General features: G+C 46.5%; 2 protein-coding genes across 2 annotated transcripts; both read left to right on the forward strand.

The window, feature by feature from the left end:
• Window positions 1–680: 680 nt before the first annotated feature.
• On the forward strand, window positions 681–14,458 carry CYP46A1 (cytochrome P450 family 46 subfamily A member 1). The gene is made up of 15 exons (XM_066321862.1): window positions 681–829; window positions 2,599–2,676; window positions 3,175–3,256; window positions 3,803–3,876; window positions 4,537–4,623; window positions 5,215–5,353; window positions 5,911–6,021; window positions 6,798–6,954; window positions 7,277–7,339; window positions 8,546–8,618; window positions 9,059–9,143; window positions 10,947–11,057; window positions 11,314–11,402; window positions 12,291–12,357; window positions 13,184–14,458. Exons 1-15 carry the CDS (start codon window positions 702–704, stop codon window positions 13,343–13,345), a joined length of 1,506 nt encoding a protein of 501 aa, XP_066177959.1. The 5' UTR covers window positions 681–701; the 3' UTR covers window positions 13,346–14,458.
• A 4,902-nt stretch (window positions 14,459–19,360) lies between these two features.
• LOC136362914 (extracellular tyrosine-protein kinase PKDCC-like) lies at window positions 19,361–27,833 on the forward strand. The gene is made up of 7 exons (XM_066321863.1): window positions 19,361–19,891; window positions 20,066–20,188; window positions 22,310–22,581; window positions 23,698–23,777; window positions 23,871–23,975; window positions 25,433–25,609; window positions 26,970–27,833. Exons 1-7 carry the CDS (start codon window positions 19,376–19,378, stop codon window positions 27,071–27,073), a joined length of 1,377 nt encoding a protein of 458 aa, XP_066177960.1. The 5' UTR covers window positions 19,361–19,375; the 3' UTR covers window positions 27,074–27,833.
• The last annotated feature ends 43,108 nt before the right edge of the window (window positions 27,834–70,941 follow it).

The raw sequence follows: 70,941 nt of genomic DNA on the forward strand, positions 1-70,941 counted from the left end.
CCTTGTAACATGTCCCTCTCCGGATCTCTTGCAGCCCCTGCAATAAGGTCTCCCGGGAGCCGCCTTATTCTCCGGGCCGAACAGCTCCGGCTGTCTCAGTCTGTCTTCATGGGGAAAGTGCTCCAGCCCTGCGAGCACGTCCGTGTCCTCCTCTGTCCCCTACTGACCCTGCCCAGCGCTGCCGGTGCGGGTGTGTTGGAGCAGCACGGCTCCCCAGCGCACCGCCCGCGGGGCTCTTTAAGCGGGGCCGACCCGCCCCGGCCGGGCATTCTCCCGGCCCGCCCCGGCCGCCCTCGGCCCGCCCCGGCCGCCCTCGGCCCGCCCCAGCCGGGCATTCTCCCGGCCCGCCCCGGCCGCCCTCGGCCCGCCCCAGCCGGGCATTCTCCCGGCCCGCCCCGGCCGCCCTCGGCCCGCCCCAGCCCGGCATTCTCCCGGCCCGCCCGGGCCGCCCTTGGCCCGCCCCGGCCCGGCATTCTCCCGGCCCGCCCCGGCCGGGCATTCTGCCGGCCCGCCCCAGCCCGGCATTCTCCCGGCCCGCCCCGGCCGGGCATTCTGCCGGCCCGCCCCAGCCCGGCATTCTCCCGGCCCGCCCCGGCCGGGCATTCTGCCGGCCCGCCCCAGCCCGGCATTCTCCCGGCCCGCCCCGGCCGGGCATTCTCCCGGCCCGCCCGCTGCGGAGGGCGGCGCTGGCGGCCGGGGGGATGGAGGCGCTGTGGGCAGCGGCGGGGCTGCTGCCGGCCCTGTCCCTGCTGGCCCTGGTCCTGTACTGCTGCTACGTGCGGTACATCCACGCCAAGTACGACTACATCCCCGGGCCGCCGCGGGAGAGGTAAGCGGCTGGCCGGGCAGGCTCGGAGGCGGCGGGCAGGCTCGGTGTCTCCGCAGAGCGCTCCCCGCCGGGCCGGAGCTGTCAGAGCAGGAATAAACCCTCCGGCCGGTGTCCGTGGTGCGGGCGGGGCTCACGGCAGGCTGGGCACGGCGTTGGTGTGTGCCGGTGCCGGGGAGCGCTCGGCCCGCCTGGCCGGGCCTGCGTGTCCTCACATACACCTCCCGGGGGGCCGCGGCGCCGAGGAGCGCTTCAGAGCCGCCCAGCCGAGCTGTGTGTCTGCTCGTGGGCCTGAGGAGGGAGCCGACAGCAGCGTCAGGCTCCGCAGGAGGGCCCAGCACCGCCGGCCGCCCCACACTGCTCCAGGAGACACATTGACACTAACTCCGCCGGGCGCCTTCCGAGCTCTCCTTCATAAGCCAGGTGTTTAGTTTCTGCCCAAAATAGATAAAAATGCCGTAAGCAGTAAGGGGCGGTGAGAAAGCTGCCAGCAAGGCAATGGCAGCGCTGTCACAAGGAGTCGTGGTTCCTGCAGCAGTGTGCGAGCTTCCCACTTAACCTCACCTGTGGGTGCGTGTGCCCTCCAAACCATGCCACAGGAAGAGACCCCAGCGCTCATACACAGCCTTACAGGGACACCTCTCTTTCCTGCCCACCTCCAGGCTTCAGCCTACTTGTGTCATCGGGGTCAGATACCAAGACTAGAGAGAGGATGATGTTCGTGTCATACCTAGACCTGCTCATCCTTAGGTGCATTTTAAGGTGTGAAGTAACACCGTTGAGTAATGGCACGCCAGAGGAGTGGGACCTCGTTTCCTGTAATGCAGATAGAGCCGTTTCCAGAGCTAACAAAGGAGTTGTGTTGTATTCGGGGCCTTCACATCTTTTTGGAATACAGTTACAAAGGAGGAGTCAGCTGTGGAGGATTGAAAATTTTTGTGGATGTTAAGTAACTTTGTTGAGCTTTTGTTATTTTAAGTGCCTCCCAATTCCAACGGTAATAAAATAAATGCCTGTTTTCTCCGTAGTCTATTTATACTGAAAAGGATGATAGCATGTCTCTCTGTCTCTCAGATGGAAAACACACCTTGAGTGAAGCCTGCTTCATTTAGAGGGAAGCTTGGCCAAATCTTCCCTCAGATTTATGCAAAGCCAGTGGGAATTCACCGCTCACAGTTGAAGGAAGGAATTGATCTCTACATTTTTAATGCAGATACTGTAAATGGAGAGTTAACATTTTTTATTAATTTCTTCAATTTCCATATTAGCCAGTAATTATCCTCCTCAGTGTTTGAATTGATGCAGTTTTGGACAGAAGGAAATGGTTCCTAATTTCCCTTAACAGAATCCCGTTGACAGAAATGAAGTTACACTTGCCAGGGATGAGCGTGTATTAAAGAGTATTTAATGCAAATGCCTCTTTTGTGTACAGCAATGTAATAGATGCATTCAAGATTCAGTCAGCCAGACAAAGAGCAAAGCAATTCATAGGGGTTCCCATCCTGACCCAAACATCTCCTATAACACAACACAAGAAAAAGACCTCATCCTTCATCTCTGGGCTGATCTTCCTGGCTGCATGCTAGCACCAGCCTGTCTTTGGTCCCCAGTTTACCAGCTTGGTGAGGGCTGGGCATTGGCACAGCTGAGTTATTTTCATCTTCCCTTACGAGGAAAACATGAGCAGCATTCACTCAGCAACAAGGATTGCAATCTGTACAAAATCTTGTGTTGGCATCCTCATGACACTCTGTAACTTTCATATTCTGCAGCTTTTTATTTGGACACCTGCCAATCATATGGAGAATGGTGAGGAATCAGGAGTTTACACCAGATCTCTTCCTGCAGTGGTAAGTTGAGGCACATCAATAACTTGGAACGGGGCAGTCCTGTAGTGTATATGGAGAAATCAAGGCCCAAAGACCCTTACAGAATTACATAATTCGGATCACTGAGAAGGTTGGCAAAGAAGCTGGAGAGAGAGAGCATTGATCTTTCAGATCAGATTAGATATTAGAAAAAACTTTTTCACTGTAAAAATGTTCAGCCATTGGAGTAAGGATGGTGGTGGAGTAGCTTCATGGAAATGTTCCAAGAAATGTTTGGGCGCGGCACTTGGGGATATAGTTTAAGGGTGGTTATGGTGGTGATGGGTTGATGGTTAGATCAGATGATCTTGAAGGTCTCTTCCAACCTTGATTATTCTGTCCTGTGATTCTCTTAATGACTTCATTGGCTGGGGACTGCAGTAGTTCCCACTGTCATCTTTCAAGGTTATTAGGTCTGAGCTGTTACATGTTGGTAGTTTATACTATAGTTCTCTTTTTTAAAAATTTCTCTTCTTACAGGGCAGAGAAGTATGGACCTGTTGTACGAGTGAATGCCTTTCACAGAATCTCAGTATTGATTGTGAGTCCTGAAGGAGTGAAGGTACTGAAAAATAAAGCCAAATCCATAGTGGGGATCAGCCCATCCCTCCATAATGGGAGAGCTGATGCCTGATGATCAGAGCAGCACAGAGCATCTGTGCTTGGCTCTGGCTGGGTTAGGAGGATGAGGTGCTTTGCTCTTCAGGCTGTCCTAATTTATCTTTTCCTTGATTAGTTAATTTATTTTGTTACTTTTATTTAAACAGCACATACAGCAGACGTTTTCTGTTTGTGCAAAGCAGGCTGTCTGCGAGAGCTTAATATCTAAAATGAATTTATTAATATCTTAATAAGGGGTACAAGAGACCATTCTTTCTCTAAGTCTTTGCAATTACAACAGAGTGAGATTTCAGGACAGTGGGCAAAAAAGTGCTTAGAGGCACACAAAGCAAGTGAGGAACTGGGGAATCAGGGCACACCAGATATTTCATCTACTCTGCAGACTACTGCTGCAGAAGAGGGGAGTAAATGTGTGTGTGTGAAATGTTGTGTTTTGTCTGGGAAATGGATTGCATTCAGTATTTACTGACCTGAGGTTTGTTTTTAGGAATTCTTGATGTCACCACAGCACCCAAAGGATCCAAAGGTGTATGGTTCTCTCTTCAGCCTATTTGGTGAGAGGTAGGCAAAACCCATCTGAAGCCACCGTGATCTGAAAATAAGTGCAAGATTAATAATACCACAGGCATGACATTTTGACTCAGACCATTTACCTTAGAGTGGGGATTATTTTCTAATTCCAGACACATGTAAGCAGCATGTACCTTTAAACTATATGTCAAGTCAAATGTCTTCCCAGTCAGGGAGGAGGATATGTTGGATTTTGTTTTACCTTGATCACATATCCCTTTTTACCCTGGGGATGTTCAATTAGTCTCAGAGTAGTCTGTTCAAGACCGTCATCAAACTTCTCACATTTTGGAGCACTTCATAAGGCATGGCAGTTTTCAACTTCTAAATTCAATTCCAAAACCAGGGAATTTTTCTTTGTAAATCTGAAGCTTTAAAAAAACACAAAAATCCAGTTATTATATTAATTATTTGCATAGCAGCTGTAATGAAGCAGCATCTTACGGGACTCAGCAGTCCACACCTACCTGGCAAAAATATCTGTGGTTTGGTTGTTGACCACAGCGATGCAATGGTTACATACTCAAAGGTGCTCCCTACACATGGGAAAAATAACAGAAAGTAGATGTGTGTAGACTTATATGACTACACAGGGTACAGCAGGCATAAACTGCATAAAACTGTTCCTTTCTTTGTTTTCCTGTGTGCTAGGTTTCTAGGGAATGGCTTGGTAACTGTTTGCAACCATGAGCACTGGCGCAAGCAGCGGAGGATAATGGATCCAGCTTTCAGCCGGAGGTAAGGCAAATACTTCTGGGATGATCTAGCTGTTACTTTTACTCTATTGTGCTTCTCCCTGCCATTATTTGATATTTAGATGAAAAAGACCCCAACTTTCAATGCCAAAATCATATTTAACTTAGAATCCAGCACTCCAATCCCATGCTAACTATAATTTCACCAGACTTCCCATGGAGTAGTTACCCGCCCCGAACTCAGCAATGGCAGAAAGGTCTGAAGGTTGTGTATATTGGAACATGGTTATGGCCACATTATCCTATTGGAAAATAAGGCAGACGGTTGGCCTGGTTTCCTTGTGCCTTTTGATGCGTTGTATGTAGGGTCCAAAGATAAAGTCCATGTGCCTTGATGGGCACAGGTCACCACCCTTTGCCATAACAGATGTTAATTATGTGGCAGGGCAGAGCAGGGCTGCTGTAAGAAGAATGTAGCTCATTCTGTATGTTTGCTTTTTTATGTATTAAGGCAAATTAATGATAAATTTAAAAAAAACTTTACGATTTCCTATGGAAAATAACAAAGGTTATTTTGTCTGAACAAAGATGTCCTCTCCAGAGCCCCCATTACTCATCTTTATTGATTGTTCAGCTACCTGATTGGTCTGATGGAAACTTTTAATGAAAAAGCAGAGGAGCTGATGGAGAAGCTAGAGGAAAAGGCAGATGGAAAAACAGAGTTTAGCATGCTGTCGATGATGAACCGGGTGACTATGGATATCATTGGAAAGGTACCAGCTGTCCCTTTCTTTCCTCTGTGACTGGCAGGAAGAGATGGAAGTAATGCCTACCAGCAGCAGAATGGGATCAGGACCTGGAGGCAGGGAGAAAGACCTTTACCCAGCAGTGCCGGAAGACCCTGCAGGACTAATTGTGCCACTTCCACTCAGGCCGAGCCATGGGAAAGGGCAGTTAGGGAAGAGTCTGCATAGTCCAGGTGTGCAGGATGGGGACCCTTTGCCAAAGTCCTTTCAGCCTCATGACTCCCACCCCTCCATGCCAAAAGGGACACACCAGGGCTCTTTGGTTGGAGGTTGTATTATTGCCGTTGTATGTCAGCATGAAGTCTGCCTTACACTGCCTTTTCCCTTTCTATGCAAACCAGTTTGGGAGGAATGGAGCGTAGAAATAAATTATTAATCCGCCCAAATAAGGAGAAAACATAATGTTGATATTGCAAGGTAGGATCTAGCCTGAGATATTTTTAGAGGAAAAGGTGATGCTGTGAGGCTATCCTGCTCTTCCACCCCCACTCCAGCAAGTTGCCTTTTTCTCTCCTGTTTCTCAGGTGGCCTTTGGCTTGGAATTAAATGCACTGCGTGATGACCAGACACCTTTACCCAATGCTGTGACTAAGATTATGGAGGGACTGAACAAGGCACGCAACCCCTTCATAAGGGTCTGTACTCTCCTCACTTCACTCCTCTCTCCTCACATTTAGCTGCTCCTGCTTGAACTCATGGAGCTGTACAAGGTCCATATATGTCAAGGAGACAGTTATCTGTAGATCTTTCCCTCCAATGCACATCAAGATAAAAATCATTAGTGCTTTAAAAAAATCATGAAATTAGCATTAATGTTTAATGCTTTTTTTCTTTTGTTCCCCCTGCATGTGTCGTCTTCTGATATGGTTTTATGCTCTCATACCCATTAAAAATTGAGATTTTTTGCCATTTGTCCAAGAAGGATGGCAGCCCTCACTCAGGGTGGAAGAAATTTGAGCACTTTTGCTGTGAAAAAAATTACATTTTCAGCCCAAATTCATCTACTAGGAAATGATGGATGTAATATGAAATATTTAAGTAGAGAATTATTTCACTCTCTCATGAAAGCTGTAGTTCAGGCTTTTAGAACTCCTGTTTTCCTTTTTGGGACCAGGGGTGAGATTCTGCATTGCATGCTGCAGTTTCTTTCCATAGAGAGGTGATGAATTTTGCTCACAGTGCCCAAAACATCAGCTCTGACGAGACAGGACATCAGCATGCACAGATTGAAATAGTTCTTGTTTCAGCCCAAACCCTTCGTCCTGCAGGCATTCAGTTTATTGCATGGAAAGCAAACATTTTTGTGACGAGAGTCATTTAGTGGAAAACAAGGTTCTGACTTGTAAAATAGCACTGACATTATTTCTTATCAGCAAAAGGACTAAAATGACAAAAGAAATTCTGTATTCAGTTCATGCCAGGGAATCAGAAGCTGGTAAAGGAGGCCAGGGAGAGTGTGAGGCTGTTGAGGCATGTGGGGAAGGAGTGCATTGAACGGAGGAAAGAAGCCATCCGGAATGGGAAAGAAGCCACAATGGATATTCTTACACAGATACTGAAAGGAGATGGTAAGAGACACCTTGCTGTTTGAGTGGATTTCTCTGTGGTGTGTTTTGCTGTGAAATTCAAGGAGGATTGTTTTGGGGATCTGAACTTGGATCTTCCTTTAAAGTTGCTTTCACACTGAAGATAGTGAGAGTTGCTTTGAAAATTCCCTGTTTCTTTGTGTTGGATCAAAAATTGGTCACAAATCACCACTGAAATGCTCACTCAGCATCCTCTCTCAATGTCACTTCAGCCAGTATGTGCCAAACAGGGCAGAGCATTCTGGCTGGTCCAGCTGGGGCATGGGGACATTTTCTAATCCCAGTTGTTTTTCTATCTTGACAGCTCTGGAGGAGACGAGAGATGATGAAAACATTCTGGATAACTTTATTACTTTCTTTGTTGCAGGTTGGTAGCTATTTTAATGCTTGGATATGTCATGTGGGAAGTTGTACTCAAGCTATCTACAGGGTCATGATTAACATCCTTGTTAATCATAATTAACATCAGGATTAACATCATGACTCCACGTGATGCTGCTGCAACCAGGAGTCTCTTGGTTGGAAGACAGCAGTATTACACTGGAATAGGACCAGCTGGGTGAGGTCTGAAGAGAACTCTTAATTTTCTCACAGGCAAATGATATATTATCCTCTTTCAGTGGTATCAATGCAGCAGTTAATGCCAGGCTGGTGTTTTCCAACCACTGGCTTCCCACTCTGTTTTCCAGCCTCTGTCTTTCCACTCCCCACTGGGGTGCAAGGCTATTCCTTATGGGGTTCTGGCCCTTCCACCCAGATCCCACTAAACCCCACAAAAAGCATCTTTTACATATTCAGTGTGTCTTTGCATCACCTCACCCACATGATTAAATGCCATTCTTGCCTTAGTAGGAGAAGGCACTGTCAAGCAAGTCAGAAAATGTATGGGCTAAGTAATGATGTGAGATAAACAACACTTTGCAGATCAAGAGGATTTAGGTTCACAAGAAGGTGAAGTCAAAATGCTGTTCTTTGGCAGGAAAGATGTTCTTGCAGCAAGCATCTTTGCAGAAGTCCGTTTTTTGCAATCCTTTAAAATAGTACATATGTCTATCCATGAAAAAGAGGGAAAAGCATCCACATCTGAGAGTCACAAAGTGGGTAAGGTTGGAAGGGTCTTCTGGTCCAACCTCCCTGCTCAACCTGGATCATCCTAACATGTAAAGGAGACCTTTCAAAGAAAGATGATAAGAAGCTCTGTTTTCCCTGAAAACCAGTAAATCCTTCCTTCTTGGCAGAACTGTGTGTCCCATAATATAACAAGGCAAATCCTGGATCTCACTGGCCCTCCTGTTAGGGAGCTCAGTAGGGTGCTACATGCAACCATTGCAGTTTTGGTTTGGGCAGTATGGGTCATATCTTTGCCAGCTATGTCCTTGTGTTGTCAGTGTTGAAAGCTCTTTATGTAACTTTACATACCTTTTATTATTTCCTTTATTTTTTTTGCATATTTGAAATAAAACATTTGGGGCTTGATGCTTAAAGCTTCCCATTCACAATCACCCTAGTAGGCCATCTTGGTATCATGTTATTATTTCATACTAACTTTTAAACTGGTTTTTGTTATCATTAGGTCATGAAACCACTGCCAATCAGATGACATTTACAATAATGGCACTGGGTCAGCGTCCTGAAATACTGGAAAGGTATGTGTGCTCCAATTTTTAGACTCAGCTTGATGTTAATTTTAAGGTGAACTTAATTGTGAGGGCTATTAAAAAGATACGATCAGTTCCCAAAAAATTCTAGCCTTCCTTCCAAAATAAACAGTTTCCTAGTACCATTATATCCAAAATATATAAGAAGAAAAACCTTAAGATGGATTATTTCAGTTTCACCTAGGTGATTTTTTTCAAAACCTCTATACATACAGGTCCCAAATCCCACCTGATTCAGCTGCTCTGTATGCACATTGCCTCATCCTCATATGAGGTACAAGTTCAGGAAGCCTGGATGGGAATTGGTTGTCATTTTGTCTGAGGATGGGTGTTTAAGTCCAACTCAGTGTGTGGAAAGTAAACTAATGTAATTTGTCAACTTGCCTAGCACAGGCATCTGCAGCTAACGAGTTTTAATTGAACTGCAGGGCACAGGCTGAAGTGGATGAGGTTCTTGGTGCCAAGAGAAATGTTGACTATGAGGATCTTGGCAAGCTCACCTACTTATCACAGGTACTGTAGGAGTGAGGTAAGATGCCAGGCAGAGCTGTTTGGTAGCACCTCTGACATGTCATGGAGAAGACCCACAGTTGTAAAATTTTATCCTGATAGTGTTTGTCCCCAGAGAGTCAGCCAGCAGGTGGCCTGACACATTTGCAGCATCCCAGCCTTACTGGGGAAGGTGCTCCTCAAATTTACAGATTCATTCACTGCTTTCCTTAATTCTTACCAGTCTGGGAGCTAGAGTAGAGTTGCATAATCCTTATCTGTTTAAGGTGAAACAATAGCTGTAATTTTAAGAAAAGTGTGCAACTTCGAGCTCAACATGTGTGTGAATCCCACACACTTTCCTAATTCACTGCTCTATTTTTGTCTGATTATTGTTAAAGCATTTCCAGGTATGATCTCACCTTAGGCAATAAAGTGGGATTTGAGAATAGCCAAAAATAATGGCTGGGTTTTCTAATGTCAGTTTTTCATTACTCAGTCTTGAAACCCTCTTCAGTCGCTCAGGGGTGGTGGGGGAAAGAGTTTGGTCCTAAAAGAGGTCTTGTGTGTAGAAATGCTGGTTGGTAATGAACTGCAAAGCCAGGGTTGGCTATTAGCCAGTGTTTGTGTTGCATTTCCTTTTTTTGCAAAATGGAGGACACCAGTAGCCCTCAGGAGAGCCTGAATCACAGTCCTGGCAGCTGTTCTGCATAAATTTCTCTGTGATTTTAGTAGACTGCCATGATCCTTTTTGTTTTAAACTGTTCTGCTGAAGTGAGCAACAGTGTTTTACCATTTGGTATATCCCATCCCACAAATTACTGTGCTTTGATAGCAGATCAATTTCATACGTCTATTTCTCATAAGGAAAAGGCAACTCTGTGTGATTACAGAAATCAGCATTCTTCCTTAGGCTTCTCCAAACACCATCACAATTATACTACTCCAATTAGGATGAGGTATCTAAGCCTTTCAGTTTAAAGACAAGATCACATGAGAGGTTCTCAAAGCAGACCATTTATTTAACAGCACAAGCTTGAATCTGTACAACCAAAATCAGTTACACTTGGTCAGAGCCAGTCCATCACTGGAGTATCAGAGACTATGGGACTCCTCTGCTGTTGTTCAGGCAATTCTGAATCCTTTTGTCCAGATTTCTTTTTCATCAGTCCACTTGTGCATGCACACTGTTAATTGCATTTTCAGTGCGATGCTCATGTGCACTGTTAATTAGGTTTCACTTTGATGAAATAAGCCATTCTTACACCTCACTGACACCAAAAGAAATGGTCTTGTTCCATTTTTTTTCTCAACATTCCCTATTCATTTTCCTTTGCCTGGTTGTTTTTTGTCTTTTTGGGGCTCTGACCTGGCTCAGCTCCTCAAGCAGCAGAAGCAGGACAAAGGCAGGAGCTGAGAGTGGGAAGGAGGTGGGAGCAATCACCCACCCACATGGCAGCCAGTGCCCAGAACAGCTCATCAGAGGCAGGAGACTTCAGTCTTAGATATTCCCTTGGAGTTCGCTTCCTAGTACTTTTTCACTTAGTTGCTCATCTCACTTGAGGTGTTAGATCTCTTCCAGGATCTCTTCTGGGTTTTGTGTCTTCTCCTCTGTTTTTTACCAGCTGTAAGAAAGCACCAGGCCTGAAGGGGCTGACTTAGCTACATTCTGCCCACAGTAGTCCAAGGCAGATAGACCAGCATCCATTTCAAAAGTCAGAATCTTCCATTTAGCTAAAGTGAAAGGCCATAGGGAGGTAATTAATTTTATTACTGCTTCCTACAGTGTATGGACTAACTGATCTCTTGTGCTTTTTGCTGGCACAGGTTTTTAAGGAATCTCTGCGGCTGTACCCTCCTGTCTCAGGGACACTCCGCAGGCTGGAGAAGGAGCTCGTCATCAATGGCATCAGCATTCCTGCCGACACCACGGTCTTGGTGAGTCCTATCCTCCATCAGCAGCTCTTAGCTGCCCCAGGTAATCCAAATGTAGCAGGCCTGTGGGTGGGAGGGCCAAAATCTTCCCTGGGCATATTTGAACTGGCTTCTCTAAAATTTTGACCAAACCTGGGGTATGAATTAAGACTCGCAGTTGAGGAGTGGAAGATGTTTATGGTTTTATACCTCTGAGAGCAAAGAGGCATTTTCAGTGTGCTTTCAGTGTGACTAACAAAAACAAACTCTTTCTTGCCAGCTCAACACTTACGTAATGGGAAGAATGGAAAAGTTTTTCAAGGATCCACTTACTTTTGATCCAGATCGATTCAGCAAAGATGCACCTAAGTGAGCTTTTTTTTACTCTCATGTTATTAAATATGTATTAGGAAACCATTACAGGAAGACATTTTAAGAGAAAGAAAAGTGGCATAAAACTAGTTTTCCATTCCAGTACGAGTAATACTAAATCATCCAAATGTAAATAGAGAGCAATAATGCACAGCTTTTGTTCAAGAATTCTTTAGATCATGTCACCATACAAAAAAAAGACCAACTTTATTGTTACTAAATGTTTATACTGACTTCAAAACTTTGGACCCAAACCAGGTAGAATATTTGCCTTAGTACAATGCAAGCATTTAATGTGTGACAGCCCTGGTCCCAGGGTGCTTGAAATGTCTCCATATTAGAGAGGGGAGAAGGGGCTGAGGGAGAGAAGATGCTGTTCAGTCACGTGGACAGGCAGCCTAAGTCCAGTCAGTGGTCAGGAGTGCAGTAAAAGGGACCAGTGAGTGACTAAAGAGATGCAAAGATCAGCACCAGCTACTTCATGACTCAGTTTTCCTTCAGCCTAGAGTTAGTCTGGTCTCCTAAACCAAACACTCACATGGTTCAGAGCTGCCCAAAGGAGCAATAATTGGGCAGATTGTGACTTCCTCATGACAGGCTGAAGAGCATTTAGAGTGTGCTTGACATTCAGCTTTGAAATAAGGCTGACATGCATCAAAACAGCTCTGGCAGCTGAGCCATACAACAAGGAGAGGTGACAAGGAAACATGCTGCTGAGCTCTGTTGCTGTTCTGAAGCAAAAAAGAGTTAATTTGGAGACTGCTTTAACAAGTCCAATAGGCGAGGAGATATTTAGACCATTTTCTTGCTGCTGTGATTAAATATTTGCTTGTTTCTTCACAACCAAGTTGTCGGAGTGACAATTTTGAACATTTTTCTTTGCAGGCCATATTTCTCCTATTTTCCATTTTCTCTGGGACCCCGATCCTGCATCGGGCAAGTGTTTGCACAGGTGAGTAGAGGCCTGGAACAACACTTGGTTAGCAAGCAGTGGGCCAGCTCAGGGTGTGCTGGCAGTGGGTGGTGGTGGGCACCAGAGGCCACACTGATGCCCTGTGCACTGACCCTCTTCTCCTCAGAGGGAAGATATCCCCCCATGGCCATGACAGGCATGTCTCTCAAATGCTGTCACAGGAGCAGACATCCGTGCAGCCAAGGTATCTGCAGGGAGGAGCAGCAGGCTGCACTCCCTGCAGACTGTCCTGCGTCAGCCTGCTTGAATCCAAACCCCTTAATGGGAATCAGTCAGCATTCCTTTGCCAGCCAAAGTCAAGCACACAGGGGATGTGCAGGGGGTCTTGGGGATCATCCCGTGGCTGCCACTGACAGAATCAAAGCAGGGAAAACATCAGCTGGAGGAGGACACAAGCCAGAACTGGCACAGAGAAGGTGAGGAGGGGCCTATGTGGACAGAAGGAACAGTTTCAGGTGTGTGAGCATGGCAGAGAGCATTTCAGGACAGCCAGAGGCCAGTGCTTCGGGTTTGTGCTGTGAGCTCATCTAAGCACTAGTGCTCAGAGTGCTTTAGTTTTACAGTCTGACTTCCCAAATGGGTTTAACACATAAACAGAAAGACTGATTTTAGTGTGTGTCAGTTGTCTTCAAATCCTGGAGGTTACAGGCTTCCTGCCCAAACTGAGCTGGCTGCATTAACAGAGTAACATTTAACTTTTAAAACTCTCTACTGACAAAGCAGTATAAGATAGTAGACTGACTTTAAGCAGCTGCAGTCCAAGCTGTATTTGCTGTCACTGACAGTTTGCTTTTCTTCTTAACAGATGGAGGTAAAAGTGGTGATGGCAAAGCTGCTGCAGAGGTTTGAATTCCAGCTGGTGCCGGGACAGAGTTTTAAACTCTTGGAGGCTGGAACCTTAAAGCCACTAGATGGAGTAATGTGTAAATTAAAGCCAAGGAGCTTTGCAAGAGGCTGCCAGGCATGACTGCTGAGGGAGGGAAGTGTGGCATGCTACTGGTAGTGTTTCTTCTGATTTTGAAGATCTTGACACTAATCAAAGGTTAGATTTAGTAGACCCCTTCAGAGGATTACTAGACTGAAATTATTTCTAACCTTCCTCATAATTTACTGAAGGAAACTTTACAAGAGTCACTCTACTGAGCATCATCAATCTAGAAGTGTACCTGGAATTGCCAAGCTTGTTCTTTTCCTGGGGGGCTAATTGATTCTGACCAGACTTGAAAAGAACATCCTTTCACCGGAGTATCCCTGGAGTGCCACACAAACCTGCGCTCCAACCCAAGCTCATGGCTTCCACTAAGTTTATATACAACACAACATGGTCTAAGTAAGCCCTTGTTTGGGGAGTTTCTTATTTACACAATAAAATCAGAAAATAGTGGAGCAAAGATGAGGCTGAATTTAGGAAGACAAGTTTGGAGATAGTCTCTTGGTCAAAGCCATTTTTCTATCCTTGCTCCAAATGAGAATAGCAATTGATAGGAAAAATCTGAAAAAAAAGCAAAAAAAATCAGAGTCCAAGGTGACTGCTTTCTCCTGTTGCTACTGCCTGATTTTTATTCCGTCTCTTGTACTTTTCTTTTGATATTTTGCAAAGTGTAGATGCCCAGTCCTCACTGTAGAAAGGGACTCTACTGCTTCCTCCTACCCCTCCACACAGCCTGTGCTCACTCTTCTGAGACACCCTTCTTTGGGGGGAGGGTCTTGCTGCATTTATTTTATCCTGGATCATTTTCCCCATCTTGTTTGCCACAAAGCTACAGTAAGACTCAGATCAGATGGTCTAGTAGGTACAGGAGGGCTGGAAATAAGTGCCTGAACTAAATGCTGCTTAAAAGGGTCTTGCCACTGAAGAAATGTGTCTGCAATTTGAGCCAGAGACAGAAGGAAGGTGCTGTACCCACTTCTGCAGATGTGCCCAAATAGCTCACTGCGTGTAGGCTTGCAGCCAGGCTTCTGCTAGGGAGAGAAAGTATAATTTGAAAATGCTGCCTTCCAGAAATATGTGGATACCTAATAGGAGTTTGGGCCTCCTCTATTGTGAAATACAGAGAATTAAAGGTATTTGATGCTGCCACTTTTGTTTCTTATCTTTCTGAATTAAAAGTGCAAGAACACAGTCTGTACACTGTCAGGTTCCTGTGACGGTTTCCATACCAGGAGAGGAACACCTCAGAGCTTTCCCTGACTTTGCTCCTGTGGTGCAGTCTCATTCAGTGCAGCAGTGGGATAGCAGGCCCAGAAGGCTGATGCTGCTTTTCATAATACAATCAACACCTCACAGTGTAGTAATATGACTTACACCTAGAGTACCATTACCTGCATTCCAAGGGAAGGTTTAGTCCATCTATCAGTAGACCAGTTCTTCAAGACCTTGCGCTGGAAATCTGATTATATCCTCCTAGACATTAATAAAATCTCCCTGGGAAGACTGAGGACTCCTCAGGACATGTGTTCCCAGGAGCTGATGCAATAGGGAGCAGGATCTTCCATGCCAGTCAGGCTGGATCCTGAGAATATGTCAAAGGCAGGGCACTATCTGAGTGCTGTGGAGAGTGAGGGGGGAAGCTGTGACAGGAGTGGCATATGCTGTGAACAGCACACAGACAGCTTGACAGACACTGGCAAACTGTGCTGTGGAAATGTGAGATGCCACCAGACCAGGGCTCTGTTCAGTGCTACCAAATGAATGAGTTGAGATTTATTATTTATACAAACACCTGACTGCCTTCTGCCACCTCTGCAATGAGGTCAGGCACCTCCAAGGAGGGGTCAATGGAGGTGTTAGCATGTTAAAATCCTGGAGTGAGTTCTGTCAGTCCTCATCTGCCCAAGACCAGAACTTCCTGACTGCTTTGTGCTTACCCTCCCCAGAGGATACTCTTCCTGCTCTCTCTGCAAGCCCAGATGCCATCCAGCTCTCCAGGGACCACTGGTTCAGGCCTTTCTCATTGTCCTGCATCCAAGAGTGTCTCCTGATTGACTCCCAGCAGATAGCAAGCACTCATTGCTGATGCACCCACAAGGCTCCTCAGCTTTCACAGCTCTTACTCTTAAGTCAGACTGCCACTGGAGGAGATGGTGGCCTGTGGGGCCACACAAATGCCCTGCAGTGTTCTTAGGGTTTCATCTTGCACCTCCAGCCAGGAGGTGATCCCTCATTTGACAAAACAAACAAAAGAATGGAGCAAGTTCAGGAAAGTTGCTTCCTAGTACCCTGTATGGCAACTGGGTGCTGGCATCAGCTTTGCCAAACCCTGTTGAGAAACGTCCAACCAGAAGTGCTTAGGGAGACACAGCTGTGCCTGCCAGGGGCTGTAAAAACACCTGGGAGCTGCAGTTGTCTTGCATACCACAGAAAAGGACAGTTTTTCTTCCTACTGGTGAAGAGAAACATATTATTTCAGTTCTAGGGCAATCATCATTGCACCAAGCCCTTGGCTAGGGTTCCTGGCTGGTAAGGCAGAAAAAGCAGAGTGAGGTCTGTCTCCCTAGTTCACTTGCCTGTAGGAAGGTATCATACCTGTGTCTCACTTTGTTCTTATCCTTTTCCTGGCTCTTGGGCATGGCTGGTGGGGTGATTTTTTCCTGGTGCCACTCAGGCATGGCCACACACAGGTCAGGGTTGCATGCCTGGAGGTTGGATGCAAGAAGGTTTCTCAGTTGACATGGAAATGGAAAGCCAGGCTGCTTAGGACTTTCACCCTGCCCCAGATGTGCACACTTGAAGCTTTCACCCTGCCTCAGATGTGTACACTTGCAGCTGGACAGAAGCTGTCTGGAGACAGCCAGAAGCTCAGCTGGCAGGAGTCAAAGTAACTGCTGCCCTCAAAGGCAAGGGCACCAGTGATGACATGTATTCCCAAGAGTCTTTATTAGAGCTAAGTCTTCCTCCTGTTCTGAAGTGGCTGCTGCAGGTTTCTTTGATCCCTCTCCCAGACCTATAAACTCTTTGCCTCCCTCTTCTGGACTGATGCCCAGGACTTTCATGTATGTGCTCAGAGGGAAAACTTTTCCCCCCAGGATCTCTCCCCAGGTTTTTTATGCTAACCCAAGAGCTTGATCTTATCCCTTCTAGATCAGTGTCATAGACAAGAAACAGGGAAATGCTGCTGCCTAGGTCTCTTGGGACAGGAGAGAACCAGCTAAGGAAATTGCACCCAGAGGTGTCTGTCTTTCAGAAGGCAAACAGTTTTAGTGCTGGCATGGGAAAATGAGATGCTTTCTCACCCCAGTTAGTCTGGAGCACAGGAGACTCCCAAGTTTTCATCTACACTTCATGTACAGACTCATACTTTCTCATTTTGAGAAAGGAGCCCAGCTAGCATTAGTGCCAGGACAATTTTTCATGAGAGGAATCTCATTCCAGCCCTTGCAGGAAGCCAGAAGAAGCTAAGAAGGATGGGATTCAATCCCACTCACTGAAATTATAGCAAGCCTGGTATTTTCTGAACAGTTGACAGCCTTCTGCTCCATCCATAGCCTATAAAGGAATGAATATAGATAAGAAAGTGTAAGATGCTAGTAGGCCTAGTGCAAGCATAGAGGTTAACCGTATGTGGATTTGCACTTGGGGGTGTTGTGTGATGAGACCTGCAACAGGAGGCCTTCCTTGGATTTAAGCAGCCTCTGCTGCTGAGACCATACAATCACAAAGCAGATATCTGTAGCATGTACCCATCTGCTCCACACAGTGCTCACTTGCTGTTAAAGGCAATAAAGTCAGGCAGAGCCCTCCAAGGAGCTAAAAGACACTCAAATGACCACATACTCCACTGCTACATCCTTGCTGCAGCACTTTGCCATGTTTCCCATTTCAGGTGTCACCTGTGTCAAGCAAGGCCACCTCTTGTGCCATAGTCTGCAAAAAGCCTTGCACAGCAGAGCCACAATCTTGGCAGGAATCCTTACGTGCTACTGTAAAGCAAGTAAATAATCATTGTGATTTTATAGAGTCTTCTCTAATAGGTCTTGATACTATTACAGTGCCGAGGACAGCTAAAATTAGATAATAGTACACACAGCTGGCATCTATTCCCTTGGAAACCCAGGTAAAAATGCGTTTAACACCTCTCCAGTGACAATGAATATTCATTAATATGACACAGATGTATACTTGATTTGAAAATAAGAATAGTAATTAAAGAGCTATTAAAGTTAAAAAGCAGCAAAGGAAATTCAGCTACTGAAAGAGCTGTTCTGGGATCAGCTTCTAACCTGTCTGTGCATGGGTAAGCACTGGAGGCCTGAGATTTTCCACTTGATTATTTTACATGATATGTAGGCAGACCATTTGTTTTGCCTTCCCTCCTCAAACTCTGCCATCTGGAAATGACCTGAGTTCAGAGTTAAGTTCTCCTGCTCTCTTACCAAAAAACTGCTCTGCTGAGGCACTTTACGCTGTCTCATTGGCTGCTCCAGTGAAATTGAAACAACAAGCAGGGAAAGGGAAACTTTCTGCAGGTTTTTGGGAAGGAAGCTATTTAATAGTGATCATTTATATACATTATTTTTATTAAAATAGCCTTGGGGATCACCAGTCATTGTAGCTGACTTGCTGTAATCTCTGTAAAGCTCCATCCCACTGGGCATGACATTGAAGCTGAATCTCTTAGGGATGTTTCACAAAGGTTCCTTTGCAGGGGTGACTTGTGCCCTTGACCCGAGCAGTGCACACACTGTGTTAGGAGTGAGTCAGGAGAGAGGTACTGGCACTGCTGTGCATGGAGGGGGGAGCAGCTGTGTCCAAGGGCAGCACAGCACTGCAGGACTGAGAGCCACTGCTCGAGGCAGGGCACGCCCTGTGCACTCTCACCCGCTGTGTTCCAGGAGCTGCAGGCTCTCAGCAGGAACAGGGCAGCGGCATCCTCCAACTCCAGCAACTGTGCCGTGCATCAGTTTGGCATGATGCTCCCTTTCTGGGGAGGGTCTAGTGGCTAGCTATGCCGCTGAAAATGTTAAGGCAGAAAATGAAGCAGACCAGGTGGAGAGGCAGACCATTATTTTAATTTCTAACCCAGTACCATAAACATAAATAAAAAAAGTGAATCCACCCATTTGGCTGGTGTTTCAGGCTGCTCAGCGAGGAGAGTTAACGACATATTGCCTAAATTAGAAGCAGACAAACTGCATCTGCCTTCGCCCTAAGCTAATCTGACTGACTTTCTGCACAGCAGAGCCCGGTGCAGACACGTGTCTAGAAGGAGTGACAGAGCCGCGGCAGGCACCTGTCCTGCTTCTCGCACCCGCGTCGGAAACGCTTTCCTGTCCCGCGCAGGTACACGTGTGGCTCAGAAGGCAGCCCTGAGCTGTGCCACCACGCTGCCGATCGATCTGATCTCCTCACAAACAAACGATAAATGTGTTTTCTGCCTGCATTGGCTGGTTTTGCTGGAGGACGGGTCTGGTTTGATTTCTTTCCTCCTGGAAAAAAAATCCAATTCCGTGCTTAGGCAGCGTATTGCTGATTCAACCTAACAGGGTTTACCCTTCTTATTAGAGAAACTGCCGGTGTTTGCTCTTCGTAGAAACGTAACCTGAGAGTTTTAAGCGGCAGGGAAATGTGATATCCCAGTTCTCCCCGATTTTAACCCATCGTACATCCCTCGGCTGTAATCTGCGGTACCCTCTAGGAGTGCTGACAAAATTCACGCCCGTGAAATCCGCGCGTTCTGTTACAGACAGCCGGCGCTGGAGGGTGGGCGGGTGTGTGCGGGGATGTGCCGATCGCACCCGGGAGCTCCGGTTCGCACCCCGGGCCACCTCCTCCAGAACCGCTAGGGCTGCGCCGCCGCCGCCTCCCCTCCCTGGGCGGTCCGTGCCGCCGCGGCCCCGAGCGCCCGCGGGGCCGGGCCGGGCCGGCGGGGTGGGGGCGCCGGGGGCCCGACACGCCCCCTCGGCGGCGCTCGGCTTCCCCGGCGCGGCGGAGCGCGGGCGGCAGAGCCGGGCAGAGCCGGGCAGAGCGGCGGGAGCGGGCGGCGCAGCCCCGCTCTCCATGGCGGCGGCGGGGCGGGCGCGGCGCGGAGCTCGGCTGAGCGCGGCCGCGCTGCTGGCGCTGCCGGCCCTGGCGATGCTGGCGCTGCTGGCGCTGCCGTCCGGCGGTGGCGGTGACCGCGGCGGTGGCGGTGAGCCGCAGCCTGACTCCTCGCCGCCGCTCCTGCTGCCGCCGGGTTTGCGGGAGGAGCTGCGGCAGAGGCGGCGCGACCTGCGGCGGCTGGAGGCGGTGGCGGGCGGCGGGGAGGCGGTGGCCACGGGAGGGCTGGGCTGCGGCGACCTGAACCGGGCGACCGCCGTCGGCGTGCTGGGCTGGGGCTTCACCAAGGTGGTGGCGCGGGCGGCGCTGGCGGGCGGAGGCACCGTGGCCCTCAAGTCGGTGCACGGGGCGGGCCGGGAGGTGCGGCGGTGCGTGCAGCGGTACGGGGCGCCGGCCGGCTGCCGCCGCCTGGCCGCCTACAAGCTGCTCAAGGAGGTGACGCTGCTGCAGCGCCTGCAGCACCCCGGCATCGTCAAGGTACGGCGGGCGCGCCGGGGCGGGGGGCTGCGGGAGGAGCTGCCTCGGCGGGGCGGGGGGATTGTGGCCAGGGCTGAGCCGGTCCGCCCGTGGTGCCCACGCCGTCCCCGGGCGGCCGAGATCTGCCGGCTTTGGTGGCGACATCGCCCCGACCGTGGTTCTGCTCTTGCGCAGCTGCACGGCCAGTGCTATGACAACAGCGGAGATGCTGAGCTACGGGTCACAGCCATCCTGGAGCTGGGATCCCCGCTGGAGATGATTCAGCTCCTGCAGACCCCCTGGGAGGAAAGATTTAAAGTAAGAAAACAAAGCAAAGGAGTTTTATCAGTCGCTTTTAGACCACAAACTGGGCAAACCGGCGAAGAGCCAGTGGTGACCGCTGGGGCAAACGGGATTCTCCTGCCGACACTCTGTTTGATCCTGCAAATTGTCTGTAAATCGTTTCCTTTTCATTCCTTTAAAATCACATTAGCACAGCCCTAGCTTGGTGTTTCATGGTTAGTTTCTTTCTCCATAGGGCAGTGTTAAAAGAACTTCTTCTGGGAGGAGATAAACATAAAATCGTACTCGGTGCTGGGGCAGTGGTTAATACCTTATATTATACCATAACGTTAGTTTTGACTCTATATTGCCTATATGTATATGTATGTATATATGCAGAAGGGCTTTGGCCAGGGTGCCCTTCAGCAACCCGAGTCTGACTTGGGAAAGCCACCTCACCATGCTCCGAGTCTGTGGTTTGCTGTGCGTTACCTGCTCTAGGCAGCAAGCTGAGCAAGCTCACCCTCACCATGTGTTTGTGTGATGTTTCTGATTTTGGCCCTTTAGGAATTACTGTAGTAAAATCACTACTAAAATCACCCTTCTGCTGTGGGTGCTAGGATTGCAGCCCTTCTAGTGAGTTCTGCCTCATCTCCTAGGCATCCTGCATAGGGACCCATATGCTCCCCGGGAATATAAATGACTTGTGACATGGCACTTGCTTTGGTTTAGCTTGTTTTACAGTTTGCCTCAAGGGCTCTGTTGGGGGTTCAGTATTACTTGTTTAGGTGCCAGGAGGAAAAAATATCGTCTTGTAAAAAAGCAAGGGTATCTTAGTGTCAGCAAGAAATGCTTTGGGCAAAATAAAAGCATAAAAAAAGTCCTAAAATAAAATCCCTGTCTGCATGTGGTCCTTAATGTTGAAGGGGAGCCTTGCCATCTGAGCCAGAGGGGGAGTGTGGCAACTGCTCGCTTAGCTGTGGGACATGAAGCTGGGATTCTTATGATTGCTTCACTAAACAAGCTAAAATAGCATCAGAGCTTCTACAGTCATTTCTCTTGGCTTGGGGAGATTTACTTTCTTCAATTCCGTACTGGCTTCTTGCATAGCTTTTCTAGCACCTCATCTTTTTAAACGTGCCAAAGTCTCCTGTAAGAAACCCATGACGCTGGATTAGCTGGTGGTAAAGTTTGGTATGGTGGCGTTAGAGATTTTAATCGTCTCTTGACTGCAGAAGACACTAATTCAGAATTTACGCTGGCACTGTCTAGTCCTGCTTCCTAATTAGGGTGTCTAAACATGCGGGATTCCCCTGTGATGAGCCACATCAGATACCAGGGATTGTGCGAGCTGTTCCAAGGGAAAAAACCCTCGCGCCTGCACAGATCGCTATCGGCAGGGTCGAGGGGTGACGTGGGCTGCCTGGCACACCTAGCTGAGGATACTCTTTGTCTGATGCCAGGACTCCTGATAATGAATGAAAACTGCTGCAAAAAGCTATTTTAGCAAAATGCTGGTGCAGTATAAATGCACTCCTCTAGCTCTAGTTTGTTTAAAAATACTTTACCAAGCTTTCTGCTGGGTCAGGTATTGTCTGGCCTTTCCCTGCTGCCAGAAGGTTGTCATAAAAGCAAAAAAGCTGGCAATAAATACATTGCAAGCCTTGACTAATTCTTCAGAAGCATGATTGTGTGCCCAAATTCATACTGCTGAGTGGTGCGGCAAGGCATGAATCTGGTATTAATGACCATGGAGCCTCAGTCTGTATTGAGCAGCATGGGGGAAGGGAGGGGAATCTATTAATTTTATGCCAGACTGGGAAAAACCCTTCTGATTTCAGCTGGCAAATCAATATAGCTCCTGAAACATGAAGGCTGCTATTGTTTTCCTCACAGCTTTCTCCTCTAGTTCTTCTAACTGCAAATGTCTCTTTTTGTGTACACACATTTTTAAAAAATGTTGCTAAACTACTTACCAGTCAAATCCTGTGGCAATGTTGATAATAAATTTTGTAGCATACATATAATTACCTTTTAAGTTCTATATGCTTTTTTCCCTTTTAATTTAATTGAATGCCCTCCCCTTTGTTCTACTTCCAATTTAATAGCTGTTTTTCATCTGTTTTTTTCCATGCATATTCATCTTCTCTTTCTCAGATTTGCCTGAGTCTTGTGAAACTGCTGTTTTACTTGGCACATTCTCCCCTCGGTTCAATAGCCCTCTTGGATTTCCAGCCAAGGCAGTTTGTTATGGTGGATGGAAACCTAAAAGTGACAGACATGGATGATGCCAGCACCGAGGAGCTCTCTTGCAAGGAAGATAATGACTGCACACTCGAATTCCCTACCAAAAGTTTCCCTCTCAAGTGCTCTGTGGTTGGGAAATGTGAAGGAATAAACGAGAAGAAGAATCTGTTCAATGCGTATCGGTATGTCCAGCTACACGGGGAAAAGAAGGTCTGGGGTGGTTGAGCTCACACCCTGCCATGTAAACCTTCTGGCACCTTGTTCTTCTCCCACGTGGTGATTCCCCTCACCTCTGCCAAAGGGTAGTTAAGGATCACTTTGAGGCAAGTTATTTTCCTTACAAGGCAGGAAAATAGTGTAGTTGTCTGGTGAGAATGAAGGCATCTTTCTTCTGCTGCTCCCTTTCCCCACCGCCCTCTAAACACTTGCCCCAGAGCTTGCACTTGTAAATTTGCTGTTTACCGAACAAGCCCTGGTGCTTGACATCCGTGGGCTATGTTTGCTGAAAGCAGTGGCAGTGCAGGCTACCTGCAGAACCCCACCAGCTTTGGGTCCCCAATGATGGGAACAGGCTGGCCAGTGCTTCCCTTCATCTCCAAACTCTCCCTGGGGCCTCCTGGGGAAGAGCAATGGAGCAGGTAACAGGCTGAGGCTGCTGCAGCACTTCGTGTATGCCATCAGCTGGAAATGCAGGGACTTTTGCTCATCTCTGATGCTTGGTAGGTCACATCCTGGAGGGAAGCCTTGGCAACTGGATATTTAAAAGAAGGGCTTAGTAAGAGAGCATGGATTTCCAGGATTCAGTGCTAAATGGCAAATCCCTGCATAGATTATTTCACCCTTGCAGTTGCACTTGTCTCTTGGGCACTCGTTCCCTAGAACAGGAATTTTGTGGAAGGGTCAGGAAATGAGTCATCCTGACTTTTCATGGGCAATAAGAAGGTCAAACCTTTTCAGGGCAAGAGAAAGATCTTGTATGAGTCTTCTTTTATGCAGGTCTTTTTTTTTTTTTTTTGGTGGGAAATACATTGTTTAGAATACGAAAATGGCCCAGGGGAATGAGGGGAAGCTTTATGGCATGAAGCCTTGCAAGGTCGATTTCATGCAGCAAGGACCAGGTTTTCAGCCCAACACAAAGGAGCCATCTGAGGCACCAAGATTTCCTCCAACATAACTTCATAACCAAAGCGGGCTTACTAGTTGCATATGGATAATCAAGTCACGGGAAAGTGTAGACAACTTAATCACCAGGGAAATGAAGGCACTGTATTCTAATCAACCTGTGGGATTTTTTGCAGGTATTTTTTCACCTATCTCTTGCCACACTCTGCGCCACCAGCTTTGCGACCCCTTTTGAGTGATATTCTGAATGCAACAGGTATCAGCTAATATTCATAAACTTCTTCATTAGAACTTTCTAAATGGTGTGTCATGGAGTTGATTATCTCTCTCATCTTTTTTTTAAATATAGGTGATTTACGATACGGAATAAATGAAACCCTGAGAGCTTTTGAAAAAGTTTTACATCTGTACAAGTCTGGGCTCTATCTGCAGAAAAGACCTCTTCTTTTAAAAGGTAGTGGATTTTGAATGCTCTAAGTAAAGTATCTACTGAGGGACCAAGACACTTGGTAACTGGTCAAATTCTGATCTCCCATACATTCAGGCAGTTCATAGTGACTAGCAAAAGAACCAAAAGTGTCCTTTTTTGAGCAGGCTTTTGTTGTTTTCTTTCCATGGGAGCTATGCCTGATTGTATAGCTTTGCAAAGTAAAAGCAGTACAGATAATCTGCGTGGACATGTGTTTGCACTGCTTCTAAATACTCTTCTCATAATGAACATCAAAAGTGTTTCAAAAGAATGTATTTGGGATAGCAAACTGAGTGGTTCTTGTCATGGGATATGCTTATCTTTTGGACCAACAGGTCGGTTTTCTGGGGTGATATTCAAACTTCCCATTTCACTGTGTGGCTTCTTTCTGCTGAGCACAGGTTACTGTGGAAACATAGAGTGGGGAGGTGACAGCACCGAGATAAGTGTGGCAGGGTACCTGGAGCCTTGGTGCCCTCTAAGTTCCTTTTCTCTGAAGATTATTCTATTGGACCTATGGATGGATAAATGCGACTTTATGAGGGGCATTCCTCTGAAAAGGATCCCTTCAGTGGTAGAGATGAGGCTGAGCAAAAGGAAGTTTCAAAAACCCAGCAATTACTCTCGCTTGCATTTTCCTGAGCATTCACATGAGGTGGTGGCTTGCAGAAGGAAATCTCTTTACATGTGAAAGAACTATCATTTGCACTGTTATGAACAAAGATATCTGGTCATTTGCATGGAAGGACCAGCAGCTTTAACAGGAATTACTGGTATTTTCCAACAACACCTGTCTGTTGGCTTCGCACTGTGCCAAAATGATCACCATCCTAGAGGTGTGGGAAGGTGGGGAGAGACTCTTAGCACTCAGTGAACAATAGCCTGAACAACACCTGCTCAGGCTTGCCAAATCTTTTGTCACGTCTCCTTGTCAGGAGCAGGATCTGGCCTCCCTTTTCCACACAGGGGTTCCCCAGTCTCCTGTTTCTGTGGGTGGTACCATGGTGGGTGGGTCAGTCTGTGCCCCATGTAGCTTTGGTGCTGGATCTGTGATGAGCTTCTGCTGTTGGGGCTAGGGTGTAGGAGAGGCTATTTTGAGGTTGGCTTCTTCAGGGAAAACATGGAGGGCCTGTGGCTTTGCACAGCAGCCTCCTCCTCTTACCCACCCCTGTGGTGGCACCCCTCTCCCTTTCCCCTTGAGACCTCTGAGCCCTCCCCAACATATGTGGGGGAATTGCTGTCCTGTGCTCCACTACAGAACCAAAGGGCAAGATTTGGGTTTCTTTTAACTTTGCAGCTTCCCTCCACTCCACCTTGGCTGGTCAGCTAAGTCTATCACTGTTGCAATTCTTTTAAAGGTTTCACTGATTAATTGTGTAGTATAACTAGTCTCTGAAAGTGCATCCAGAGTATTTCCCTAGACACCCTCTTTCTGTCCCCAGACTACATCTCCCTGAAGGGTTTCAGAACGGTGGAAGGAGAGGACTACAAGTGCTGGCCCTCCTACAGCCACCTGGGCTGCCTGCTGTCCATCCACAGCCCTGAGGAGGCTGCTGCCATTTGTAACTCCCAGCTGCAGTGTCAAAGCTTTATCATCACCCAGCACAGGACGTGGACAGGTGAGCTTGGGCAATGTGACAGGGTGCTGCCACGTGGTGCTGCTGCCTTCCTCCATAGTGCATTGAGTCTACAGGCATGTATAAAAGCTGCCTTCCTTATTCTCAAGCTCAGATGGCTGTCACTGTGAGCATCCAGAAATCCCCTGAGTGTTTGTAAGGAGACACAAGAGCAATTATGTTCTCACTCTGCACCTTTTTTCCTCTACAGATTTTGCCCAGGACTGCCAGGTATTGTTAAACACTTACTCATTTCTTGCAGAGTAAGTGGCTTCACTTTGGTGTAAGGCTAAACAATCCCTGTGGTATGTATAGTTTGCAAAGCTGTGGGGATTTTAGAGATGAAAGAAGCCATATAAAAGAAGGTGGTTACTATTGTTATAATTAAAAGAATCATAGCTTACAAGTTGTTATCCCCTTTATCAAAACTAAAGCCCCAAGCCAAGGGATTTCCAGAATGTCCCTGTAATTAGCTCTGATTATAGCCTCTTACAGTTAGCATGTTTTCAGAATTATTTTAAATTATCTCATTTAGCTGACACTTCAAGCGTGGGCTAAATTGTTTCTTGAAGTGAAACACTAAATGAGGTAAATGAGTGTTTTCACTCACAATGGTGCTGAAGAATCATGTTTTGTCAGCTCACATGACATTTAAAAAAACCCCCAAACTACCAAAAATGCAGCTTTTCTATGGGCCTATGTGCAACTGGCATGTGGTGAACTAGTTACATAAGAGCACTTACACGGATGCAACATAAATCTCTTTGAGCCACCAAGTTTCACACCAGCAGTGGATTGTGTGAGTTGTGCCTAACACAGCACATCTGGCTTCCTCACGGGGCAGCTGTTAGTGCTGTGTGTAGTGCCTTCCTGGAAGGAATCCTGTGTGAAACCACAGTGAGGATGCAGGAGAAGCATGTGGGACAAAGACCCTTTCTGCAGTGCCTTGCTGGTCCCTGACATCCTGCACCATGCCTGACGCCTTTAGTGTTTCACTTCCTGGCATTTTCCTTCCTTGCAATTTCATGGCTTATCTTTGCAGCCAAAGATCCATTGTGTGGCTGCAATACTGAGTGCCTAAGTTTGCCACCTGGACTAATGAGAGCTGTGGGAAGGTGCTGGTCTCTCCTAGGGCTGCTAGGTAAAGCAAAGCAAGACGTAAAATCCTCTGGAGTTGGATGATGCATTTCTTGTGAACACTCTGAGCATCTGGAATTTACTGGGAGTGTAAAGCACAAAAATGACAGGGCAGAGTGACCCTCTGTTGGGCAAGCAGTGTGTTCCTGTGCCTTTTGCAATAAATAGCATGGGTCAAGGTGAACCTCTCTCCTCTATTAAACTTGTGTCTTTATTTCCTTTCCAGGACGCCCACTCGCCTCATTTCAGAGTAGCTGGACAGATTTAATACCGGATACTAACGCTGTAGTCTATATTAAACGTTCGGCTTCCTCAGGGGAAAGACTTTAAAGACAATGAGATCACATAAAATGATCCTGGGAGGAACAAACCGCTGGGGAGAATTTCATCTGCTGGAAAGAATGACATATTTTATTTTGCTTTGGGATGGGATCTCCCTGCCAGCTCAGATAGAGTCAAATGCTGCTGTCTCCTTGATCAAAGCTCAAATTTCTCATTGCTGCTCCGCTAGATTCTTTTCTGTTCCCACACTGCTGTTCCACATAAATGGTCTCAGTTTTAGTCAGATGTTGCTAGACTGTGCAATACTTAGCTTTGCTGCTTTGGCCAGCTTGTCAGCCAAGAAATAGAAATAGTTGCAAGGGATCCAGCTTGGGTAGGCTTAGTTATTTTAGTCACCGCCAAAAACCTACAGATAATGCACTTTGGAGAAGGCAATGGCTCTTTCTGCAGCTATAAACTGGGTTTTCTTACTACTGCAAATGTAAAGGACTGGATTTCAGTGATGAGGCCAAGATTGCAGGTTGGGATCCATAACCGGAGGTTGATGATGGGGGTAGTCCTCTAAGGAGGGTCCTGATTCAGTTCCTTCCAGTGCAAGGGAGGGAAGTGATGTATAGGTCAACACTGGATCCAAATATCTGTGCTTGGATGCAGGATTCGGGGTTGATCCTGTGTGATTTCTAATACCAGCTCCCATGTATCAACCTTGAAGGTTTTTCTCTGTTACTTTCCGTGAAAGAGCGAGACATTCAAATTATTTATATGTAAGGTGTGACTTTCTATTATAAAGAACGACTTTGTATTCTAAGCATGCTGTGAGAAGTTGGGTTTTTTTTCCTTAATTGCCTAAGTCTTTACCGTAACCAAATGAAGAAATGCCAGTGTTTCCTACCTTCAGCTCACCTGGCATCGTCACCCACTCCTGAGGCCAACCTGTGAGTGCTCCAAGCAGTGTATGAATGTTCCTGAGGCCCTTCAGACACTTAGGTCGTGAAGGACACTGTGGCTGTACTTGCAGGTTCCTGAGCATAGAGGAGAGAGTGTGGTCCCAAGAGCCTCCTGCAACAGCCCTTTGCTAAAACTGTAGATGTGGCATCTGAAAAAATAGCTGGGGTCGGTATAATTTCAGACTGTAAGAGATGCCTGCAAGCAGTGACCACCCAGTATCTCTTCTGTAGCACTGTCTGTCGGGAAAGCCTAAATCACCGCTGACCTCATGCCTCCGAGGGGAAATCCCTGGCTTTGTGCAGGAGAGCCGCACTACAGCCTCTGTGTGATGCCACATTGTTTTCTGCTTATCCCACCCGGAAATTACAGCTTTTGGGACGAGGGCAGCAACGATGTAGCCATTTCCGTGTGGGACCTTGTAGCAGCTGGGGCACTCCTGGGCTGAAGACACTGGAGTTCTTGGGGGCAGTCGTGCTGTGTCTTTGATGGTCTCTCCCCGTGTTTCCTGGTGCAGGAGCACACCTTTCAGCTCCTTAATACTCAATTAACTCACAGCAGTGCCTTTGCATGGTGCCTTTCTCACGCGCTGTAGCCCCTGCTGCTTACTCTGGGGCTGGAGGACTCCGATAGTGGTATCAATTAGTGAGAATTCCTAGTTAGCACAACAAGAAGGCTCTTGTGATGACCACATTGCTGCAGGCTTTGTGACAGCGAGGCTTTTTAAATGGACACGGACAAACCCCTCTCTCCATTACAGCGGGACCTGTGGAAGTTGAAGGGAAGGTCCTGCCAGGGGTCTGCTATTGTTTTACATCGACCCCACTGAGCAGGGCTTCAGACATCTGCTGTGCTCTACATTAGCAAGAGGTAATGGGAGTTTATTCCATATCTCTCAAGCTCCTGAGATACACATCAGGAGTACTTCCCCCAAAGCAAGGCCTTGGAAGGGCCAACCTGGCATCATTTCAGAGAGGAAGAAACAGAATGCAAAAGTTGAAGTGGTTTCAGTTTGTGTTAGAAAGACCTTCCCATCTTAAAAGTTGCTCCTGGTAGAAAGAACATTGAGTATTTTAGGGTGTGATGCAGGTTTTTCTGTCAAGTACTCATTGTAGGGTTGCTGCCAATCATTGTACAGCCCCTTGGCAGATGGTGAAGTTGCAGGGAATGCCACTGTCGTTTGTATAAATGCAGCTTCCAGCATCAGAAAGACCACTGATCATGTCTTGAAAGTTTTGACCACAAAATTATTAGCAAGCAATAATAATAATAATAATAATAATAATAATAATAATAATAAAAGTAAAGAAAAAGGGAAGCTAGGCTTTAAAGAATTACAATGCTCGATTGCTGTTGCCACAGCAAGTGGCTTTTGTAGGACATTTAGACCACACTGTGCAAAGGGATAAGCACGTTCTTAGAACCTGAACATTTTTAGAATTCTAAGCACATTCTTGGAGCCTGAACCCTCATGAGTGCATTCAGCTGGCTGGCACAGAGGAGCAGCCAGGGCACAAGCATATCTTTGCATGACCAATGCTGTTCATGGGCTAGAAACTTCGAAGTTGCCACAAATATACTGGTGCATGCACTGGTTCTCCTCCCACCTATGTGCAATTCCCTATGCCACTGGTGGACATGCCAGCTTCAGTCTGATTTGGGGTGGCATCCACTGCAGCCCAATGGTGCCCAGTGAATCCTGGTTGGTGGAAAATATTCTCTCACCCTGTCACACCTAGAGCTGACATGCATTGGAGGAAACATTCACTGGGAAAAGCCATTCCCACTTTGCTTTTTCCCAGCTTCTTGCTGTTATTATCTGCTGAGAAACGTTTACCAATGGCTGTGCCAGTTTGAAAGCATGAAGGACTATTTCTATGCTAGACTGCAGTAAGCAGCTTGTGACCCCCAAGTTACAGGCAGCTCACATGTGGCTCAGGTGCAGTTTCTGTGCGAGGTCTGTGTGAAGCACCCAAGCTGTTCCCAGCCCTAAGGGGAGGCTACAGGAGGAAGCATCTTTTATACAGCTTTTGGGCCCATGTGGCTGTTTTGTAGTGTACCATCTTTATGCCCCATCTCACTCAGTTAGTCTTTATTCATTCTGTCCTTTTACTAAATTATAACTGGCTCAAGAAACTTTAGACTTTCAATGCCACTGACAATTTCAGTGTATGCCTAAAAACTGTATTTCAGTACATAAAAACTCAGATATAAACATTTATTGCCCTTAAAACTCCTGGTTGCTGGAGTCAATTTGTCTCTGCTATTGCTGATCAGTATTTCAGCCACCACTGTGGAATATGTAACAGAGGAAAGTGCTTGGAAGGAAACAGCAGGGGATCAATTGAAATGGAAACCATGTGTGCTGGAGGAATTATATTTACCTAAATGTGTCTATCACACTTTCCCAAAGGATGCTGCCTTTAGGAGAGAATGGATATGAAAATGTTGCCACCATAGATAAAAGTTAGGAATATAATTTTTTTAGACACAGACTTAATATTCTTAATTAATTCTGTATTGTAATAACAGAGTTAAAGCCAAATTCATGAAGGATAATACCATGTACTCCAAAGATATAAACCACAGTTTCATAAATAGCAACAGATGCTGCATTACTCATGTTCAGTATGTTTGCACAGACATTTACACGACCAGTGACTGCATGACAGATTGAAAAGCAGAGTGAGGGAGACAGAGCCCACTAATGAAGAATGAACTCCTGGTGCATCAGGCAGGGTTCAAGTACCAATGAGTGTCGTACTTCTCTTTTTACATGGCATATTCTGCAAACTTTGATGCTCTAAACAACACTCAGATGAAATTTCAAATTAGTTGGGGGAAAGAAAAGAGGGATCTGTCACAATCAGCTGGAGGCCCAAATCACACATCTGGATTAACACTGATTTCTGTAAGGGCACCTATAAATTGGTGTACCCAGCGCTGAACTTTGTGGCTAGAAGTCAGAGCACTTTGTGTCTGCTGGGTTGAATGACCTGGATTTGGGCTCCAGTTTGAGAAATCGGTGAAGTGTAACTCCGGTGTGGAGAATGGCCCCTTGTGATGGATTGGTAGGACTTCAGAGTGGACCATTCCTGCTAAACTGTAATACTTGGAGCAGTCTTTCCCCTTGGTTCCATTTTCCCAGTGTACCATGTCAGCACCAGCAATATAGAGATGGGAAAATTCACAGAAGAGAATTTTATGAGAGGTTCCCATGAGCACCTCTGCCCCCTCTGCAGCATCTACTCAGTTTAGGATGGTGGATTTTTCCTGAATTATAGTTCTTGGCAAATGGGAAAACATATCAGATTACTTCAAACAGGTCTGGGTGTACCAAGGATGGGTGATAGCTGAAGGGAACAGCTGACAGACTCCTCTGCTTGGAATTCAGCTCCTGGCTCTGTGTGAGAGCTCCAGGCAAGGGCTTGTGCTTTAGGGCCTTCCGAGCCCCAGCCTGCCTAGCTGGCCAACCCAGATGGCAAACGTGCTGGGTTTGCTGGGGGAGGAGACTTCTTGGCATAGTTGTGGAGGAGATAGAGATGCTGATAGCATTTTAAGAAATACATATGCTTGGACTTTCTGGGCACAAAGTTACGTCCCTTCAGTGCACCCACTTCCACAACTGCCTTATCCTCACTCACACCCAAGGACCACAACCACTATTCTTCCCCCCAGCTCAAATCTATGTCTGCACACTCAAGTCTCTCTGTGCTGTCATTCACTCACACTACTGCTCCCCATGTGCCATCCCAGCACACCTTTTTGTTAACCCCTTGTAGTCCAACACAGTCAACACTCACACATGGCCCCACTGCTTCTTTCTCTGACAGCCAACACACAGAATCAGAGAATCACTGAGGTTGGAAAAGACCTCTAAGTTCTTCAGGTCCAACCATTAACCCAGCACTGCCAGGTCCTCCACTAAACCATGCCCCTGAGTGTCACATGTTTTTTTTAACCCTTCCAGGGACAGTGATTCCACCACTTCCCTGGGGAAGCAGTACCAGATAGGACTGGGGAGCCCTTATTTCTATGCTGTCAGAGGTGAAATAGCCCCATGTATATCAGGAGGCCACATCTGAAAGGTGTAACCACATCAGCCTGCCTTTGGTTTGTAACCTCTCTTTTCATTTACCATCAATGGTTTCTAGATTAGCAAGTGCTAAATACAATGTAGTAATAGCTTCCTGAAAAACAACCAAGTTTAAAGCTGTGCATTAAATTCACATTGCCTTAACTATGTTGTATGTCACATGGTGCATCACACCTTCCAAATCCAAGTCTAGACAAGGCTTAGGAAAATGCAAATTCTGACATTATGTTATATCTATCAGTATATATCCACGAACCTCATCAAAATCAATAGGAGCCTCAAGTGGACTTTTTGGCTAAAATCTGTTGCCCTACTTTTAGTACTGATAATGTAAGATATAGCCTCAAAACTAAGTTAAACACCAGCAACTCCTAAAATTACAAAACAAACACCCAAATTTTCAAATTCTTGTATCTGTGAGTTATATCTCCCACACAATGTCTTTAGAAAGTGAGTTGTTTTTCTTTGCTGGGAAAAACCCTGCTGCAAATTCCCTCACTACTTCAGATGATAGATCAGAGGGTTCAGGTTTAGATCAAAAACTTGATAATGAAACCTAAGGACACAAGTTTATCCTCACAACGGGTAGCCAGAGGTGTGGTTTATGAATGTCTTGGAAGCACTGGAGTGCAAAAAAAAATTCTCGTGGGCCTCCAGTGGAAAATGTCAAGAAATATTTTGACACTGCTTCTGTGTCCTGTCCAGCACTGTTCCTCATTCACTTGGGGAGGGAGTAATTTACTCCTTTTCCTAATTAATCTTTCCCTTGTTTGTTTGTTCTAATTCTTTAAATACACAAGAAACAAACCATGGTCCCTCCCAGTGGAGTTAATGCTGTGGTTTGCATTTTTCTGGGCTTGACTATTTCAGTTTATCTAGCAAAACTATTGATACATAACTATACAAATTAACATTACCTCTGAAACAAAGCAGTGGCATCAGCCTAAATTCACTTGTACCCCAGAGTTGTGTCAAACCCCAAAGTTTTACTGGCACAGCTAAAGAGCTGTTCAAGATGTACTCTGGAAATTGCCTAATCATTGAAATTTATTTGTTTGCTTGCTTGCTGAAATGAAAACAACAATCAAAACCTCTATCAAGTCCCTTTTAAATCAGCAACATATTGTTTGATTCATCCAGAGAACCTTTGGTAGAAGCTGCTTTCAGCACAGAAGAATTAACTTTTCCTTAAAAAAAAGTAATGCTGTTAAAGAACTGCATCTCATTAAATAGTTTTCAATTTTGTTTTAACAGTGCTTCATCTTCGAAAATCAGTGTTATTTTAACAGTGCTTTCTCCATCTTACTAAGACAACACAGCAGCATAAGGATTAGTCTCTCATCCTCACCTTCTGTTTTTGTGCTGATAGTAGCTGTCATTCCACGCTAATGGAAAAGCCCATGTGCACATGCCAGTGATGCCTCCAGGGCGAGGGAGGATGGTCTGCAAAGGCTCACTGTGGAGGACCCTGCAGGATGTCACCAAGGCTGTCAAGGGAGCTGCCACCCTCAGGCAGAGAAGATGGACGTGGCATCCCCCTTGTCACAGCAGCTCACAGCATTGCCCTGACTCTTCCCCACCAAGAGATAAGGCAGTGACTGCAGACAGTGGTCAGGCACTGCTGGGATCTGTCCATGGGAGGAGGGTGGAGGCACCTCGTGTAGGGACACAGCCCACCCATGGCTGTCTCTGGCAGCATGCATGGAAACAGAGCTCCTGCACCCACAGAGCTGGGGCTGGGTGGGACTGGGACCAGCTCCCTGTGTTTTGACATAATTTCAGCTCATGATCTGAAGGAACATTGTCCTAGGGCTGAATCTGATGGTGATGTGCTAAGAAAAGCAACAGCCAACGTGCACTGCAGCTTCTGTTTGAAATACAGGTATCAGGAATTCTTTGTTTGGAGCCATTGTTTAGCAAAGGAGCTTCATTCCTGCTAGTCTGTAGATGAGCTGTCTTGGGAAAGAGGAATTGTTCCCACGCCAGGAACCAAATCAAAGTTATGCCTTCATCCTTAGAAGTGCAGTTTTACCTTGCCTGACCCTCCCACCCTCCGGAGGACCCCACGCTGGAGAGGATGGGCTTTGCACGTTCATGCACAGGAAGAGAATAGGGAGAACAAACAAAACACCCCACCCTCTTCCACTTATGTAAGATCAGAAGGAGAGTGTAGGCTAAGCCCAGAGGATGGGATTTATGGTTTCAGAAAAACCTAGTTATTAAAATATTATGAAAGTTTTCCTCTCCTTTAAATGCATAAATATGCAGATGAAAGGAGCCATGTGATCTGGCCAGTGGCCATGCTGCTGCAGGCTCAGTCTAATTATCAGCTGCCAGCTCTGCTGCACTTTAAGTGGTGAACATGATTAAAGATACACAGACAACTGAAGAAAGTTAGATCAGTTCTTCAGGCCTGCTTCTATTTTGTAACCACATGGCAGCTTGGCCTTGAGACTAAATCTGCCCTTAGATGCTGAGGGAGAAAAGTTCTGCTGATCAGATGGGTTTTTTCAACCACAAGCTCCATGTGCTCTTGAATTCATCATTTTCATGGCAAGCTATTTGCCAAGTCAGATTGTTTCCCTTCCCCACTCTGAGCAAAAGGGGGCTCTGAAGAGGGGCAAGATGCAGGTTGGACCAGGTGTGTGTGAGGGGGTCAGACACTGCAAATGCATCGCCAAAATATTCAAACTCTCCCAACCAGAGAAGCTCAAAGTTGTTTGAAATGAGTTTCAAAACCAGCATTTCCTGGGGCTGCTTCTTTCTCTCGGGACTGGAAATATCATCAAGAAACCCAGATGCTCTCATGCTTTTGGGGGAGAGCCACAGTCCTGTGGGCAGGGCAAGGAACTAGGAGTTCTCTTCCAGAGCTGCCAAGTTTTTGAGTCGAGTGTCATTGCCATTGCAGAGACAGCAAGGCCAAACAGTCTGGCAGCATCTGTCCTTTTGTCATTGTATTCACCAGAGGCCAGAGCCTGGCTCTGCAGAGTGACAGACCCGTCAAATCTCACACACTGGGTGTGAATTCCACACTGTGGGGTTTTGCCTCAGTGCTTCCCACAGGGTCTTGTGCTGTCCCCAAGCCTCACCCTGGTCCCAAGGCTCAGCAAGGTGGATGCATCTGCTTGGCTCTGCCTGGGAGCTGCTGTCAAGCTGCACCATGCCTGGGGACTTGAAAAGTGTCAGGCTTCTGAGTCACTTGTTTTAGTGTTGTTTCATGGCTTTCCAGAAATACATGTCTTTTCAAAAGACAAAGATTTGGCTGTTTTTTAGCACCACTGCAGGTGTGGTACAGTATCCATATGGTCCTGGGAGTGAGCTGGTGTCTGCACAGCTGCCATGGCCCATTCCAAGAGTGGCTGGAGCCATTGCCTGCCTGCACATCCCTTGGATGAGCACAGCAGCTCTGCCCTGCCTCAATCTGCTGGGTCAGTGCAGAGCAGATTGCTGCCCATGCATCTGGCATCTCCAGATGAGGCTCTTTCTTAAGCCAGGAAAGCAATTTGTGCTGGAAGGATGCACCTTGCTTCAACCTAGCCAAGACATCCTATTCCATGCATGTTCTACTGTTGCTTCAGCTGAGCTCCATCTTCAGCTGGGATTTCAAGATGCCTTGGATATGCAGTGACTACCTGTGAAGGGACACCCTGCTCCAAGGCACCATGTGTATCCCAGCTCCTGAGCAGCCACTGTGGCCTTCCTGTGGGCCAGCCTGGCCAAGGGCAGTTGCCTGGGTGACACCAAGCTGTGCTCCAGGGCAGTGCTGTCTCTGTGAGGAAGCTGTGGCTCTCACAGCCATGTGGCCATGGCCCTGTGTTGTGGCAGCACCAAGCTGTAGGTGTTGTGCCCAGACACCTCTGCCACAGCAGGGACATGTCACCAGTGTTCGGTGGGCAGCTGTAGCAGAGGCAGCAGGCTCAGCACTCCTTGTAATCAACAGAGAGAAATGGGTCCTTTCTGGGGCGATGCATTTGACCCCTGTTAGATATCTACTCCTGCACAGGGTGAATTACATCCTCTGAGCACCTATTGATTAAAGAAGTAGGCCAGGGTGACTAGTTCAGACACAGACTTGTGAAATGAATCCTGCTTGAGGACCCTGGTGCCAATACTTGTCTGTATAAGCTAAGAGACACAGCTGGTGCACTCCCTGTGCTGCTGGAAATGTGACTCTACCCCTGTGCTGAGCCAAGGTCTTCATATGTCAGAGGCTGGGGAGAGGGGAGCCAGGCTGTCTCCTTGCACCCTGATTTACGAGCTAGATGCTAGCAAAGTCACTCCGTCCTTTGAACAGGAGCAACACGTGAATGCATGTAGCTCTCTCTTTCCAAGGTCAGGGGCTCCTCCAGTTTCTTGCTGATTTAACCATCACACATCCAAGAAATAAACCGAGGGGAGACAAAACTGGAAGATAAAAACCATTATTCTGTCTCACACCTGGGCAGCCCCAGTGGCCGCCAGCCCTACTGCACAAGATTTGGGGGTTTAGCCTCCTTGTGTTATATTCCACTGTGCCAAAATTATGCCTTAGGAAGCCTTACTGTAATTTTGTGTTCCCCTCAAAGGTTTTCTCTTTCACCACCAGGACTGGGACATTGCTTCTCTAAGATAACCAAGGATTCCCAGAGACACAGTTTGTGATTACAGATTGGCTAAGGTAGAAATTTGTATTTTCCCTATTCTGCTCAGCCTGCATTGCTTCCCAGATCACATTCCCTCTTTTAGCAATAAAGTAGTGTTGTGCTCTAACTGCTCAGTAAAGGCTATTTCAAAACATAATCTCTTTCACTGTTTGACAAAATAAACATGCCTCTTCCTGGAGATTATTCCATTGCAAAAGATAAGCAAAATGGAACAGTTATCAGTGCTAACTCTCCTATAAAGGCCATTCCATACTGATCCAATACATACAGTCAGGCCACAGAAGTCTTTTTTCTGACACATTAATAATGCATAAACATGCTACTCTTTCTAGTCTCAGCCAGATGTCTCTGCATTATTAGCCTACTCTCACTAATATATTCTCTGGTAGAGGAAAAGAGGATTAATAACATGCAGAGAATGGCAGGAATATATATATATATATATATATATATATAAAATCAATTCTCTGTTTTCTGTTCTCAGTATCTGTTTTTATTTAAACATGAGGAGAGAGTGGGAAGGGATTCCTTGTCAGCCTGCTGGCTTTTCCGTCTGCTTCTTCAGGACTGCCCCTGAGGTACAGTACAGCTGGGATTTCTGAGACCCTCTGCCCTTGAAGTAAAATGTTATCTGTAGATTTGCATCTCAACCCTGCTATCAACTTACTGTTTATCCACACTCCAGTCGTCTTATAGCACACATTTTTAGTTAGGGAGCTGTTAAATGGATTGGGGGGAAAAGAAGTGACTACATTTACAAGCCCAATTCACATTTCAAAACCTCCATTTTTATCAGTACAGGGGAGGAAAGAACACAAATAATTAAATTGGAGAGTGAGAACAAACAGGAGCATCTGACTTCAGTCTGTCATGCCAAAGCAGCAACTAATTACTGCCAAAAGGGTCTTGCAAACTACTTGTCTGCCTTTGCCTCTGTGGGTTCTGCCAGGTACCTTGAGCTCCTGCTCCCTGAAAACCAATTTCACCCATTAAAATGGCAGAAAATTTTCTGAGCAAAGAAGTTAAAATTAGTATGTGACATTAGTGAGAAAAAACTGGCTGGGTAAATGCCAGAGAAAAAAAGGGGGTTGCTGATGGGTTAGAAAATATTGATAAAGAAAGGCTGGGGCATGGGCAGGAGGAGAAAAAAGGACAGGAGAAAGGGCAGAGCTGTGGCAGGTGTGTCTGGAAGCACCATGGTACAGGAACATCGCCCTTGTGGTTTTGTGCTCCACTAAAACAAATATGAATCTGTGTTTCTGGAAAAGCTTTACCACCACTTCCCTTGCACCATCCCCTGCAGGGAGGCTGCTTCACAGCCAGACAGATCAACAGACAGAAATGAACCTGAAGCAGGTATTAGTGTTAAGTCAGGGAACTCCCTGCTGTGAACATGTGGTTGCATGAGTGTGGTCTGGAGGCAGTGAGAACGTGGTGCCAGAACCAGGGAGCTGCACAAACCCCACTTTTCCATCCACTGTCAGTGCAGATTCAGACTGACTCACCTTAATTAGGCAACTGCCCTCTGGCTCTCCTCCCTGGGGTTGGGTCTTCCACTCTGAGGCTCATGTGCTTACAGCTGCTTCTGAACTGTTTCTAATGGGACACAGAATCATCACAGCATGGTTGAGGTTAGAAGGGAGCTCTGGAGGTCATCCTGTGCACCCTCCCTGCTGAAGCAGGGCCACCTACAGCTAATGGCACAGGATTTAACCTAGGTGGTTTTTTATTGTCTCCAAAGAGAGAGATTCCACAGCCTCGCCAGACAGCCTACTTGTAAATATAGGCTGTGAACAACACAAGTGCTCATCAGCTCTCTTCTAAAAGGGGTTTCAGGGAAGATCTCAAATTTGAACTTGTGAGATACTGCATCTCACCACCCTGCCTGGACTCCTATGTGTCTAGTTGTCTCTTTGTATGATAGGGCAGGTGAATATGCCCTGTCACATTGCTTTAAAATTACTTTGGTTAGCACTGGCATGGTCCCTCTCTTGCCTAATGAAAATACCTCCCCAAATGGAGATACGCCCTGAGAGGCACTCCCATCTCCCAGACACTGCAATGAGCCAGTGCAGGAGCTTACCTAGCAGAAAGTAAATTTTTTTTTCTGCCAGGTCAGTTTTCTGCTGGTTTAGTTTCCTGAGCTGACTTACCCCACAGTCAGATAAGCATCATGCCAGCAACCAGGTATACAGGAGGGACTGGGACAGCACACCAGATGAAACACTTGGTTGGTGATGTTTAACTATTGAGAACCACAGCTTGCACAGTTCATGTAAGTAGTAGTAAAGCTCTTGCCCTCAGAAGCCCCAAATCTCTAAATACAATAGTGCACAAAGGGATTCTGCAGACCCATTACCTTGGATTATGAAAACACAGTGAGTAAGACCAGGATGGCAGTAGTGCAAAGCATTTTGCATGACCCCAGTTATACGAGCTGCATGTGTCTCCTTTGTATTGACTCTTGGTCTGATTACTGAGGGCAGGAATCTTCTCTCTCACAGTAGCAGTAAAGACATCCATCCCCTTCCTCAGCTTCCCCAGCTGTGGGGGCTCTGCCAGGCTGAGGTGATGGCTGTTGGGAAAGGGGCTGTCATGTACTGCCCCTGGTGAAACCACAGGGAAGGTCCCATGTGGCCTTGAGGGATTCACACCCTGGTTATTGCACTGCTCCATGCTGCTGAGAGCTTTCTTCTAAGAAAAAGGCTGTGCTCTCTAGCCCTTGTGCTTGCTGTGAGAGCCAGGCATGCATCTTCCATGATGTTGGTGTCTCACCCCAGCTAGCAGGCAGGCCCCAGGCAGCCTCTTCCTCACTCTCCCACCAGTGGGATGGGGGAGAGAATCAGAAAGGTAAAAGAAAGAAAACTTGTGAGTTGAAATAAATACAGTTCAGTTAGAGAAGCAAAAGCTGCACAAACAAGCAAAGCACAACAAGGAATTAATTCACTGCTTCCCATGGGCAGGCAGGTGTTCAGCCACCTCCAGGAGAGCAGAGCCCCATCATAGGGGATGATGACTTGGGAAGACAAACACCATTCCAAATGTTCCCCGTTCCTCCTTGTTCCCTCTGCTTTATATACTGTACACGGTGTCTTATGGTCTGGAATATCCCTTTGGTCATTTGGGGTCACCTGTCCTGGCTGTGTCCCCTCCCAACCTTCCATGCACCTCCAACATCCCTGCATGGCAGTGCAGGAAGGAGGAAAAGCCTTGGCTCTGTGTAAGCCTTACTCAGCAATAACAAAACCATCTCTATTACCCACCCTGGACTCAGCACAAATACAAAACAAAGTCCCATACCAGCCACTGGGAAGAAAATTAACCCTACACCAGCCAAAACCAGTATACATGATCCTAAGTCTGCTTTTGGCTTGTTTCACCCTCTAGTCACCCTTGCTGGGGGCAGCTGGTGGGCAGTTTTGTCACTGTGGTGCATCTTCTGACAGCTGCTCCCAGGGCTGGGGGGCAGCTGAGGCTCCCTGAGAACTGCCATGCTCAAAATCACTCTTAATGGATTTCATTTCTTCACATGACATTTACAGTTTGTGTCTGTGTGACACACGGTAAATTTGAAAGGGATAAAAGCATGAATGGGTGTAAATCATTTTGATCACTTGCAAAGATCAATTTGAAAGAATTTGATGAATTCTTTCCCCCATTTGAGTCGGTAGAAGAGAATCCACAGCCACGACTCAAGCCCACAGCTAAAAATTGTGAAGGAAGTATTCAGCAGTTAAACCAGTCATAATTCCAGGCCTCTCTACTAATTTCTGAGAAACATAAGTGGACGGGGGATAAAAGGGAGGACTAGACCAGCAGGTGGTGCCAGGACAGCTGTGGATTAACACTGGTGAACCAGGTAAGGCCTGGCTGGTAGGGGAAAAGCACCTCAAAAAAGTCAGAAAACTGAAAATAGCACTCTGCACAAATGAAACTAATGGATGTTGTGACGCACAAACAGCAAAAACGCACTGGGATTTAGGAGAAGCATGCCTTCTGTGCCCTATTTTTTAGCCCCCCTTGCAGCAATGGCACCAGACATCCTTTTAATGTTCCTGCATGTTAACAAAGGATACCCTTCCAAGAAGACTCGCTGGGATTTCCAAGCTCTCCTTCTGGCAGTGCTGGTGGAGGCAGTGACCCCGAGCTGCATTGCTGTGGGCTCCCCTCCTTGCCCACAGCTGGATGGAGCTGCCCCAGCCCCGTGCTCTGCTGCTGTCTGCACAAGGAAAACAGCGCCTGCTACAAAATTATTTTAAGATGCTTTAATTAAACTGATACTAATCTCTCTAATGTAAACACAAAACAAGGAAAAAAAAAAAAAGCATCCTTGCTTTAAATCCTGTGTAATGTGGCGAATGGATGGTAAACAGAAGGTCGAAGGGAGCGTGAGCTGGCTTGTGCATGCTTAAATGTGGAGGCTGCACTTAGTGTTTGGTGTAAAGGCAGGAAAGCTGCTGCCTAGCGTTGACAGAAGGTAGGACAGCAAAAAGGCAAATTTGCAGCAGTGAAATCATTCTTATTATTCCTATTGAAACTGCCAAAATTTAAGTTGTCTGTGGATTTAAGTGTGAAATTAGAAAGTTTCCCAGAAAAGGTGAGAGGAGAAAAGAAGATGGTGCCTCTGCTGGTTTGCTGCATTTATCCTCAACCTGAGGAGTGCAGGTGGGGCAGCACAGGAGAAAGCCTGTGGAGGAAGAGCTGCTGTGGGGATAGAGATAGGGTTGAAAGGAGGCAGGAGAGGAAGGGGCAGGCCAGCACTGGTGATACTTTGGGCAGAGGCTGGGCTGCCTGAGCTCAGGGGGTGGCAGATTGCTGGCTGGAAAGATGTGGTGGGAATTGCTGTTGTAGATCCTGCTAGATCTTTTCCCCTTGGTCTCAGGTGCTGGGTATTTCAGCTATTCTCTCTCTGCAGCTGCCCTGAGGCCATGGGGACTTCAGTAAGAAGTACCTATATGAATTGGAAAGTAGACACTCACAGGCTTTCTGCTGCACTGTCTGGGGTGAGGTCTTGTGGGGAGCAACCACATCTTGTTCCTTAAAGACCATCTGCTGTGCTTTCCAGACAGACACCTCTTGCCAAATGCACCATATGGAAGTTTGATTCATCTACCAGACATGCCAGGGAATGGAAGAAGCCACAGGACAGGCTTCTCTGAGATTGAGGGAAAGTTACATGGGCTTTTACATGTTACATGGGCTGTGCCACTGATGTGAAGTCAGATGCCACTGATGTGCCACTGGTGTGGAAGTCAGAAGAGTACACAGGAGGGGCTGAGAATGTTTCCCTGCCATTCATCCAAAATTAACCATTTCATGGTGCTCATTACTTCTCCAGGTACTGACACAATGCTGGTGATGGGTTCAGTAGGTCCTGAATGCCATCTCTGGTGCAGCTCCAGCGGAAGAAGTGGATGCTCTAAGGGCGCTGCAGGCCCCAGAACTCAACATCTCCTTCCTCCTGTTGCTGCTTGCTGTGCCAACTTGGTCCATTTACTGGACAGATTAGTAAGGCTTGAGGTGGAACCACAATGTACTATCCCTCACCAAGCTTCATCAAATTCAGTGGACAATGTGGTGCTTCCTGTCCTCATTTTCAAGCCAGATTTGACAGATAGAGCAGCCACATTGCTATCCACCCATGGTATACCCACATGAAAACACAGAATCAAAAATCAGTTTCTGCACGGTCCAGCCAATGAGAAAGAAAGGGAGTTTGGGGCAATTTCTTTAATTGCTCTAGTGAGCAAACTGAAAATTCACTAATTCAGACGATCCTAACTTGTCCATACAGGCAGTCACCTACCATCACCCTATGAGTCTGTAGCAGAGCTAGATATAAAACACCAAATGCCTCGAGGTATTTTTGCTGCTATTTCCCAGACTGGCTATGAAAAGTGTTTATTAACTTCAGCACAGAGCAGTGCTAGCAGTGGCTGCTCATGTCCTGACTCAGACACCTCGTGTCCTTGCACCATGTGACATGGAGAAAACAGATCTGCCTACAAAAGGTTGTACAGGTATCACGGATTTCTGGTCTTAAGCCTTATTTGTGAATTTAGGTTTTATCCGCATTGCAGGTGGGCTATTCAAAAGACCCTGATGTTGCTGGTAAACTAAAATTTGAACACCTGCTGTATTAGCTGGTTATGATAGAGAAGGATCACACTATGTCCTGCAGTAAAATGTGGAGAAAGCATCCTTGCTGGGGAATTCATACACTTAAAGTCTACACTGTCCCTCATCAGATGAGTCATACAATTAAATGATTTCACTCTCTCCACCTTCCATTTAGCAATCAATGAAAGTTCTCCCTTCAGGGAAAAGCTTGATGGGGGGGGGGAGCTCTTGGGCCATTGTTTGCCTGGGGTGCCAAAAAGAAATACATCATGATTTATATGTTAATAGAGAATTCTCTTCAGGCAATGCATTCTGCAAGGTGTTGCAACGGGGGCCTGGGAGGTTGATCCATCAGAGGAAGCTAATTCATCATCAAAGTGAGTCAGGGAGCTCCCTGGTGAGAGCTGTAAATAGGGCACTGGGAGAGTGACAGATCCCTGGGTGGCATCTGTCCCCCGCCATTAGCACTCCCACTGACAGCCCTGCCACTGCCAACTCTCAGGCTTCAGCTCATGCACATTATTTATAGAGCATTTCGCATTCCTGGTTGGTATCCAGTCGATGTTGGTTTCAATTAGAATAAATGCTTATTGATTGAGAGGAGATGGGCCAGCTGATTAGCTCCTTGGGAAGCAGAGCACGGTTGGCCGAGGGCAGGCTGGGCTCTGCGCAGAAGCGGCAGGACATGGGGCTCTGAAAATCTGTCAGGGAGGAGAAGTCTTCTAGATTAAATCAATTCATTGAAGAGTCCATCTAATAAAGATAAGCGGCTAACTTCATTAGGGAATTAATGACAGGCCTGATTAAAAAGACCTGTGGGAGCCCTGCTGACTTCAACAAGCTTCGGATCCAACCCAATATTTGCCTTGAAACCACAGTTCCCCACCTCTGATTAAGCTACTGAACGCTGTGTTCTTACAGCCAGGCAGCGATCAGAGCAGGCACACGCCGTGTCCTGCTTGGGCTAAGAGGCATCTTGAAATGTCCACCCAAACGAGAAAAACAACCGTGGGTACATTCAGGAGGGATTAAAAAAAAAAAATAAATTAGGTGTTCTGAAGAAGAATCTTAGCTGGCGGACAAAAGCTGCAGAAGCATGAAATCACAGCGCATCACCTGTTCCCCAGCCGGTGTGCGCTGTCGCGGGCACAGCCAGGTCCGGAGGCGCGGCGGTGTCCTCGGCACGTTCGGCTGTGTCACACCCCGCGGCTGTGACACCCCTCGGCTCTCGCTCGGGGTCCCGGCGTCGGGCTGCCCGCAGTTACTACAGTCACACGCAGGGGATGAGGCTGTGGGGACGGCCGTGCTGCGGGCACCGGGGCCACCCGGCCGCTCGCTCTCCCAGCGCCGTGCCCCGGGCCCCTGCCCCGGCCCCGCCGTGAGGGCTGGGGCACGGCCGGGGGCGGCAGCGCTCCCCTCCTGCGGCCGGCCGCTGCAGGGCGGGATGGGGCTGCTGCCCCGGCACGGCCCGGCCCGGCCCGGCACGGCTCGGCACGGCCCGGCCCGGCCCGGCACGGCTCGGCACGGCCCGGCACGGCCCGGCACGGCACGGCCCGGCCCGGCACGGCACGGCACGGCCCGGCCCGGCCCGGCACGGCTCGGCACGGCCCGGCACGGCCCGGCACGGCACGGCCCGGCCCGGCACGGCACGGCACGGCCCGGCACGGCACGGCACGGCACGGCACGGCCCGGCACGGCACGGCCCGGCCCGGCACGGCACGGCACGGCCCGGCACGGCACGGCACGGCACGGCACGGCACGGCACGGCCCGGCACGGCACGGCACGGCCCGGCACGGCACGGCACGGCACGGCCCGGCACGGCACGGCACGGCACGGCTCGGCACGGCACGGCCCGGCACGGCTCGGCACGGCACGGCACGGCCCGGCACGGCCCGGCACGGCACGGCACGGCACGGCACGGCACGGCCCGGCCCGGCACGGCACGGCACGGCACGGCCCGGCACGGCACGGCACGGCACGGCCCGGCCCGGCACGGCTCGGCACGGCACGGCCCGGCACGGCACGGCACGGTGGCCAGGGACAGCTACACAGCACTGAGCAGAGACGGATGCGGGGAACAGTTACGTTTTTAGACCGTTTTAAAACTTTGCGTTTTAATTTTTTTTTCCCCGCTTCCTTTGACGTTTTTTTGTTATCTGAAGAGTGCACGTCACTTTAGTTCACCATCAGTCTGTATTTGGACCAGTGCTGTGATTTGTGAGGGATCTCCAAGTGGCTGAGCTATGGGCTGCCAAACCTTCTCCTGGCGTGACTTTTCCCGTCCTAGGGACAGCATGACCTTGCCAAGCACAAAATGCTCAGTGGGATCAAAAGAGAAAGACTTCGACATGAGTCTGTGATACTGATGAATCCACAGGAACAGCTATTCTGTAAATGATTAATGAGTTCCTCCATTATTCATGCCTGTGTCAGGTGCTGCCAGGGAAAGTCCCACTGCAATCAGCCATTGCCTGCCCGCTGCTTCACCGGAGCTGCCGCTGCCACAGGTGCAGGTGCTCCAGGGATGCAATTTCTGGGCAGTTTCGCTTTGCAAATACCAGATGAAGCATCAATGGCACAGAAGTGCTGCTCAAATACCACTGCCTTTTTATGGGTCTCTTTTGCCATTAGCTGAATAGGTTTCAATGTTTAATAGAGTCAGGAAATTCATTAGCAGCTTCTGTGGTACATCATGCAGTACAAAGACTGAAGGATAAGGTGTTTCTAGTGGTTAAAACCTAACAAAAATCAAATCTAACAAAAATCTCATCTACCATTTTGTCTGCAGCCGGAACAATAAGGGAGGAAATTCCTTTGGAGTCCACGCACATAGGAGGAGTCAAATAATTTGAGCAGGACTTCCCCTCAGCTGCAGGATTTTCTCCTCCAGCCTAAGCCTTGGGAGGTGAGGCTGCGATGCTCTGCCCAGGAGGGACATTCACAGCTCACTACCGTAGCTCTCCTACCCTGCAGCCAGAGCTCTAATTACCCACATCATTATCTCAGCCTGCCCTGCTGGAAATGTTAGCATGGAGTATGGGGATTCACCAGGAACACTCCTTCCAGCATAGGACAATGTAATTATTATTGCCATCAGAGAAGGGAATGACTAATAAGGACATTCAGAGAGCATTTCGTTCAGCCTTCTCTCCGTGGCTTCAAAGACAACTTTAAAAGGCATAATTAAGCAGCTCAAGTGCTAAAACTGCCTTGGCTCTTTTAGTTAATTTCTTTCCAATATCAAGACATAAAGTGGACAATAATTTCCCAGTAGGCCAACAGCTCCACCCTTAATGAGCTAATGGATCTTACATCTGCCCACTCTCATGTTTTGCTTTTGCGGTGCACTTTTGCCTGGTATTCCCTTTCCCCCCCTGCTGATTCCAGTGATACTGCCCAGAAGAGGTGATTGGCCCATTTTCATCTCACTCCAACCCCTCTTTGCAGGGCAGCTCCCCACAACTACAGAAGAATGCTGGGTTTTGATGACTATCTGCTTGAGAGATTAGTTTGACTAGGCAAGAAATTTGAATGTGCTGGCATGTTCATCACTCAGCACAGGTTTATTCAGCTGTTTTGTAGAGTATGAGATGTTCTTCAAGTCTTTCTGAGCCTTTGCAGAGAGAAAAGCTGGACACAGCATTGGTGACTATGGCAGTTTCTGCTTGTTACCTTGACCAACCATTTTTGATTCTTCAACCATTTTTTTCCTGTGAGGATGACTAAACCACGGAGAAGTCCTATGTGACACATCCATTAGTCTCTCAAAGCTCAGCCATGGTGTCCTGTCCTTTCCCTGCTCACCAGTGCTCAGATCATCAGTGAACACCAAGGAGCTTTCCCAGCACAGCTATGGGGTAGGTACTAACAGGGAAAGGGTTACCTCTGCTTTCCCACCCCATGGGCTTCAGCATCCCAGCCTCTATTAACAGGAAAGAACGATTGCAGCTCACCCCTGCTTTTTTGAGTGATTTTGTCCTTCTGGTAGTCCCTGAAGTATCCATGCCAGCTCTTAAAAAACATGCATAAACCTAATACACAGCTAGGCCCCTAATTCTCACTGAATTATTTCCTAGCATTAATTTAAAAATATGGTGCTCTTTTCTGTTAAAGCAAATATATCTGCTTTAGGTCTTTTCTTCAGTAAGATGCCTTAAAATGAGTTGTAAATTGTAAATAAAAAAATCTGAAGGTTAAAAAAATAGTTTAAATAAACCCACACATGCTTTTCTGACCTTCCTCTATTGAAGTCAGTTCCCAAAAATAGCAAAGCAGGCATCTGGTATTCCTTTATACCTCTGTATGTCAAAGGTAGCTGTTAAAATTAATGGAGTAATACCAACATAAAAGAAGGATAATGAATTTTATTGGTTTTATTGCTTCATCCAGTGCTTCTGAGAGGTGCCAATCTGTTTGCATAAGATGTTGCAAGACACTTCTAGCTGCCTAAAGAACTCAGCCAATGTAATACTGAACATGGACAAACCTAATGAGCCTCCTAAATGATTAATTACACATCCTCTTTCCCACACTGGAGACAAATTAAGCATTTTAATACAGTAGTCAAAACTAAGTCAGATATTTTGATGTGATGTGGTGAAACCTGATTTTCTGCTCCCCAGGTGTTTGGATGGGGCTTTGAGCAACCTGGTCTAGTGGAAAGTGTCCCTGTCCTTTGTAGGAGGGATCAAACCAGATGATTTTTAAGGTCCCTTTGAACCCAGGCCACTGTATGATTCTAGGATTCTGAGTTGCCCAGAAGAAAAGCTCATTATCTGCACAGAACAATAATGCTTGGTAACAACAATGTGAACCTTTGCTGCTACAATGTCTTATCACCTGGTTAAAAGGAGCTCCTTAAAAGTGAATTTAAACACAAACTAGTGCAGTCTTCTCCAAACAATTAACATTTATAAAAACAGGAACTGTTTTTTTCTTAAAACCACCTGTATAAGTTACTTAATTCTTTACAGAGAGTCAGGTTCTATGTATGCTTTTTGCTGAAACTGCTAAAAATAGGTGGCCATCTGAAAAAGCACAATAAATCTATGTGTATCCTTGATTTATACTCGGTCATTGCTATCATTAATGTAATACATATGACAGAGAGAGAATGCAGCTTAGAGAGAGGTATACCTGCATCAGTTACTAAAATGCTTTTCAGTAAATCTAGTAAGATGATTATATTGGTAGCTGTAAAAAGAGCAGGTATACTTATGAACTGTTGCCTGAAGAAGTAGATCAGTTATAACCATGCTCTTAGAATTGCAGAAAATTAATGTATTTATGCCTTTGGTTCACATATATGTATATCAGTGTGTGTTACACATAGAGCATATAGCTTATATTTATATACTATATACATATATATGTGTCACACACTTCCTATACATGATAGAACTCTAAAATAGCAAAAGAAAAAGTCATTTCCATAGATCTAATGTTCAGCTGGTTGGAGGAATGCAACAGCAACTCCCTCATGTTCCAGGAGAGGGCAGTCAGATATGTCCACAGGGTTTACAAGCCATTTGTAAACCCAGAGCGTATGTCGGGTAACCTAACAAATATGAACATTTATTTCTGCTTTAATGGCCTTGCTGATTACAGTTCAGACTAAAAAACGGCCCTGAACTTTCCAAACGATCAGTCTGGGATCAAAAATACAGCTAACATTACAGCCAAAGTTTTCACTGACCTCCTCAACAATGCCTCTTCAAGCAGCTGACAGACATTAAAGCATTGTATTAAAGGCAAATTTAAATACTCCGGAGCAGGTGGTCCATGGACATTTCCTTCTAGCATGGCTTCTTCAGGGAGTCTTGTGCTTGTGGAAGAGGGATGGTGTTGCACCTTCCCTGCAGCTCAAGCATCCCCACAGCAGGTGGGTAATATCCCAAGAGTAGCTACATCACTGGGAATCATCTGGAAGGTGTTATTAATTTCTTTTGTTGTGCTAATAGAAGGTGCAAGTCAACACAAATAATAATTGCAAACCTGTTCAGTCAAAGTGCTTTTTGCCAAGCAGACATGGTAATACCACTGAGAGGCTTTGTGTTTTATATTAATTAACTCAACAAGAAAGGCAACTGAAATGAAATGTTTTCAGTTGTGTTTTCCTGTGCTAATCAGCAGCTCATTAGCTTTAATCACACCGGCATTGCTGTTCTTTTCCAGCAGGTTACAGAGGGACTGCACAGGAGTGTGTGGTGGTGTATGACATGGGTGGGGTCAGTGCAGCAGGGAGAGGATCAGAGGGGACAGAAACCCCCTGCCCACTGGAGAGAGCTGAGCCCTGTCACAGATCCACAGCCACCATCGTTGGCATCCACCAGATGAGCAGATCCAGCTGTTGTCCTGCCATTTCAGCAGCCTGTGCTGCAGCATTGCTGGCCTGAATGGTGAACATCCTCCAGGAGGTCACATGGGCCATGCTAGCAGCAGTCAGATGGATACCAGCCTTCCTTCTCCCCATCATCCTCACAAGGTACTGATCACTCCACAGGTGGCACTGTGCTCACAGAGATTCTCAAATCCTCATGCGTGGTTGGAAAAGGATACTTCACCCTCTAAGGGCCAGTCAAGGCAATAGGACCTGGATAGGCTGGATGCGCTTTCCAGCTACCTCCAGACCTGCAATGTGCAGCTTGCTTCAGGGTGTGAGTGCCTCTGGTCCCTTCAGAAGCAGACACAGTGCTTGTATCACTCAATGGTGTCAAGCCTGAGATGGCAATGGCAGTGACAGGGCTCAAGGCTCTACCCCAGTCCTAGAGGCCCCTTCCTCCGTGCACCACGCAAGGGAGCTCTTTGACTCTCCAACTGCCAGTCCAGAATCCCCAGGGTGACCAGAGCCAGCATCCACCTAGCTAAAAATGTGTGAGACTAAACTCTTACAGAAGTTCTCATACCTTGTCACTGCCTTCAGTTCATTATTTCCCTACATCTTCATTTCTCCTCAGCACAAGGTGGTTGACTGGTTAACAGAATGACATCTCTGTTAGTTCCTGTAGCTTTAGAGTACCAGATCCAAATGGCCTTTTCTATGTTGAAATCATATGTTTCTGTTGACTTACTGCTCCGTCTCCATGTCCAATATTGATGTTTCTCTGTTATGTGTTCTTCATCACTGACTTAATAACCTGTGTCACCTCACCATGGAGTTGTATTAGTGCCCGTGCTTTCAGAGTTATTTTGGAAACATCAGGTATCTGTATAAGTCTCAAAATTTCAAAGTTTGATAGTTTCCCTCATTCTTGTGTGTTTTATATCTTGCAGCATTTAGTACTGACAAGATCGATTATGATCATCAAAATAACTATTTCTAGGGCTATCTATAGACATGAGCTTGAAGTAGTATTTTGCTGTATTAAATTATATGGTAAGATATATGTAGGTAGTGGATAACAAGGTGTGGATAAATCACCCAAAATAATTAAATCCTTCTTTGGAAGATCCAAAAAACAAATTAAACCCGGATACAGTCTAGAAAGAGAGCCAGATAAAAAGCCAAGTTTTTGCTATGGTTTCATAAAATCTCATCCAATAGTTTGAGCTAGCAGTGCCATCCCAACTCTGCAATTTTATAGAATCACAGAATGATTAGAGTTGGAAGATGACCTTAAAAATCTTCTAGTTCCAAGCCCCCTGCCATGGGCAAGGATACTCTTCACTGGGCCGGATTGCTCAGGACCCCATCCAACTTGGCAATGTAAGCATGCATCTGAATCACTGGTGAGAAGAGATAGCAGTGTTAGCTACTGCCAGATTCCTGATGAAATAGCTCAGTACAATGCAAATGCAGATGATCAGCAGGACAAACCCTAGAGCCAGAACACCAAAGATGAAATTCTGCTTTTGGGTATGCAAAATCCTCAGGGGAATGTACTGGTCTCTAACCAGGCTGTATTATCCACTATTGGGTATTCCCCAGTACCCTGAGAGCTGGTGGCAAATCTCCCACTGAGCTCAGTCCTTCCTTGCCCAGCTGCTGGGTGGCTGCCTGGGCCCCAGACAGGCAGAGAAGAGTCTGTGCAAACTGGCTGGGCTAAGTCTGGAAGTGGTCCCTGCCATGATGGCGCGTGTCCCTGCAGAGAGCTGCTGGGTAACACTGCAGCACCCCTCAGACAGAGAAACCAGGCTCAGCAGCCTCAGCTTTTACATGCCACAAAAATGATGGGAGAAGTGAAACCTGAATTCCTTCCTGCTCAAGACCTAAGAGCCATAAAGCAGTGTTTGAAAGCCTTTGGGATCCTATGGTTCAGACCACCTCAGTTCTTCCTGCAGTTAATGTCAGTGCATCTCCATCCTGCTGCAGGCTGACTTGCTTTGTGACGGACTCAGTACACATTGTATGAGCATGTGTTACATCAGGCAGATCTTCCAGAAAGGTTACCACTTCTTGTTACCTTTTCCCCCCCCAGCTGAATTGGTTAAAAAACACAGCTTGTCCAATATCTGGTAAGTACATAAGCCTAACTGCTAATTTATTCCTCGTATTTCTGGACAACCTCTGCAACTTTTTCATAAAGACACAGGTAAATTACCATTGTTGCTATGAAAAATATGGGGTAAATGACCAGCAGAAATAGTTGTCAGGGATGACAGTGCCTAAGAACTGAAAATTCTACGCATGCTGGAGCACTAGCCACAGCCAGAATACCCCTGTTTGTGTGGCTGTGATGTATTTCAGGTTTCTTGGCCATACTGTTGAATGCCACATAACCCTGGGGGTCAAGTTCACTCCTGGTATAAGTTCAGTGAAATCAAATCATCTGCCTTTGGGCTACTGGTGTTGCACCAGGGACTAATTTGGCCCTTGGTGTTTCATTTCGATCGTATTCAGTTTGAATTAGCATTGATCATTTCACACAGCAGGCAGGCTTTACAAACAGGCGTTTTCTCTTCACCTCCTGCTGTGTGGTTCCCCACATGTCTTCTTCCATCTTTGAAAAATTATTCTCTTTAGTCCTATTGTATCTGAGGGAAGTATTCATCAATGGAGAGAGAAACGTGGATTAGCCTCACATCTGCTCATCTCCCTGCTATGGAGCAGGGTGACGCTGAGGAGTTTTGCCAAGGGAAACAGGAGCAGAGAGCACTGTTGATGTAGATAGAAGTAAAAAGTCTGCCCTGAGGACAGCTTGTCAAATGAAGCCTCCTGTGCCATTAATTACAGTTCCAAGGTGCAGATGAAATATGTATGTGATAGAAGAGGTTTGCCTTTTAATGTATTATTTGAGCAATTTTTTAAAGAGACAGCATCAAGCTGAGCCTTCAGCTCATACACAGAGGCTTTTCTTTTCTTGTTGCTCATAGACTTGTGTCGTTTCATTCCTACAATGAAAGAGTAGTTCTGGTTACACCTCTGAAGATGGACTTCTTCCTGGGAAACCAACAGGAAGGGCTCTAACAGTGACAGACTCTTTATGGCCACATCGACTCTCACATCAGTATTCAGAATTATGAGAGTAATCCCAAAGTAATTTTATTTTTTAGAGAATTACAACTAATTAAATGGAACTGCATACAGAATAAAAAGGCATATTGTGAAGAACTATAATTAGGCTCTAGTTAGTGTTTTTGTGTTTCATAACACAAGTGTAACAAGATCTTTGATGAAAACTTACCATGATTGTACTGACTGTAAAAGTACCCTGAGATCTTGGCCAGGGCAGGAGCTGCAGAGACAGGAGCAGTGTGAACAAGTTGTATAATTGTATAAGCTCCCACCCGAGGCAGGTTACGAGAGGGAACTTTGCTATCTCCAGAGGGAAACTGAGGCAGGGAGAAACCTAATCTTTGATTAGTGTTAGAGAGGCAATCCCTGGCAGAGCCAGGAACTAAACTTAGCCTTCTGAGTTCTGGCAGCAGCAGCTCTTTCCCTGGGACAGGCTGCATTCCTCCCCTGAATACTGCAGAGCAATAAATAGCAGCAAGCAGAGAAAATTGAAAGGAGAGCAGGGAGAGCTGGAGGCTCTCCTCTGAGATTGGTGATGACCTGGCAAAGCAGTGAAATGGCCAGGGAGGAGGATTCACAGCTGGGGAAGCTGTGCCTCCCTCCTCTGAGCAGTGCAGCAGGAGGACAGTGGAGGCACGAAGGTCAGGGAGGAAGGTGAAGATGATAAAGGTGGCTTGGAGAAACAAAGAGATGTGTTTACAGCTTCCTCCTGAGAGGTGAAGCACTGCCCTGTGGGTCAGGGCATCTGTGGGCAGTGGGCCCTGGGCAGGCTGGCTGCTAGGAACAGACCCTGAACCCCTGCAGTGAACACTGGCTTGTTCCCCCTGTTTTCTTCAGCTGCAATGACTCCTTTTTTACACCCCAGCAGTCCCCCATGGCCCCTCCAGCAGCCCCCACTGTAGTACTGCCTGACACTCCAGCTTCCCATTTTGGATCCCCAGGTTCCTCTTGTGTCCCTGTAACCCTGTCCGTGCTGCTGGCAGGGATGGAGGAGGCACATGCAGGGCAGCTCTGGGCTCTGGGTGTGTTGCACGGCCACCCTGGCCACACACGGTGACTGAGGGTCACACTGCCACTTGCCCCTTCACAGTATGGACAAGTGTGACCCTTAACTACCCCAATTTCTCCTCTTTAAAGAGTCCCAGATGCTTTCTGGAAGCTGTAGGAACTTCAGTGCCCTGTGAACCTCATTTTTACTTGGAACTAGGAACATGGGATGAGGATTTATTACCACAGGCACTGTGCAAATCTTGTTTCTTGAGGAAACAGCAATGAAAAAGAGTATTTAAATGGCAAGACAGCACTGGGACAATCTCTTCCTCTAGATACGTGGATGGGAGTCTTGGCTGTTTCAGTGCCAAGCACCGTGTGTCTTTCCAAGGGCTTAACTTTTATCTGGCAAAGGTGTGGCTGGCCTGGCTGTGCTGCAGGGAGGAGTGGGGAAGGGAGCCATGACCTTTCAAAAACGAGCAGCCAGATTTCTGAATGCATGTGTGCTGAAAGGAAAAGCTCACTTTGCTTTCTCTCTCTTCCCTTCCCCCACTGAAAAACTCAGCTCAAAGGAAAAAAACTTCTCTGCGAATGGAAATACAATTGCCACATTGCCCTTTGCAAGAGAAACAACTTGACATTTGACCATACGTGGAATTTCCTTAGATGTGGGCTCTGCTGTAAGCCAAATTTCTCTTAGGCTTCTGCTGCTTTCTAAATTAAAGGGAAAGAATATGAATGGTGGTTTAATTCTCAGCTCCGCAGCCTTTGGGGCTCACTGGTCTATTCCACCCAAGCTTAACATCTTGTCATTAATAAGGTTTAGTAACTTTTAAGTATAATATTGCAATAAAATGTAACTAACTATATACTGATACTCTACTTCAAGACAGCCAGGATCCCTGATGAGTGAACATTAGCTGCTGCAGTGATGGCCTGGAATGGCCCTTCAGCACATCTGGATCTGCTCTGCACATGCAATGATGATTTTATGTGCCAAGCCTGTTGATTAGCTGTAAACCACATTTTCAGAGGCAAGTGTTCACCTGCCACTTCTAATTCCTGTCATTTCTCTGGATTAATAAAGTGATTGATCAGGAATGGATCTGGGATAAAGCAGAAATATTTGCTTGGGTTTGTGCTGAAGGAGAGTAAAGGCACAGTATGGACAAGGCATCACTGAGAACTGCAAGAGGCAGCCCTGGAGAATGTTGAGAGGCAGAAACAACCCTGGCTCTGCCCTGAAATGAGAGTACTTAGGTTTGTTTAACTGCATGTGAGAATGCTGGGATTGGCCTCACTGCTCCAGTGAGGGTACAGTGCCTGTGTGCAGGAAAGGCAGAGGGGGAAAACCTGTCCCCACATCCTCCCTGGATCAGAATTGGAGAGGAAGAACGAAAAAGCAGCTCCATGCATCAAATTAAGAAATTGCAAGGAAGCTTGTCCGTCCAATTTTAAAGCATAAAATATTTGACCTGGACTTCCTGGATGCCTGCAGCTCCCAGAGCAGGCTGGGACATTTGCTCATATATTGAAAGAAGCACTTGCTGCTGGACTGCTGCATATCTCAAGAGTGGTCGTGGGGTATTTTATTGCAGAAGTGATTGTAGCTTACCAGAAAGCAGCCAGGTGGACGCCAAGCAAATCACAAAGCTGCCACAGCTCTGCGGTGATGCAGCAGCTGCAGCCAAGCTGTCAAGTGTCCAAAGGGCACTCCTGGACCAGCTGCAGCCCTTTAGTACCTTTAGTACACAGAGACAGAGGTTTTGGGTAAGCGAGAGGATGTCACACACTTAAAGCCTCATGTCTAGCAGTCCTGCAGCAGCTGTACCTGTCCAAAACCCCAAGAGATCAGTGCCAGATCAGCCCATCCCACAAGAATAAAGGTTGTTACAACTTCCATGAGCACTGAATGGAAACAGATTTTCTCTCTCTCTCTTTTTTTTTTTTTTTTTTTTTTAAGAAAAAGCAAATTAGGCTTCCGTGTTCACAGGCTGCGCTCCAAACTGACTGATTTAATGAATTCTTTCCTTTGCCTCCTGTGGAACAGGGGTCAGGCTCCCCTTCCACCATTCCACAGACTAACAGGATGACCCCAGGGAAGTCACTTAGCCCCCTTCCAGGATTTCCCCATCTCCATGCTGGCAGGGAGGATTCTGGTCCCTGCCAGGAGCCTGAGCTCAGCTCCAAAGCAATCCCTGCTCTGCATCTTAGCCCAGGCTTCCCACCCCAAAACCAAAGAGTCTGACCACACCAAGGCAGTCTTGAACCTCTTCATGAGACAGCTGGAGATGCCTGTAGTGAAAAACATCAATATCAGAAAGCTTAAACCAAATCTAATCCTGTTTTCAAATGAAAACTGTTTGAAATAACTACTTATGTGCCATTGAAGCAGTCACAAGCAGGCTTTCCATCTACCCCAGCAACATGCCTCACCCACAATGTGACTTAGAGGGGTTACTTAAGTGGTAATAATCTGCTTGATTCACTGTTCCCAAGGAGTCTTGTCCTCTTTTCAGAAATTGCCAACAAGGTCACCACTTCCGTTAATTGTGGCTGTGTTTATTATAGGATGGAGGCGGCTCCAAGTGACTGAGGATGGAAACTCCTCCCAGCTCATTCCACTGTCAAACACTGGTGACCAATGCTTGCAGAAAAGCAAATGAAAGTGGGCTGTAAAGGGCACCATGTTACAAACTTCTTAGACACCCTAATGAATAATTTTCCCTACTGTTCACCTCTGATTCCATCATCAATTCTGTCTTCTAGAATGGCAGACATTCACTCAATGTTCCAGGGACAGCAGTTGCTTTGCTAGAGGAAATCAGCTGGACAGATGATCAGCTAGACAATTATCAGATCTCTCTGATCTGGTGCTCTGTTTCAGTTGCTGGTCATTCCCAAAAGCACAGTTTGCTCCTGTTCCAAATTTGGGATGAAAGCCTGATCTCTTGGTTAACTGTTGTGGCTCACCTTGGCCAGTGACAATTTTAACATCTTATTTTCAGCCTGGTGAAAACATCTTTCTGTGCTTGACCTAGCACAGAGCAGAGAGAAAGTCTTGGAGATGAGAATGAAAATGAGATGCAATTTGTCTGAAGGTAGGACTGTGTTCGGCTGTTGTAAATATTCTGCCTTGGTTATGTGCTCTCTGGGGCTGCTTCTAGTAAAGGTAGGTGAAGGTGTGATCTCTCTCTGACCTGCAGTGGATGCTTTCACTCCCTCAAAACAAATTTCAGAGTTCCTAGATGAGCCAATAATTCAGTGTGGCTGACATCTCACCTTCCTTTACTACCAGACTGAGATCCTTGATCACAGGCAGCTGCAATTGGTCCCCAGAGCAGTGATAGTACATGATGAACGCGGTGGCTTTTGCCTTCCTAAAGAATGACACCCTACCTCTGTAATTGCTCTTGAGATTTTCCAGCTCTGAAGCCTTTGTCAGCTGACTTTGGATATACAAGCTCTCTAGGAAAGTTATTGATTCCTCTCGTCCCCACCTCTTCCCTGTCCAGTTAGACTGATTTATAGGAATTTTGGTTGGAACCACTAAAATCCTGGCAGAGCTCATTAATCTGTGAGTCTTTTAAAGACTTCCCTCCTTGCAGAGACCATCTGTTTGCCTGAGTGCTATTTCTGCAGCTGCCAAATCAGGTTTGTGAGACTCTCACCTTCTCCTCAAACCCACCACAAGAAACTAGAATATTTACATTCAGGACCCAATGCTTTTTCCTACCAGATCTCTGCAGAGCAAATGCAGCTTCACTCATCTGTGCAAGACTCAAAACCAGTAAAATAAACAACAATAATGTCCTTAAACCCAAAAAGAGCAAGATCAGACTGAATCATTGAATTCCTCTTAGCTTTTTATGTTCCCTGGGAGACAATTCAGTAACACCTGAAACCTCTGCAGAGGGAACTGCCGATAACTGTAATTATAGCATGAAAATCTACCATGTATTGATGGGAAAAGAGCTTTAGCCTATGTCCCCTGTGCTGGGTGACTCCTGCAGAGCTGGCCAGCAAAGAGCCACTTGTGTTTGTCAGCAGATGCCAAAAGCTGGGCCCATGCTGTCCTGCTCACCTTTCCTCCATCCTTGTGCAAATGCATCTCACCTGAGCACTGGAGCAGGCTACTTCTGGTTCAGTGTGTCAGAAAACACTGTCAGCAAGAACTGTGGCAGCTCAGAAGCCAGTTTTGTTGTTCAAATGTAGGTTTTTTGTTTCTTCACATCATTGCAGTGGTCTTTCATAACTCTCCCCAGAGAATGCAACCTTTTATAGATTAGATGGGATGAAAATCCCACCAAGATTCAGACTATCAATTGATTTCTTCTTTAAGATAAATCCTCTTCTGAATCTTTGATCTTCTTATTTTATTTACTGTGTATTTGCACATTTGCATGAAGTGTTTTCTCTGTGAGCCAGCAATTATCACTGGTAAGGTTCACATTCTTGGAGATAAATGGAATTTCACCCCCATTTTCTTTTTTGAATGTGCAAAATTATTTTCCCTGCTGCTGGATTGGTGTCACCTGACATAGTTAATCTTCTAATCTTCTCTCTGGGGTGACATCAGAGGAGATGATGGAGGCATTTCCTTTCTTGAATACAAAGCTCAATACTAGTGAGAATCTTGCTAATAACATAAAAAAATAGAGATAAATGCAAAGTTATGACATGCCTAATTATTTTTTGGGGCTGCTATTACCTTTGTATTTATTGCTTCCTAGAGGCCTGTTTTAGCTGTCAGCTGTATCTTGCCTATTTTTACTCACTCTTCCTTCTCTGGATGAACCCACATGAGATCTTGTCAGAGCATCAGCTCCTCTTGAAGTTGCATTATTATACTCCCCATCCATCAAGTTGAAATGTGAAGAGAATGTGTCAGAAAGCGAGAATGAAATAAAATTCCAATAATTGGGACTTCCCGGGCGCTCAGCTTCTCGCTGAGCCTGGTTGCTGGTTGCTGTCCAGAGGTTCAAGCCCATCTGAGGAGCAGCTCATTTCTCTGCCACGTGTACTCGTGGCACAGCACTCCACTGGCCCTGGATTTGGCCCACTGATCCCACAGGTACATCTGGGACCTCACCAAGGCCCCATCAATGACCCAGGAGATGTGAGGCTGACAGTGGGGCTGGTGGTGCCCAGCCAGCACACTCCCCTCTTGCTTCTCTGCCCTTTAACTGGGTGCAACCCAAAAGCTGGGGTTAATTTTACCCCTTACATTAGAGGGCAGAAAGGCACATCCTATCCCCACAACTGCAGGGCTTTTCAAGGGGGAAAAAGGTGTCTTAGCTAACAAATTCCTAACATTTTGGGCTCCTCAGTGCTCTGAGAAAAGGCCATCCACATCCTGATGCCAACTTGCTCATACCAGCCTGCAGTTTCTCTTCCAGCCCTGTCCTTCCCCTCCCCCTCCCCAGGCCGTGAATCTTCCGTACACAACAGTCAGAAATCTCTTCACACGGCAGGAAAAAACCCAAGGGAATTTGCATAAATTAGAAGGGAGAAGCGCATTTCAGCCATTCTCTCCTTAAACTGTGTGGAAATCACGCTGATGGGAGATATAAACGCCTGCCGGAGCAGGCAGTAAGGAGCTCGCTCCAATCTCACGGAAAATTGAAGATTTAATAATCAGATCTGACTTGGTTAGCCAAAGAAGGAATTCTCACTTCTCATGATTTCCCTCTGTCAGGAGAGAGAAAGGCAGAGGGAAGCAGAGGAATTCACCCATATTCTTGCAGTAGTGCTGAACTTAGCAAAGCCCTTCCACCAGCAATGTCAGCAGGCAGCCAGAGTCTGGCAGAGCCTGAGATCCCACAGTGGGTAGCACAGCTCCCTGCCTTTCCTGTGAGGTTTGGATGAGGCTGGCTCCGTCCATGGCTGAGCAAGAGGCAAGTCAGCAAAAGCTCTGGTCCAGCTGAGAGCTCTCAGGTGGATCAGGCTCTTTTCACGGTCAGATCGCTGAGTCTGTCAGGTCCTAGGGAAAATTATGACCTCCTCATGGGATTTGAAATCTTAAAGCCCAGATTTTCCATATTTAGGCACTTAGATCAGGCACAGTTCAGATGGAACGTGTAAACATGTAGATGAGAAATTAAGTCCCACTATATGTCTTGTGTAGGTGACAGTGTCTGGGCTCTAAGGTGACTGTGTACTTGTGCCAGATAATCCCCAAATATGCCCTCTTTTCCCAGGCATATCAGCTCAGCTCCAGGGCTTTTGTATCTCAAAAGCCCTTTGCGCTGTCAGGACTGGCCTTGAACATGTCCAGGGATGGGACATCCACAACATTCCTGGGCAGGTAATTCTTCCTGAAAATCTCCAAAGAGGGGAGACCATAGCAACGGCTTAAATATTTCAAGATGCATCAGGAAAATGCAATTGTCTTCCACAGGAGACTAAATGGTCCAGGAGAATCGTTTTAAGGAAATACTCTTGTGACTTCCTTCCATACATTGTATTTACTATCCAACTCATGGTACCTGTCATGGATTTATGCAGATGGCCCTCTGTCAGGGGGTAAAATGAAGCAGAGGGATTTAGAAATGGTTCTCTTTGTGTGTTGAGGGATAAGCACCCTTCCATAAGTATCCTTCTGGTTCCTTGGAAAGCCTAAGTGAAAGCAGTTATTGGCAAATATTTAGCCCATTTCTCATGTTAGATTAATACTTGCTGAAATAATATGTGCTCTACTCTCGCCTTCCATTGTTTATTTCGATTTTTGACTTTTGCCTTTTTGCCATGACAGACACCAGGCTTATTCATAAATGTTCAAAACTTTCTCTGTCAGACTTAAATTTTCCAGGCTTGGCCTTTTTCCAGGAGCAAACATGGCTCTTCTCTTTTCAGGCTGAGTAATGGGGGTAGCTATAAGAAATACTTTGTTTTATACAAAGAAAAAAAAAAAAGAGTCTTATAATTTATCAAAACCCACCATTATAACTAAAGTATCCAGGGATCAAAGCTAATTTTTGATTGAAGTATCCACATCAAAAGAAGGTGTTTGTTTGTGAGTATTGTTGTAAGAATTAGGTCTGATTTGTTCAACTTTTGACCTCCTATAGTGTTTCACTGAAGAGCTCTCCCAAGACCAAATCCGAGTAAAGGCTCTGGCAGATGAGCTCTTGCCAACTTTGCTGTAACAGTTTCAGATGTATTTGTCCTTCCCCTTCAGTTTTCTCTGCTGACTTCTCTGCCCTTCTCCCAGATGATGCTGACCACCTGCAGCAGACATGGCCATGGACAATGTAATGGGGGTTACTGAGGCAGAGGCTTCTTCAACTCCTCTGGAGGATGAGATAGATGAGACACCAGCCTGGGATTTGGCATGCCTTCCCTGCAGGCACTTGTCCAGCTCTGCTAGAGGGCTCGAACCTTCAGTGGAGGAGCACCAGCACACAGCTGTGAGAGGTAACTTCAAAACCAGCTGCAGCTGTTTGCTCCAAATACAAGGAGGAATGGTGAGCCCTTAATCCTGCAAATACTTATGCATGTGTTTATAACTGTGAGCAGTTCCAGGAACTTCAGTGGGGCTTGAAGTTAAATTGGCACGTAAATGCTTGCAGAGCTGGGAGCCTGCATTTTCACAGTCGAGCTAAGAAAGCTTTGATTCTCACACACTGGAGCAATATGTTTCTGCAGTCAGATGACACTGCAAGAAAAGTCTCCCAGTCTGGCTTAGACCTTCTTCCTTTCCCAGACATCAAGAAGAAACATCTCCCTGACTGCCAGAATAGCTAGTGGCCACTCCTTGGGTCTGTGGGCGGCAGCAGGATGGAGAGGTTAGGCTTGATGCCCTGCACTTCTCCTTGTACAGCCTCTTTGGCAGAGAGCACAGCCTGAGGCTCTGCTTCTCCTCAGAGCTGCCCTCCAGGTGAGCCTTGGATATTCACAGCAGTGAATATCTCCACGAGTGTTGCATGAGCAGCTCAAGAAGCAGGCACTGACAAGGGCTGCCCTGAGAGAGCTGTGCCAACAGATCCTCACTCTGGCCAGCTCCAGTGGCCACCGGACACTTCTGGCTCTGCTTGCCCAACTCTCTGTAGGCAACCCGAGGAATGGTTTTGGGAACATGTCACAATCTACTTCTGCAGCTATTTTTGCTTCTTAGTCAGAGGCCTGACATCCTGAATTGAATCCATGGTTAGCTGTGCTGCTGAGTAACCAGCAGAGAATTAAAAGGCTCCTCTTCAGAGAGAGCTTAGGCAGAGCCAGCACTGTCAGCCTTTGGGTGCTTAGACTGAAGCATCTGAGTAAAAACAGCCCAATTGTTTTAGAGATGCTGGGCACCCTGTGCTCATAGGATAATTAATGTAATTTATACTTTTTTCTTTTTTTCTTCAAGGCATTTTGAGGTAAGGCATTCCCGATGGCTGATTTGCCCCAGGGACTGTTTCTGGCCACACAGTCTGGAACTGCTGCCCTGAGAACCCCCCTATGGAGTCCCCCTTGCCTCCTCCCAGCCCTCCCTCCGGCTCTGGGTCCAAACCTCCGACATTTGTGAAGGCTCAGACACGAAAGGTCTGAGTCAGGCAGAGCCCAGACTGTTCCTGGCTGTTCCCAGGAGAAAAAGTGGCAGCAAATCAGCACCCCCCCATTCTGAGGCTCCCACCAGGTCCTGCACATGTCTGTGCCAAGCCCAGGCTGGCCCTAACGCTGCCAGAGCCTTTGCCTGCACTTCATTAAGGTGCCTAATGAGCACACCAGTGTGCAGGGGTACTCTCCACTGACTCTGCGAGTCTGGGAATCTCATATCAAACAAATCCCACATAAACATTTTCAAAGATTAAAAATATAAGTTGTAGGAGCAGCCACTAAACTGGCATTCAAGTGGCATGTTTTAAGCAAGAAAAATCGCGAAGTTACAGAGAAATCTGCACTCAAAATGTTATTATAAACTCCGAAACAGCCTTTGGTAACACTGTCACAAAACAATTTCTCAAATATTACAATATAAACAAAGACTTTTTTTTTTCTCCTTTCCTCCTTAAAGAAACACACCCCGGCTTCTTCCCCCTTTCCAGCAGTGTTTGTAGCCGGAGCCTGCGGAAGGTACAGAGCAGGCTGTCAGAGCCTAGCCCCCAGCCCAGCCGCAGCCCCCGGGAAGCAGCAGAACCCTGCGGGGTGGCTCCCAGCACCAACCCCAGCGCACAGCAATTAGCTCCGCTCTCCGGCGCAGATCGGCGGCTTGAGCTCTTAAAAGCCGTTTCATAAATATTCGATGGCCTTTCCGACAGGGTAATGTGCCTGTGTGACATTAAAGAGGAAACTCCGCGAAGGGGAGGGATGACAACAAATTTATCCACCAATAGCACACTCTTTTGGCACAAAAGCACATTCTTATCTTTACATCCCATAATGAGAAGGCAGGGACGGGACTGTTGCTACAGCTCTCTGGGTGGGTAGATGTGGAGTGCAGGAGAAGGGTGGCTGTGAACTGTTAGGTATTTTCCCCCCTCGCCTTTGCACGGAGAAGGACCTGCCCTCGCGGTCCTGCAGTGGTTTTCCCAAGCCCCCGGTGAGGAGGACTTCTCTCACGATGTCAGACTGCGAGGGACTGCCTGTGGGTAAGCGCCAGATTTATATTTACCCCAGTGTCCTGCCGCCTGGTTCACATTCTCAGATTGCAAAGTCACACGCGAAGGCGCTTTGCTGTCGAAGGCAGCCGGAGCCGCAGCAGGGAGAGGAGAAAGTCCCTGAAAGCACTGCAGATCCTGGTGCCGTGCCTCACGGGTGCTGCTGGAGGGCTGGAGGGGGTGGTAATGGCTGGATTGTCTCTGAAGGCGCAGGGGCTGGGTAGGAAGAAGGGGTCTGGAATTCAGACGGAGAGACTGAAGGGTCGGTATCCGTCGGGATGACGGTACCGATGTGTGCAGCCTTGAGCTCACTGCGCAGAGTTTGCGGGGATGGGTGCTGCAGGAGCGGGCACTGTGTGTGTGTGTGTGTGTCCTGTTCGTTCCTTGATAAACCTTCCTGGATCGTAACGGACACAGCAAGGGCAGATAAATGTAATGCAAAGGGTTGATGTGCTGAAAGGAAACAGAAATGTACATTATTTTAAAAATAAGTGCATTGCACACTTTGCCTGTAACCTGGGAAGGAATCGTTTGCTAGAGCATGGGGCTGTATCTGTCAAACCTCACTGAGCAGAAGAGCGTGTCAGCAAGAGGCAGGTTCCTCAGCTCCTTTATAAAAACTTCTGCAGGAACTGTAAATGTTATCTGGGCTGCCTGTACAAAACGAAACTCTTGTCAAAATGGTAGCCTCATTCTCTGCCAAGGCATTATACTAATAAAGAGATGCACCACTGGAAACACCTTTTATTTTCTTTCTTTTGCCATGGCAAGCATTTATCTTTTCACATGTGTATGTATATACAACATGTGCTGTGTAGCACTGCTGTTCCATTGGTCTGTGAAGGCTGTGCATCAAAGATGAGGTTCTGGGCTAAAAAGTGCAGCTGGAGAAGGAGTGCTGCAGTGTTTTTCTTTTTTCCTCCTCTCTCTGCTTCCATTTTACAAAGCAAATCCCAAGTCCAAAACGGCGCACTCATAACTAGAGTGGAAAAATATTAATTATGTATACGGTGCAGAGTAAGCTGCACCATGCACAATTCCCTGTGCTGTTGCTATCAGCTAAAATGAAAATGAGAATTTCAGCTCATGAAAATGAGTATTTCCTGCTTACCTGCTCAAATGGGTGAACTGTTAACCAGCAAAGTTTCGCTTCTCCAGGCTTTGATTTTAAGGGCCTGGCCCCAGTTTGCTTATTAAGCACTCTGAGTTGGGGGTGGGATATTTCAGGGTGATAGTATCAGTATCAGCTGGCATCTGATATTAATGATGAAACTGATATTGAGAGTGCATGGCATCTTGTGTGCAGAAGTTACTGATATCTCAATTACCTTTGCTGCTGAAAGGACCTTCAAGTTTTCTGCCAGAAAAACGTTCATGGATGCACTGAGGGAAGGAAGAAATTTTCTATGGGCAGGAATGAAAATTAAAGTGATGTTTAAATGTGGATTAGAAATGTGCAAACATTCCCAGAGCAAAGGTTTATTTCTCTCTGTTTCCCCAATAATTCTCCCATGCTGCCCAGCCCTGCTTCCAGGCTTGCTCCCAGGCCAGACACAGCCAACCTGTCCAAAGGGATGCCTGCTTCTCTATTGTAAAATATTGTGGTTCCTGTGCTTACAGATGTGTGGATGCATGTATGCATATAACAGTATGCACAAAACCAGCAATGGTGAGAGAAATGGTGGTACTCCATCAGAGTTACTAAGCAATCTTAGTGAACCAGTAGCTGACATCTTGCTTTTCATGTCAAGGAATTTTGAAATAATTCTCTTTGTGGCTATTGCTCTTTGACTAGCTAGGTCAAAGTTAAAACTTTAGCAGTTTAAAACTTAACACTCCATAAAAGGAGTTGCAAAAATTCATCATCCAACTTTCCAATACACTTATTAGTGTTTAGTAGTGCAGAAATACCCCACTGCTGAATCCAATGAGCATCGCAAAGCTGGAACCGTACTTCTAAAATCCTTGGGTTTGAATGCAGCCAGATAATACAGCTACAAAAAGTTGGTGCAGTGACAGATATCATTAGCACTGCAATGTGGCTGCAATCCAGAGCCTTGCTTCTAACACAAACTCTACGGCCCTGTGCATGTGCCCATGTATACACATGCACAGGGCTATAAATAAGTTTTGCCAAAGCACAATATTAGTGTCAAGTGTATGTACTGCTTCAGTAACCTCTTTGCAAAGGGTATGCCTCACGAACAACCTGGGGAGCTGCACTTTGTAGTTACAGGAAATTAGTGCCAGAGTTTTTAGGCTGCTTCCAGCCTACACAAGAATGCAGCAGGAACAGCTGCGTAATTGTTCCCTCAGAAAAGCAACTTGGGGGGAATGGCTGAATACAATCTTTGACTTAAATAGCTGGATATGAACGGCTTGATACACCAATAATTTTTCAAGAGACTTTATTCAGTAAAAGTATTCTACTTCAGTGCTGGAAATGGTTATGCAATTTTTCATGATGAAAGCATTGGGTGTTTTTAAATTGCTGGTTTCTCGTCAGTTCCAGCGTGGCTGCGCCCTTTCACTGTTGTGGAACGGGAAATGAAGCATGTGATGCAAACAAAGTTTTATTTTGTTGTTTGAATGTAGTACAGAAGATAAAAAAAGGGATCTTAAATGCCAGAATGCAGATTCCATGTAAGCAAAAGTACAGTCATTTTGGATTGAATTCATACCAGAAAAAGGCATTTGAAAGCCTTTTGAGATTTGAAAGTGAACAGAATTCTAAAATTTACACTTATAATTTCCCACTGTAACACATGGAGATAAAGAAAGAAAGATCAGTCACTTCAGGACAAATGCTCTCCTATTTCTTCCTCATTAGCAATTATTGACATACAGATGCTATCCATTAGTGCCAGCTACATGGATTTCTTGTCACTCCTACAAGCAGATAAAAGAAAAGCACATCAATTATTTAAGTGCTTCCCCTTGTGTGTATTATTTTCCTCTTGTAAGGAGTCGTAGTTCAGTCTCTGAACGACTGAACAGCTTTTCACGCACCCAGCATTTTGATTAGGAATATATGAGTCATGATGGTTCTGGTTCTTAACACAAACCTTTTGACTTCAGAAAAATCTCTGAAGTCATGCAAAGCTTCTTCAAGTGCCTCTTTTCTTTCTTTTCCCCTTCAGCCACAGACTGACTTTGAATAGCTTGGGTAACTTCTTGTGGATAACACCACTGTTGAAATAACACAGGGTATTGAGCCATAACAGATGAAGATTATAATGCTGAAGAAGAACACCAGGAGTCTCATATATGCATACTTTCTCTGTTATTTACTGCAGCAGGGCTAAGAAGGGAAGAAACAGAATTGATGTAGCTTGTTTTGCAGCAGGTGGCATGTGAATCTAAATGGATTTCCTTAAAATTCCTCACGAACTTTTATTGGCCTTGTTTCAGTAGACATTTTATCTGAAGTATGTTCCTGACTATTTAGCTAAATACTTCCTTTCAGAGCTAAAATTACATATTTCAAACATGTCTTTAAGACAGACTGGAGCCAGTTGATAAAATTGGTGTTTTCAGAATTAGGATATCCCAGAAAAATATGGGAATTTAGATTTCCTGAAATTCAACACATTCTGCACTATCATGGGGAGTCCATTTATCTCAGCCAGAGAGGTTGTTAGTTAGCAAGACCTCCAGCTCCCATGCTGGGCTGTCTCTAAACAGCTACTGAGAATAAAATATGGCCCATGTACATTTCTGTAACAAAAAAATCATGACCCAGCACATGCATGAGCACTACTCCTGTCAAATAAAATTGCCCCACTTCCACATACTCTTACTAGCATAGGGCCACGCTTGAAATTAGTATTTCATTAGATTTGGTAAAGAATGTCTTTTTTGCAGGTAACTCCACTTTCTTTAGGGGTGGAGCACCTCTTCTGTATTACAGTTTGCAAAGTGAGACCCTCAGTAAAAGGCAAGAGCTTGAAATCCCCTTGCAGAGTGGCTGTGCAGACTGCAGTCAGTGCTCAGGGATAAGCAGAGGAGTGGGAAGGTTTTTCCAACATAAACCAGCTTATGTTACCTGCTGTAGCTTGGGAATGAGATGGCATGGCTCAAGCACCTCAGGAGAGAGGTCTGCAGGATGAGCCATGGCTCCTGACTGCACGAAGCCCACCAGCACTGGCTGGAGTGCTCAGAGCTCCCCAGGAGCATGTCCCTACCAGCGGAAGGTGAGCCCAGGGTGCTGGGATGATGAGAACCTGGCAAGTATCTGTATTATTTATTAGCGTTTGTGTCTGATAAACACTTCACAGAAACTCTGATCTTGGTGTATGGAATCCTTGGCAAACTCATTTCCTTTTGCATTTGGGAAGTCACCTTAGGAGATGAATGCTAGCTATTAGAAGCAGTCACACATTTTCCAATAGAGTGTTCTTTCATCACAAAATACAGATGTTAATAATTCAAAATGCACCATTTTGTTGACAATGGCAATATATTAATACATTTTTAAAGATCACATTTTTGAAAACTGAAATTGAGTGGGAGTGAGACAGAAAGTCTTTGGATGCTTAGGTAAAATAAAATCAAATATAATATCTGAGAGTAATGCCTCAGTTTGATGAAAATGGAATTGAAATACCAGAATTATCTTGGCAGCTGGGAATTCTCCTTCCAACCAACTCCATTGCTCCTCCAGAAATTCCATGTGTCCTCAGTCTGTCCAAGCACTGCCTTGAGGAGCAGCGGCTGTGCATTCAGGGGGAAGACACTGATGGTGATGAAGCAACTGTTATGGTTTAAACTTTAGAGAGGGTTTGGAACACAAAGATCAGGCAACCACACAAGGAAAATTTGAGTGACTCTGGTGCCCTAGAAGCCCATGTTTTGCATGAGAAACCCCAGAAGCAGGTTTATGGTGATGAGTAAGCCCCATGGAGACACCAGGTTGGGAGCCTGCCAGGGGTATGCCTGGAAAGTCCTCTCTGTTCACACAGCATTGTAAGACAGCCCCATGAGTCAAAATACTCAGCCTAGAGTCCACGAAGAGTTAAAATCACCTGGGTACAGTCTTCACCTTCAGCTTCAGAGGCTGGCAAGGCCTGAGCCTGGGTTAAAGGGCTCTCTGCTAAGGAGGGGTTCTCACTTTAGACAGGGCTTTCAAAGCCTTGGGGCTGTATGGCTCAACTGCAGTCTCTTCCCATTCCTCAGACGTTTTGCTGGGGGAAAAAGGGTTTTTCCATTTGGAAGAAATCTGAGGTCTCCCCAGACCACAAAGCAGTTGTTTCAGTGTTGAGAAAGAGAGAGAGGTGGGAGAGAGACAGAGGGCAAGTAGCAACCCCCTATTTGCACTTGGCAAATGCCACAAATGGCAAAACTGGACCTTTGTCATTGAAAGCAAAGATGAAATAAGGTGGTCTCTCTCCCCAGTATTAGGGGATTCTCAATAGGTGTTCAGCCTAGCTTAGGCAAATTTAGTGTACCTGTACATATCTGTATAGTACAACACACCTACACCACCCATGAAGTTATTTCTGACCACTAACTTAAAAGTTTGCAACCTCTGAAACTAGAAAAAAAGGCAAACTCCGTTGTTAGCTCTGTTTTTCTTCTCCAACATGGGTGTCCTGTTCCTTAGGCTTGGTGGTGCTTTGGTGGGAGCTGACTATGTTCCACGAGTGTCCTGAGCACAGGCACTGGGTTAGTCTTCATCTCCAGCCTCTGCCTTTAAAGTAGCTGGTGTAGTTGCCTTCTAGACTAACTAGACTAGAACTAGATACTGAACTAGTCTAACTATTCAGCTGGTAAGCAGAGGCTGTGCCAGTTCACTGCTTTTCTGAAGTAGAATGTGGGTATGTGTGTTATGTGCCACAGAGGTTCTGAGTGGGGGTATTTGACCTAGCAGACACATTAACACCCATTTTCACAAGAAAATGTTTTTTGATTGTTCGTTTGTTTTTCTTCGAGGAGGGGTGCTGAAGGAGGAGAGCTCTTGCAGGCACTCAGTGGAGGCAGAGGACGTTTGGTGCTGGGATGGTGATTAAGGATCTAGTTAGGAAATACAGAAGATGCTCCATCTTTCCCAAGTGATCCTCCCTCCTGCCCCATCCCCCAATGGGAGGGTTTTCCTTATCTGCAGAAATACTTGGAAGCTGTAGTTTGTCCCAGAGTCTGTGAGCAAGAGCACATACAGCACATTTCTGAACAGTCTTATTCCATGATGTTTACAGTAACTTAAGGCATGCAGAAAACAACCAGGGTGATTTTTCTCCTCCTCTCTTCCATCCCTCATAACATCTGCAGTATTTCCAGCATTATCTGTGTTAAGCCGTCAGTATTTAGAAGCCACAATTGCATTTAAGCATGTCTGGAGCCTTTTCTTGCACTAGACTTGTTATACAGGCAGTAATTTAGAGGGTGGGGCCCCCTTCCCTTCCTTTGCCATTCAGACTGCAAACTGCATGCTCAATGTGCCCTCCCAAAAACCTGGCAAGTGCCCAGTCTCTCATCATCATATTCACTTACTTCTCTGTCCCTGTTATTTCTTTCCTTACAGACTGTCATCAGCTCCCTCACCACTCACTAGGGCTTTCCACAAGTAAATTTGTAATATTAAGGATCACCTTACATCTCAGACCTCCTCTAAAAGTAACATAAAAGGCTGTTTCTTCCTTGTAGGAAAGAAACTCTGGGGAGGAGGAATGGGCTCCTGACCAGTGCCAGGTGCTGGGCATGTTAGCAGTGCCCGGGATCAGTTCCCTGAAGGAGTCCTGGGTTTCAGGGAGCAGCTGAAGTCACCGTTGAGTCAGCAGGGCACAGGGGGACTGGTCATAGCTGCTCTTTGGTTCTGCACACGGTCTGTCAATCACACAAATTTCTCTTGGAAGAAAAGCAAATCCTTCCTCGGAGGACTCCAAACCAGGCTCAGTAAAACGCTTGTGACCCTTGAGGAATCACAACAAATTCCAAGAAGGCTTTGGGAAGTACAATGCTGTCTCCACAGAAAACAGGCAGCATTTCAGAGAGGTGCCAATGGTTGATTTATCTCGGGCAGCTTTTCCACACTGCCCAGGCAGGAACCCCCCAGCACCACATCACTGCTCTCAGCATTCTTTGTATGGCTCACCTTTCCACCACTTCAGTGCTCCTTGGGAGAACACAGGCTCATCCCCAGCAGGTATTAGGAAGGCATGAAACTAAGTTTGGAGAGATCTTGAAAGGTTTAGGCCCAAAATCCCCTCATAAATCCATAGAAACTACTTGCAAACTTGGCATTTCTTGTGGTTCTCACCTATCTTACAGATAAATATACATTTGCACACTTATCCTTTGTGATGTGCTCTTTGTGGAGCTGCAGGATATGCTCTGGCTTTGCAATGACACAATACACCCAGAACAATTCCCAATGACTAACATAGCTACTGAGAAAATGGTAAAATCCTTGCTGCTGAACCAGAAGGTGAAAACTCCTGCAGCCAGACAACTTGCTTAAAGAGGTCTGCTGAGGAAATAAAGAAATAAAAGAAATGAAGAAGTAAAAGCACACACACAAAGACCTGTGTGTAAAATATCTGAACACCTGAGTAATTTTTGGCAGAGACTCAAAAATCTAAAGCAGTGACTGCAAGCTGAGCATCTCAGGTTGCACTTGATCATGTGATTATGACAGACCTGACTTCAGGTTAAACTTGTAATTTGCACATCTTCCACTCATACTTTGGGAGCATAACCAAGTGTCTGAAATCAAGAGGAGCCTTTCCCTTTGGTCCGACGAATTAGGATGACAGCTCTCAAAAATCTCAGAAATATCTTTATCACAGCACAAACTGTGGATGGTCAATTTTGTTCCACTCCTTAGACCAGCAGCCTGAGCCCTGTACTCTGTGGTGGGTGAGATTTGCTGGGTGAGGCCCTGGCAGCAAGCACTCATGGTGCATGTGAAGCACCAGGCATTAGTCATACTTTGTCCCAGCATACTTGCTCAGAGAAATGTATTTATATTTGCACTGATTAAAACTTAGTGAAGGTTTTGTATTTCCCCTTCTGAAACATTGCTGGATATGACTCAGCAATAAGTCACACAAAGAGCCATGGGTGCAGAATTATTCAGTTTATATGTGAG

Source organism: Sylvia atricapilla, chromosome 6 (assembly GCF_009819655.1).
Source record: "Sylvia atricapilla isolate bSylAtr1 chromosome 6, bSylAtr1.pri, whole genome shotgun sequence".
In the NCBI taxonomy this organism is placed as follows: Eukaryota; Metazoa; Chordata; class Aves; order Passeriformes; family Sylviidae; genus Sylvia; species Sylvia atricapilla.

Bases quoted from the DNA above. Each gene is read 5' to 3' on its own strand.
- CYP46A1 (XM_066321862.1), top strand. From the start codon at position 702: ATGGAGGCGCTGTGGGCAGCGGCGGGGCTGCTGCCGGCCCTGTCCCTG. The intron at 2,677-3,174 runs GTAAGTTGAGGC...CTCTTCTTACAG, and splicing joins CCAGATCTCTTCCTGCAGTG to GGCAGAGAAGTATGGACCTG. The intron at 3,877-4,536 runs GTAGGCAAAACC...CCTGTGTGCTAG, and splicing joins TTCAGCCTATTTGGTGAGAG to GTTTCTAGGGAATGGCTTGG.
- LOC136362914 (XM_066321863.1), top strand. From the start codon at position 19,376: ATGGCGGCGGCGGGGCGGGCGCGGCGCGGAGCTCGGCTGAGCGCGGCC. The intron at 20,189-22,309 runs GTAAGAAAACAA...TCTCTTTCTCAG, and splicing joins CCTGGGAGGAAAGATTTAAA to ATTTGCCTGAGTCTTGTGAA. The intron at 23,778-23,870 runs GTATCAGCTAAT...TTTTAAATATAG, and splicing joins TGATATTCTGAATGCAACAG to GTGATTTACGATACGGAATA.